Raw genomic sequence first — 72089 nt, forward strand, 5'->3', positions numbered from 1 at the left:
CATGGAGATGAAACCGACACTGTTCAAAGACGGCTGGGAGTGAGTTTTCTCAAGAGCAGAGAGGAGAGGATCTGAAGAACCAGCCACTCCAGGCAGGAGGGGCCGTGCGCAGTTATCCGGTGACCATTCCTTGTACAAAAGGGACTTACTCTGGTGTCCCGGTTACAGTTATTACTGTCATGCGAGATCAAAAGTAAATTCTGGAGGAAAGAACGGCGTGAGATTAGCCTGTAAATGGAATGTGATCTATATCCCGAATGCCCAGCGATGTTGGCTGGATTCACCTCAAAGCCCTTTTGCGAATAAGCTGAAGCGGTTGTCCCAGGATGACCAGCAGATGGCGCCATGAGGTTACAAAGACCTCTCACCCTGGAGGTGGGAAACTCCCGAGGTCAATGCTGCCCCTGCAGGGATTTGGGTCCTCCAGTTGGGCCTTTCTTTCTCCTCTGCCTTTACTTTTAAATTTTATTTCACTTCCTTCTTCTTTTGTAAGGCTTTTAAAAAAATGTTTTATTTTATTTTTGAGAGAGAGGAGAGAGAGAGAGAGACAGAGAGAGCACGAGCAGGGGAGGGACAGAGAGAGAAGGAGATACAGAATTCAAAGCCGCTCAGAGCCTGACATGGGTTCGAACTCATGAACCGCGAGATCATGACCTCAGCCGAAGTCAGACGCTTAACCAACTGAGCCTAGGTGCCTCTATTTCATTAACTTAAGAAAAAAAACCTTTCCATTTTCTTTCTAGAATCAGAGACTTTTTGGTCCTGTGAACACACACAGACTTCAGTATTGCAACCTTACTTTAGACTATTTGCAAAATGCTGAAGAGAAGAAGTAAAACAAAACAAAACAAAACAAACAAACAAACAAACAAAAAAACCATGTTAATATTTCACTATCCAGAGACAAGGGTCATAATTAGGGTTTGGGGTGTTTAGAGCTGGAAACAGCTCCGAATCCTCCAGCTCAGCTCCTTCACATTGTGAAGTCATGGGGCCAGATAGGCTCAAGGCCACCCAGCCCCACAGGCAGTGCTGCCCTCCCATCGCGGGCCCATTGCCCTGAACTCTGTGTACTGTCCACCCTGCCCGTCCTCATCGGGTGCGAGCACCTCCAGGGCCCTCCATTCTTCTTCTTTCTAGTCTTTTCCTGAGGAGGACTTTGCCCAGAAGGTGGTGGGAGGTTGGTGCAGAGCTGATGAGGCTGCGGATTCCTCTCGTCAGCAAACAAAGAGGCACAGAAGAACAAGGAAGACTGTGGAAATGTTCGAGAAGATGGGAGGGGCTCTGGAAGCTGCAAACAAGTCCAGAAAACTGTTACCCGGACTCAGAGAGTGCAGGACTGCCCCAATCCTGCCTGACACTGGCTCCCCGCCTACAAGGATGTACAAATAAGCAGGAATTAGTGAGACCATTAGTCTCTATGTGAGCCGAGAGGCCAGGTTCAAGGGAATTGTGTCTTCTGGCATCGAGAGTTGTATGAGGAATATCATTGAATGTGGAGCATCCTTGATTAAACAGGGAGAACAAGACCGATCCCACAGGGTTGGGTGCTCCACGATGCAAAGGACTCTGATGGATTTCTCTAGAATGTATGAGCAACAGAAAATTATGTGGATACCAAAAAAAAAAAAAAAAAAAAATCGACAGAGAAAGGCTGAGGTCTAGAATGCACCAGTGGGTCGTTATGATTTCAGCTCTTAGTTCGATTAGATCTTGACCTTTGGAGGGCATTTCTAAATAGAGTGGGCTTTAAGACACAAGGTGCCATGCCAAGCTGTACCCGGAAGAGTTAGTGAGTAGGAAGATCACCCACTATATCTTGGCTTCCTGAAGAGAAGTCTGTTATGTGCTTGGACTATATGCTGTGCCAAAGGAGGGATAAGGCCAGCTAAAACAGCTCATGGCCTAATGGCAGAACTGAAACGTGTTTTGGAAAATAATACTGATGAAATAGTTGTGTAGCTGTCTAGCTGCACTCAATTTCTTTCTTTCTTTCTTCCTTTTTTTTAATTATTATTATTTATTTTTGAAAGAGAGAGACAGGGTGCCAGCAGGGAAGGGGCAAGGAGAGAGGGAGACACAGAATCCAAAGCAGGCTCCAGGCTCTGAGCTGTTAGCACAGAGCCCGACGCGGGGTTCGAACTCACAAGCCGCGAGATCATGACCTGAACTGAAGTCGGATGCTTAACTGACTGAGCCACCCAGGCACCCCATCAATTTTTCTTTTTACTGGAGTCTACTATTCACAGAAAGCTGAAGATATCCTAAGGGCACAGCATTGTGCATTTTTACAAACTGAACACACCATGTAACCTACACCCAGAAAAATAAACCGAACGTGACTGCACCCCCGAAGCCTCTTTGTCTCCCCGTTGGGTCCCTGCCCTCCAGCCTATGCTGACCACTGTGCTGACTCCTTACGTCCTAGATGAGCTCCGCCTACGGTTGTACTTGGTATAGAGAGAATTATGTAAACGAGAATGTTTTGTGTCTGCCTTGCTCAGCTTGGGTCTTGTAGAGTCACCTGCATTGTCAGTTGCCCTTGTCAATTGCATTGTCAATGCCCTGCATTGTTCCATTGGGACACTCCTCCACAAGTTTCTTCTCGGTTCCCCTGGCGGTGGGCATTTGGGTGGTTTCTGGTTTGGGTTCTCGCAAAGAGTGTTACTGTGAACATGCTGACATGTGCTTTTTGGTGGAATGGGATTGCTTTTGTGTCGTGTGTGAACTCTGAGGGATAGACTTGCTGGGTCATAAAATATGCCTGTGTGCAGCTTTTGTATTCTTAGAATTCTGATTATTGCTTTGGGCAGATTTTAAATATCACCTTCCTGGGCACCTGGGTGGCTCAGTTGGTTGAGTGTTTGACTTCAGCTCAGGTCATGATCTCGAGGTTTGTGAATTCGAGCCCCGCGTTGGGCTCGCTGTTGTCGATATGGAGCCCACTTCAGATCTGCTGTCCCCACCTTCTCTCTGTGCCCCTCCCCCGCTCATGCTCTCTCCCTGTCAAAAATAAATAAAACATTTTTAAAAATCTTTAAAAAGACCACCTTCTCCTATAGTTTGCCCACTCTTTTCTTTTTTTTTCTTTTTTTTTCTTTTTATTTGTTAATGTTTATTTACTTTTGAGACAGAGACAGAGCGTGAGCAGGGGAGGGGCAGAGAGAGGGAGACACAGAGTCTGAAACAGGCTCCAGGCTCTGAGCTGTCAGCACAGAGCCCGACGCGGGGCTGAAACTCACGGACCGTGAGATCATGACCTGAGCCGAAGTCGGCCGCTCAACTGACTGAGCCACCCAGGCGCCCCCACTCTTTTCTTAATCACAGACAAGTGTCTTCCTTTGGGGGTCCCATAGCTCTCGCCACAGAGCCGAATAGTCATACAGGGCACCCTTGCTGTTTATGGGCTCATTTGAGCTCCCAGAAGTCAAAGGACCATGTTTCACTTGTCCCACACGTAGCACAGTGCCTAGGATCTAGAAGCACAGGAATTCCCTCATATCCCTTCCTATCTGTGACTTGGTTGAGGACAGTATAGCCAGAGTCACACACGGGTCACAGCTGCCAAGGCGGGCCGTGTGCGAGGAGGCAGGCCGAACCCTCCAAATCACAGCAGGTCACACACAGAGGCAGCAAGAGGAAATTTTACAGGGTTAAATGCAACAGTTTTAGAATTTGTTTTTGAAAAATCAAGGGCAGCATGTGAAGAGCTATCATGGCAGGAGCCGGCATTCTGTTGGCATTTAACTGTCTAGAAGTGTAACCGGAGGCCACAGAGGAAGCACATGCTTTGTCATTTCCCCTGTAGTCCCCTGCCCTTCCCTGCCCAGATGGCAGCAGGTGCTGGGCACCGGGTTGTGTGGAGTTGACTCAGGGCAGGGAGGTGTGATGACGTGTGCAGGGCAGGGGGTGCGGAAGGGTTGGGAGCTGAGGAATCTCATGGCATATCAGGGAAAGCTGAAGGCAGTTACTCATCTTGCGTCCCCAAATGTTCGTGGAATAGGATGTTTGTAAGTGAGAAGACAGAGAGCCACCAAGGCTCTAGAGCACAGGTAATGGGGGGAAGGCTGTGTTTCCAGGTGGTCCAGAATGGGGTGCCCTGGGAAAGGAGAGAGACTCCAGCCTGGAGGCCCCAAGAGGGGCAGAAAGTGCCAGCCTTGGCCGCCATGTTGGAATTCCCCACTTGGCCACCCACCACTTTTCTCACTTGTCTCTGATGTTTTTAAGATGAATAATTAACTCAGTGATTTGATGGGCAGTTTGTCCTCTCTCCCTGACATGCAGGAAAATGTCCAAAAGGAGAAAGGTCTGCCTACCTGGAGCAGGTGAAAGGGGCTAGCTATTGTGTTAGGGCAGGGACCCCTTTGTTACTCGGGTTGACTTTCGTTCTCAGGGGAGGCGCTGGAGATGCTGCAAAGAGAGGGGGTGGGAACCAGAGACCCAGGTTTGAATCCCCACCCTGCCATCTTCTGCCTCAAGTGACTTCAGCTCTCATCTGTCAGGGACAGCTTAACCTTCTCTATCGTGTAAGCTGCCCTCCATCTCAGAGGACAAATGGTGTATTTACCAGACATCTTTGGCGGAGACAGAAGTTCAACTGAGAATCTGTTTCCATGTTTGTGTAAGAGGTCTCATGCCTCCCCCCAGTCCACCACTATTAAGGCTTATCAAACATTGCTTCACACTGTTGGCATCACAGACTCCAATACAAATTATTCCCACGTAATAGTATAAAGTCCAGTAAGCTAAGATCTAAAAGCTTCGTTAACACCTGGACGTGTGTTAGTACGTTCACTATTGGCGTGCCAGAAATACTAATGAAGCGTTTACTGTTGTGAAGGCAACTAGCAGAGGCCAAGGAGGCTTATGCCAGGGGCTGGGTCTGTGATAGAGAAAGGAGAAAGAGAGGAGCACCGTCGAGACAGGTCACACTCGGTTGGGCAAAAGTAGCATCTGAGCTGCAGAGCCAACCAAACTGGAAAATGCAGGTCACTTCTTGGAACCGATAGCTGCAGGGACGAGCTCTAGCAGGATATAGGAATGGGGGATCCATAATCTTGAAGAGAAAAAAAAAAACCTTTTATCAGAGTATAACCTACATGCAGAAAAGTGCACATTTTAAGGGCACGATTCAATAAATTTCCACAAAATGAACCACCTTCTGTAATTAGCAGGATATTCCAAGCCCTCATAGCTACCCTCCACCCAAAGGGCACCCATGGTCCCGACTTCTATTGCCCACGTTGGTTTCACCCACTTCCGTAATTTACACAAATGAAATCATGCAATACGTGCTCTTCTTTGGCTGGCTTCTTTTTTAAAAAATTTTTTTTAATGTTTATTTATTTTTGAGACAGAGAGAGACAGAGCATGAATGGGGGAGGGTCAGAGAGAGGGAGACACAGAATCTGAAACAGGCTCCAGGCTCTGAGCTGTCAGCACAGAGCCTGACGCGGGGCTTGAACTCACAGACTGCGAGATCATGACCTGAGCCGAAGTCGGCTGCTCAACCGACTGAGCCACCCAGGCGCCCCTGTGGCTGGCTTCTTTACTCACCATCGTGTCTGTGACATTCACCAGTTCTGCGGCCTGGAGGTGTTATTTTTCCCTTCTCATTCCCGTACGATACATGGTTGTATAAGCAGACCACAATTTATTTATTTACCTCTTGATGGACATCGAGGTCTTCCCTGTTTGAGACTATAATGAATGCAGTTCCTGTGAAAAGTCTCATGTACGTCTCGTGGTGAACATAAGCTCTCATTTCTGTTGGGCGAATCCTCAGGTGTAGAAATGCTGTGTCATTGGATAGGCGTCTGTTTGGCTTTAGCACAAACTGACAGCTTCCCAAAGTCGTTCAACCAACGTAGATTGAGCTGTGGAAGAGGGCTCTGGTGTTCACCGTGCACCTGCTGCATGGCCGCTCCCCTGTATTGGAGACTTCTTTTAATTCGCAAATAAACAATGGCAGCAGTTGGGTGACCAGCTGTCCCGAGTGTTCCAGGGATTGAGGGGGCCCCCAGGAAAGCATGGGACAAGCCAGGACAACTTGGTCACCTTCCTTCACATGTGTACGTGTAGCGGATCTAAAACTATGCCTTACACTTACCATTGTGAAATTGTGGGGGTTATTAGGTGCACCGGTGGATCTTATTTCGTGAGTTTGGAACAAATGTAAACTGAGTCAGTGTCAAAAGTTTTGATAGCTGTATTTCAGCATAATTGGTTTCCCGTGTAACCTCCATATGTTTATTTTATGCATTTAAAAATATTATTCTGAGCAGCGTCCATAGGCTTCATCAGACTCACAAAGGGATCCACGATAGGGATAGATATTTCGGCTGGGCCTTAACGTATATATAGGAGCTTGTATGAATAGTGGAGAGGGCAGGGAAGACATTCTAGGTGGAGGGAACAGTGTGAGGAAAGGGGATTCATGTTGCATTTGAATACACCTTGTAAAATTAGGCTTGGGAACATGATGGTCATAAGCCGTGATCGCTGGTATTTGTGATTCAGGAAACAGCCTGTTGGCTCAGTGTTTGTGACGGGATGTCCCAGGCGGGGATTATCAGAGCATAGAGGAGGCAGCGATCTTGCGGTAGAAGTCTGTAGAGATGACTGTTGGGAGGAAGATGATGAAGCCAGTTCTTGAAGGGACGTGAAAACGGGTGGGGGTAGCATCCTATTACAGGTGTGTGAATGGAGGCCCAGATTGCCAACGAGACGGCTGGGGCTGGGGGCGGATAGAGGGGACGGTTGATGTCTTCAGTGTTCTGTTGGATTTCTTTCATGACCCTTTTGCCCTGCAAGTTTTCCCATTTGACCCAGGTTTGGGGTGTGGAGGAAAGGCTGATACTCACTGAACAGTGCATGGATCTCCTTGATTTCAAGCGCTGACTGGGTCCTCTTGCCCCTTCACTTTAGCTGCCATCGGGAAGCATCTCAGATTTTCCAACTGGACACAACCAATGCCTCTCTTCCGTCTCTGCTGATCTCCTGACCCAAGTGGAAGTGACACGTAAGTGTGCAATGACACACCGAAAAGAAGGGTCAGGTATATGTGCAAGGAGGGAAAGCCAAGGGGAAGGAGAGCCGATGGAGGGAAAGCCAAAACATCACGTGTGTGATTCGGATGGGCTGTCTGGTTCTTAAAGGCTCCAGCGAGGCCTCCAAGCAGGGCAAGCAGGTCAAAGTGAGTAAGACAGGGATGTAATGTGGGCAGCTCAGAAGCTAAGGTTCAAATGAGGGCTTCCATTTCTCCAAACCTGGCATTCATACCGCCCAGTCTTGCCAAGGAGTTAGCACGTTCCATGGAAGGGTGTGTCCTTACTCATCCGCATAACTTGCCTATGAGGTGAAGGAACATCTGGGGCTGCCTCCACTGGGCAGATCAAAAAGTCAGGAGAAACGCCATCTTTGGGGAAAAGGGTAAAGTCTCCATCAGGTGGAAGAAAGGTGTCGAAATAGTCTCTATGAGGAGTAATTTGTAATTTAGTAAAAAAAAAAAAAAAAGCCATCACTAGACTCATTACAAAAACTGGTGCATGAAGCAATTTCCTGAGTCCCTTACTCACTGATTGACTGACTGATTGACTGATTGACCCATTCATTCGTTCATCAAAGGCCCAAAGCTTTTTCTTGAAGAAATGTTGGTATTTAACACTGAGTAAAGGGTTTGAGTTTCTGCCGCCTATGGGTTAACAGGTCTATACATCTGCTAATGATTTTGTCAGTGCAGAATACAAGCAGGCCTTTTAGGAAAATGTATCCCAGGAGGCTCAAGAAGGTTTTAAACTCAACCGCTCTGTGGCTAAATATTGCTGTTCTTTCTTTTCAGGTAGACTTTTTTTTTTTTTTTTTTTTTTTGGGACAGAGAGAGACAGAGCATGAACGGGGGAGGGGCAGAGAGAGAGGGAGACACAGAATCGGAAACAGGCTCCAGGCTCCGAGCCATCAGCCCAGAGCCTGACGAGGGGCTCGAACTCACGGACCGCGAGATCGTTACCTGGCTGAAGTCAGACGCTTAACCGACTGCGCCACCCAGGCGCCCCTCAGGTAGACTTTTAATACCAGGTTAAGTCATGTAGTTACCAAGTAGTTAGACGTTTCTGAAAGGATAATGTTGATTTTTTTTTTTAAGCTCATTCTTACACAAATGTTATTTGTTATTTGCCTGAAATGTTATTAGTTTAAATCTCAAATAAATGCCTAAACCACCCCCTACCTTCGCATCACTTCTTCTTAGATAATTTTATCTAAGAAAGATAAAGAAAATTTATCTATCTTTGTAGACAATTTTATGCTTAAGACAAAGCTTTGTTGAGATATAATTCACATACCATAAGATTCACCATTTCACAGTGTAAATTTAGTGATATGCAGCACAGAGTTACTCATTATCTGTCTAATTCCAGAATATTTTTTATCAAATCAGAGAGAAACCCCAGACCCATTAGCCGTCCCTTCTCATGTCCCCACCTCTCTCCAACCTCCAACAGCCAACAATCTACTTTCTGTCTCTCTGGATTTGCCTATTCTGGACTCATACGATAAATCAACATAAATGGAATCATACAATATTTACCCCTTGGTGACTGGCTTCTTTCACTTAATATCATGTTTTCAAAGTTTGTCCACGTCGTAGCATGGATCAGAGCTTCATTCAGCGTTTTCATGGCTGAATAATACTGTATGTCTGTGTGTGTGTGTGTGTGTGTGTGTGTGTGTGTGCATGTGTGTGTGTGTTTTAATACTTTAATGTTTGTTATTTTTTAAAAAAATTTTAGTTGACGTACAGGGCAATTGGGTTTCAGGAGTAGAATTCAGTGATTCTTCACTTATGTACAACACCCAGTGCTCATCCCCTCCTTAGTACCCATCACCCATCTAACCCATCCCCCACCCACCTCTGTCAACCAATAGTTTATTCTCTATCATTAAGAGTCTCTTGTGGTTTGCTTCCCTCTCTCGTCTTTTTTCCTACCTTCCCATATGTTCCTCTGTTTTGTTTCTTAAATTCCACACGAATGAAATCACATGATATTTGTCTTTCTGTGAATGAATTATCTTCCTTACCATAATACACTCTAGCTCCCTCATTGCAAATGGCAAGATTTCATTCTTTTTGATGGCTCAGTAATATTTCATTGGATATATATACCACATTTTCTTTATTCATCAATCAATGGACTTCTGGGCTCTCTTCATAGTTTGGTTGATAATGCTGCTATAAATATTGGGGTGCAGGTACCCCTTCAAACCTGTATTTTTGTATCTTTTGGGTAAACATCTAATAATGCAATTGTTGGATTGTAGGTTAGGTTTTTTTGTGTTTTTTTTTTTGAGAAACCTCCATACCTTTCTCCAGAGCAGCTGCACCAGCGTGCATTCCTACCAACAGTACAGGAGGGTTCCTCTTTCTCTGCATCCTCACCAACACTTGTCGTGTCTTGTGTTGTTAATTTTTGGCTGAATAATATTGTTCGGTCTACACCCTTCACCGTGAAGGATACAAATGTTCTTCCATTTGATACTGTGGTTTTACTGTGGCAAACTGGGAGATATGGAATAAAACAACATATCTGTTGTGCAGTTACTCTTTGAGTGAGTACATTAAAAGCAAGATGGTGATTCTCACTTAGCATTTTCCATAAGTTGGCTGGACACAGCCAACATCCCATCCTGGTTTATTCACTGAGTTCGTCTCCTGGCAGATTCTGGGGAATGTGGCAGCCCAAGCTGGTGGAAATCAGGTACACAGCAGAACCACAGTGGACTTCTTCCAAGGGTGGCGTGCAAACTGTTGCTTCTAAAATTCTCAAAGCAACGCATTGTCTCTGATGTACTATATTAGGGCAAATCTGGGCTTGACTGAGCAGGTAATCATTCATTCATTCATTCATTCATTATTCTCTTCATTTATCAAAGGTCCAGAGATAGTTCTTGGGGAAACATTAGCCCTGCCCAATGGCCCTAACTGGAAGCAGGAACTCTCCTTCTGGGCTCTTTCCTCAACAGCCTTGATGTCTGCATGATGCCATGGAAGTAACAAACCCATTGTGTTTCAGTTGCCTCCTGGAAGGCAATGCAGAGAAAAAGGTCTTCAGGTGGTTGGAGGAAAAAAGCCTCCTCAGAGGGCTGGAAAAAAAGGAGATTCAGAGACATGCAAGGGAACAGGGGAGATATGGCATTGGCTGGAAAAAGGAAACACAGTCTCCTTCCTTGTTGGGTTGTCTGGTCTGTGAGTCTAGACAACGATGAGGCCACCTGGCACACAAGTGGGAGGGTCAGGAATCTGTGAGGTTCTCCTGCACTTTGGAGTTAGGGCCTTGGGAGGGTGAGCTTGGGCCATAAAGAAACCTGAATGGACGCATTCCATGTGTGGGCAGCCATTGTGAGCAGGGTGATGGGCACGCCTAGCATTCAGGATTTGGCAGCATGAGGGGATAGGATCTTGCCAGCTTTCTATAGCACCCACTGAATTGCAGCTAAGGCTCAGATTTATGTTAATTAACTCATAATCAGCATAACCCTAAGCCAGGTGTGTTTGTGGTGTATTTGTGTGTGGGAGGAACATTACCACGCTTAGAGTTTTAGATCGTTGTAGGTAGAGGCCAAACTAAACAAATTTGGCTCACCATGAAACTCTTCATTCTGTGCCAGCCCTGGGGGCGCAGCGGCCAGGTTTCAGGGGCTGTCTCCAGAACGGAACCATTTCTGCTTGCAGTGTGACGGGCACTGTGAGGTAGGCCAATTGGCAATCCTGAGTGGAGCGGTGGGCAGTGGCCCAGTCTGATGAAGGCACACAGATGATGGTATTTCCATTATAAGACATGAGTGTGGGGGCGCCTGGGTGGCGCAGTCGGTTAAGCGTCCGACTTCAGCCAGGTCACGATCTCGCGGTCCGTGAGTTCGAGCCCCGCGCCAGGCTCGGAGCCTGGAGCCTGTTTCCGACTCTGTGTCTCCCTCTCTCTCTGCCCCTCCCCCGTTCATGCTCTGTCTCTCTCTGTCCCAAAAATAAATAAAAAACGTTGGAAAAAAAAAATTAAAAAAAAAAAAAAAAGACATGAGTGTGTGAATGTGGGGCCCTCAGAGTCCTGGGAATGCCTTTGATAGTGACACTGACACACTGCTATGATGTTTCTAGAACACAGATGGTATGGTGGGCTCAACTGTGTCCTCACAAAATTTATATGCTGAAATTCTAGTCCCCCAAACCTCAAAATGACTGTATTTGGAGGTGAAGCCTTTAAAGAGTTAATTCAAAGTTAAGTAACAATGAGGCCGTGACTGCTGTCCTTATGGAAAGAGATTAGACCCTGACACACAGAGGGAAGACCCCGTGAGGTCAAGGGAGAAGACGGCCATGTCTAAGCCAAGGAGAGAGTCCTCAGGAGAAACCATCCCAGCTGAAGACTTGATCTCAGACTTCCAGCCTCCACAACTACGAGGAAATTAATTTCTGTTTCTTTTAAGCCACCCAGTATGTGGCAATTTGTTCTGGCAGTTCTAAAAACCTAAAAGCGATGGTATAGTCAGCAAGGAAGGCAATGAAAATGGGGTGTTGGAGTGACCGGGTCAAGCAAGGGCGCGAAGGGATATGGAGTCACTGAAGACTGGTACCTTTGTCCAATACAAAAGTTAAGACAATGAGCTTGTTTTTGCTTATTTGTTTGTTGTTTGTTTTTAGAGAGGGAGGGAGGGAGGAAAGGGGCAGATTTGCCAGGACAGTTAGGGAGTCCGGGCTCCCAACCCACACTCACTCTGGCGGCCTGTACCTTGGGGGCTCCAGGAGGTGACCCATGCTCTAGGGGACCATGGTTTAATTGGAGGGGTCCACCACCTGTGAACAACCTTTGGGCCTGGCTGAAGATCCCCCCTGAAATAATGCTACGGGGCCACGTATGGGACAGTGAGCAACAGAGGGTCTGTTCAGGGGAGGAGGAATGTTGGACCCAGCTTGCTTTTAGGATTGCAGACCCTTCCTCCAGGTTCTGCTTGGGGTCAGCTAAGTCCCCTGAAGCTGGAGCTCCGTGGGAGACCAGGGGGCACCATTCACAGAGGCCGTGAGCTGTGCACAGTGCCTCAGGCCTGGGACCTCTGAGCCGAACCATTAAATATCACCGCAAACCAAAGGCGAAGTGTTTCCACAATATACTTTGAGGAACACGCTATTTGTGTGACCTTGGACAAGTGACAGAATGTCTCTGGGTATCAGGTTTCTAAAATAGGGATCTTATGAAGATCAGATAAGGCCTTTCATGCCCAGTGCCATGCGTGAAGCTGTACTGAAGTCTGAGAAAACACTAGATCCCTGAAGGCCTAATGGCCAGGCTGGTATGTGCCCAGAGAGGAATTAAAAATAGTCATTACAGATCTTTTTCTCCTTATAAAAGCAGTATTTGGTCACTGTAAATTTCTGGAAAATAGAAAAATAGAAAAATAAAAACTCACCTGTTATCTACACCCAGCAATAAGCACTTTAACATTAAGGCCTGTGTATTTCTGGTATTTTCTTTTTCTGTGTGTTTCTATATTTTATTTCTTTGTCTTATAAAAAATGGATAGGTTCTTATAGGTTCATACTCTGATTTTCACTTAAAATCGTGTTATGCACACTTATGTAACAAACAATTCTTTTGAAGTGTGATAGTTGCAATGCAGCATTCTGTTGCACAGAAGCAACTGTAATGTAAAAAAATGGCAGTAATTCTGGTTCACTATTATTATTATTTGGTTTTTTAATGTTTGTTCTTGAGAGAGAGACAGAGAGAGAGTGTGAGCAGGGGAGGGGCAGAGAGAGAGGGAGGCACAGAATCTGAAGCAGGCTCCAGGCTCTGAGCTGTCAGCACGGAGCCCAATATGAGGCTCGAACCTACGAACCATGACATGATGGCCCAAACCAAAGTTGGATGCTTAGCGGACTGAGCCACCCAGGTGCTCCCACTATTACTGAGCCAGAACTTCACAGGGCCAGTCCTGGCCTGTCTGAGAATTTACAGACACTTGCATGGCTTGAGGACATTTGACAAACTAATGACTCTTGCAAAATCCTTCCCTAGTTTGCCCTAGAAGCCTGAGGGAAGGGCTGCTGCTAACAGCTGCAGGCCCTGGAGGAAGAAAAGAGTCCAAAGGACAGCTTGCAGCCTGTGGCTGCCCTCTCCTCTCTCCACCTGGATCCAGCCAGCACTTTGTAGGGACCTCAGGTTCGTGGGTGTGGGCACCGGGGCCCACGTATCCAAGTTCTTTCTGAGCTCCCTTCCCCCACAGCCACCCCTGGCTATCTTTCTGACATTGAGGTGTGTATACCCACGGTGTCCACCTGTGGAAGGTCGAGCAGATAAGAGGACTGTGTGAACCTTGGAAGTTGGTTTGGGGCCATTTGGTGGAGAATTCCAGCATCCTTGGTACTCAGAATCTAGTCTAGGAAAGGGGGGCAGTGGACTCTACGTGTAGGCCTAGAAGGGGACCCTTTGAAGTACACAGCGAGGGCAGAGGCCCCAGAGCTCCAGCCTGAGGGCTATGAGAAGCCAGTGTCTCATGTGGCCTGGGAGGGGGTGGGACAGTGATGGGCCCTCCGAGGCCTAACTCCCTGTCCCATTTGGCAAGGCCGGAGTCTGGGGAAGCTCAGGTTCTGGCTGAGATTAAGGCTCCCACTATGGTGGGAAGCAATACAAACCCAAATTTCCATCCAAAGCAGCGGACACTTACTTATTTGGTCTCAGCCCCAGAGAGGTGGGAAACACAAGTTGACACGTGACACTTCCCCAGAAGAAACCTCTCTGGGAGTTAGAATCAGTTAAGTCAATTGTTTTCAAATTGTTTTTTTCCTTTCTTTTTTTAAATGTTTATTTTTGAAAGAGAGAGACAGAGTGGGAGAGACAGTGAGTGGGGGAGGGGCAGAGAGAGAGAGGGAGACACAGAATCTGAAACAGGCTCCAGGCCCTGAGCTGTCAGCACAGAGCCCAATGTGGGGCTAGAACTCATGAACCGTGAGATCATGACCTGAGCCTAAATCGGACGCTTAACCACTGAGCTACCCGGGTGCTTTTTTTTTTTTTTTTAAGAGAAAATTCTTTTAGCACAACTCACAGGAGTTGGGAAGTAACGAAGAAAATACGGGGCCTGAGGTACATGGTATATCAGGGACTTTGGCTCTCTGAGTATCTATGCTTTGGACATTTGAAGTCTTCTCAGCGGGTCACTCTTGAGAAACTATGATCGACAGGTAATGAAGTTTATTTTTTTCTTTTTCAACGTTTTTTAATTTATTTTTGGGACAGAGAGAGACAGAGCATGAACGGGGGAGGGTCAGAGAGAGAGGGAGACACAGAATCGGAAACAGGCTCCAGGCTCCGAGCCATCAGCCCAGAGCCCGACGCCGGGCTGGAACTCACGGACCGCGAGATCGTGACCTGGCTGAAGTCGGACGCTTAACCGACTGCGCCACCCAGGCGCCCCTGAAGTTTATTTTTAAAGAATTAGGAAAATGGCCCAAACTGAAAATAGTTCCAGAAATTTTTATGTTCAGATTAAGTTTGAGGCTTACTCATGGATGAGTCATGCTTTTGAAACTTAGGTGTCCACTCCAGCAGTTTTGTGAGCGATAGGGTTCCGACGCGTGGACTTCTTTCTTGCCGTTTTTAGTACAAAGTTGATGCTGCGATCGCTACTGGATATTGGCATTTCCTAAGGTATTAACAAATACTGTGAGTTCAACCACCGTCATTTCTGTGATTACTTCCTGCTCTTGGTAAACTACAGTTGTGAGAGAAAGCCTGCCTTGGAAAATGGAGAGAAGAGAAGCACGGGGCGGGGGGCGGGGGGGGGGGGTGTCCCTTACACTTGTGAGGAGCACAGGAAAAAGAGTATGGGACTTGAAGCACTGTGACAAACGAGTGGCCTTTGTGGACCTGAGGTGTTAAATTTCAGCCCAAAGGGAGGGACTGACCCTGGGGCTCCCAGGGTCTGGGAGATTTTATGAGCTGAGACTGGGGGTGAGAGGGGTGTGTGTGTGGGGGATAATCAAGTTGGTACCTGAGAGCCTGTTCAGTTCCAATTTAGTCAAGAAAATCCTCTATTTCAAAAATCCAGGACAGAAAAGCAGCTTCCAGAGTGCCAGGACTGTCTTCCTCCCCTGCAATAGTGCCTTTGGCATCTACCCAGTGCCAAGGACACTCAAGATATTTGCAGAAAAAATGAAAAGGTAGCCGGGAGCAGCTGGCATGCGTGCCCGGAGCACAGCTAAGGGCAGGATCGCGAGCGGGTGCAGGAGACACTGGTCACCACAGGGGCGTGGGGACTGCACGAGCCGCTTTGTTCCAGTTCACCCCCACAATGACCCTGCCGACACAGGGCAAGGTGGAGAACATCACTGCCAACACCACAACACGCTCACTTAGCTCCTGTTTAATTCTGGTCCAGATATAGAACATTTATACAATTTTTTATACAAGTGCATGCAAAGTTACAAATATAGAAAATATAAAGTACATGCATATTTCAAAGATCCACCATGGATCTTTATACAAAACTATTCAGTGCACATGTAAGCCTGAGGACCACGCAAAAGGGTTTTCTATGTATTAAGTATTTAGTACCTTACAAAAACAGGTGGTACAATAGATCAGATAGATGTTAACTCCTCTAACCCAAATTTCTATGTTGGTCATACACAATATATATATATATATATATATATATATATATATATATATAATTTTTTTTTTTTTTTTTTTTACATCAAATACCTGCACAGTGCAAGCCAGTAACATTGCAGGACGGTAATTTATCAGCTAGGTGACAATAATGAATGATCCAGACAATAATTTTACCTTAAATAACAGTAACAGAATTCTTTTTTTCCACTCTGAATGGATATTTCTGTCATCTGCCACCTAAGGTATTTTTGGGGATGGCCAAACCAGGACTTGACGCAATTCTGGCTTTTGACAGTTATGACACAGCAATGGAGAAATGCGAGCACTTCTTTTGTCTACTAATCATTTTCTTCATTGTGTAATGCTCTGGGAGAACGGTATTTTCACGCTGCATCTTCCTCTATGTCAAAATGGTTCTGGTTCCCAGGTAAATGACCAAAGATTTGCTCTCAGCGCCCAGAAAGTGGTGCAATTTTTTACTGCCCTACTTCTCTACAGTTTAGGTTGTGAAAGAAAGGAATGCCACGAGTAGGCGCTTTAAACCTCCAAGCCGGGAGCTCGCCTCCAAGGGCACCAAGTATTGGGCTATCTTTTAGTCTTTTTGTGTTGTTGGTTACGCGCGTTCCCTGTGAAAACCTCGTCTGCCGAGGTCTAGTGCCTCTTGACACGATAGCTGCTGTGTAGCCCACACTGCAAAATGCAAGACTCTGTCCCAGCTCTGTGCAGACACAGGGCACGTGCTCTCTGGCGCGCTGAGCCTGGGCCCAGGAGCTAAGGATCTCTAGTTTTGTTTTTTGAATGAGCATCATGTGGCCATGATACTCAAATTTGGCAGAAATGCTCTCTGAACGGGGAAATGTAGTCAGGTTCTCTTAAAACGGGTGAGAAAAATGTCCCACGTTGCCGTGAAATCACGGCTAAGATGGGGCATTAGTGTACTGAGCTCTAGCTGGGGAAGGAGCCGGAGGTATTCAGGCGAAGGTACTTGAAGGCTGTTTTGAGAATCGATTTCGCCTCAATCTGCCGCACTAGACAAAAAAAGGAGCCCTAGATCAACCCATGATTATTTGTTGTTGTTATTCCCAGCCCAGCACTAGCACTGGCCCACGAAGGACTCAATCCCTCGGGGCTCGAATCAATAGCATCCTGGGTCTGCTCTACATTTCCCGGGGCCATCGGTGCCAAGGGTATTAGCCTATGGGCGATAGAGAAGCAGGAATGAGACACCATCACTACAGGGCTGTAGGTAGACACCCCCTCCCCCAACCCGTGAAAGATGAAGAAGATGGGGAAGACGGCAAGGCCGCCCTCAACCCCCGATCAGGAGGATGAGGAGCGAGAGGAGGAGAATCACGGGAGGCGGGGAGAAGAGGATGGCGCTCGCCCCTCTTTGGTAGTAGGCCTCGGACTCTTTCTGGTACTGGGTGACGCACATCTGCTCCACCACGCGCTCCATTATCTTCATGTCGGTCTCCGTGAAGTTCTCCCCCTTGGTGGTGGTGGTGACCGTGTGCTGCCTGACCGTGATGTTGACGCAGTCGTGCACAAAGTTGTTCTGGTTGCTGTACTGATCCACTGGCCTGTAGTACACTTGGTTGGGGTAGCGGTACATGTTTTCACGGTAGTAACGGTCCTCGTAGTCGTTGCCAAAATGAATGAGGGGCCGGTTCATGGCACTCCCCAGCATGTAGCCGCCGAGGCCCCCCACTACCGCCCCGGCTGCCGCGGCTCCTGCCATGTGCTTCATGTTGGTTTTCGGCTTACTGGGTTTGCCCCACTGACTGTGGGTGCCACCACCTTGACCCCAGCCGCCGCCGGCGTGGGGCTGTCCCCAGCCGCCGCCGGCGTGGGGCTGTCCCCAGCCGCCGCCGGCGTGGGGCTGACCCCAGCCGCCGCCGGCGTGGGGCTGACCCCAGCCGCCGCCGCCCTGGGGTGGGTAACGGTTGCCTCCAGGACTGCCCTGCCCTGGGTACCGGCTCCCCCCAGTGTTCCATCCTCCACCAGGCTTCGGCCGCTTCTTGCAGAGGCCCACGTCACTCCATGTGGCCACAAACAGAACCAGGATCCAGCCGCCTATGTGGCCTTTCACCATGACGATGTATCTGCAAAATGAGAAGGGCGTCAGCATCTTACCTTCATGTTGGAACCACTCGGCGCTTGCTGCGTAATGAATGAACGCTCGAATGAGAGCGTCTGCATGTCGGTCACAAAGGCTCTCCACTCCTACCTCTCCTCTGTGGCACTTATGACAAAAGTAATGTCAAATAAAGCGTTAACACAGCTTTGTCCTTCTCTAAGGACAAATTTGTCCTTCAGATCATTTCTGGCTCTGTTTCCTGGAAACCTGATAGCGATGGAATGTTAGCAATGTTGCTTATGGTAAAAATAACCCGATTGATAAAGTGCGTCTGGTGGGTCTGCCATAGCTTTGAGCATCCCTAGAGGGGTGATTGCTGTAACCAGGCATGTCCTTGTAGGAACCCTGGAAGCAGTGCCCCTTTGGGGCTGTCACGAGGGACGCCAGATCCTGCAAGGTCTGGGGCTTCTATGTGAAGGGGAACTCTTCACCCACCAATACGGGCCTCATTCCCTTGCACCCAAGGAGTTACTTGTAGGGGCTGGGAGTGGAGGCAAGTCCCTGGCTGCTGTGTGGACTGCTACGAGGATCCTGGTGTGGCTCCTTCTGGAACCTTCTGGGAACTTGGTGTGGCCCCTATGGAAGTCTTGTGAGCTAGGGAGCACCCCCCGACCCCCCCCCCCCACCCCGGTTGAGTTTGCAGTAATTAAATGACTTTGAAAATCGCTGGTTCATGTCTTCTTTCATCTGCGGGAATGAATGTCAGCAGGGAGCGAGTCCTGTTTGTTGCTCTCTCCTTGGGACCTGGGGTGGCACCTGGCAGAGCAGGCCCACGATAGGTGTTTGTGCGTGAAGGAATTCATACCCTCACAACGTGTAAGTGCCGGCAAGAATCTCCTCAAAGTAATTCTCAATACAACAGTTTTTGGAAACGGGAAACATGCAGGATCTTGCAAGCCTGCTTGTCAATTCATCTTTTCTTCTATAAAAAGGGCTGTTCAAAGCAGGTCAAAAATGGCCGTGTCCACAAAATTTGCAGATACTCAGTACTGAATGAGTTTTAGTTCGGCATTTAATGGCTTATGAGTGACTTATTTTCTAACTGTTGGTACAAAAGAAACCGGTCTCACATACAATGACCAGCACAGCTTAGGACTAAACCAGCCACGTATCCTGGATAATGATTGATGACCCTCTACAGAATGCACGTTCATCAAACTAAAAACCTCCCTTCCGATTAAATACCTTATTTCCCCTGGATGCTCCATTCCAAGCGCAGAGATCAAAGACACACACACACACATGCAGGGGAAGGAGAACGATGCAGTAAGTAAATGAATTCACATCTTGTTTATGCTTCTACTATCATTACTGAAAATCTCGGTGGCCATAAGTGAATAAAAATATATCTGAAAGTTACAAGCCAAGTTCAACTGCTCAGATCATGCCAGTCAGGATTTTTGGAGGCTCTTCTGGGTAGGGTTAGAGGGGCAGGGTCCTGAGACACGTCGGCTGGCCTTCTTCTGGCACCCTCAGCACGAGTCCCCGGTGCCCAGCCTTCTACAAGCCTGCTCCCCTGGGGTATTCTTCACTTGCACACAGGCTCCAGCTCTCGGCCTCCGTGCTGCCCACACTTCTGCTCACACACTGCAGGGAACTGAACTAGGGGAGTGTCGCCCCAGTCAACATTTCCCAATTTAATGGAGTTTTAGGTCAACAACTACTTTGTTCACCCCAATGAGCCAAACCCAGCCAACACCGTGGAGTTATTCTTGAATTTCCTCTTTCTCACAGGACACGATGATTCTACCAGCAAATCTTATCAGCTCTATACTGAAAATAAATCCTAAATCCCAAAACCACTCACATTTCCCGACACTACTTAGTATCCTGAGTGAAGCATCTACTGCTCCTGGACGGGCTCTTTCAACAGCCTCCAACCAGCCTCCCTGCTTTCCTCAGGCCCCCACTGTGTGTTCTCTACTCAGCAGCCCAGGGCTCTTCCCTTCCCCCCAAGTAGCACTCCTTCATGCCCAGGGTAAGACCCCAAGTCCTGACCATGCCGGCGGGGCCCCACATGACCTTGCCTCTCTGGTCTCCTCCTGCTCCCCAGACTTAATAAGCACTTTCCCATCTCAGGGCCTTTGCACCTGCTGCTCCCAGGACTGGAAGGTTCTCCCTCCACAGTTACTCATGTGGCTCAAGTTTGCTCTAATGTCACCTCTGCAGGGCTGCCCATGACACTCTACCTAAGCCAGCACCCTGCATCCTATCCCCTTATCCTGCTTCATTTTTTTGGGGGGGGAAAGGGGGGAGGAAGAGAGAAAGAAAGAGAGAGAGAGAGAGAGAGAGAGAGAGAGAGAATCCCAAGCAGGTGCCATGCTCATCACAGAGCTTGATGTAGGGCTCAGTCTCATGACCACGAGATCATGACCTGAGCCGAAATCAAATGTCAGACCCTCAACGGACTGAGCTGCCCAGGCGCCCCTCCTGCTTCATTTTTCTCCAGAGCAGGGATGCTTACTTGACATCTACGATTTATTATTTGCTTCCTGTTCACCATCTCCATGGGAGTGCAGGCCACCCCAGGGCGGGAGTTTTGTTTTGTTCACAGCTGGGCCCCAGGTGCGTAAACACAGTGCCTGGCTTACACAATAAATGCTGAGTGAATGGAGGAGTGTGAACACATCTGTTATAAAGCATAAGAAATAACCAAACTAAAAATCAAATTGTTACAAGAGTGAACCATATTTATGAATTTTCACAACACTCTTTCCTGCAATGGCTGGCTGTCTAACAACTACGATCCACTTATCTAAAGGTTGGCCTCGCCTGCCATCTGGACTCCGGCTGGATGGCGATGTTACCTGATATGGTTGAGGCAGCTGGAAAAGCAGGTAGCAAGGGAAGTAACACCGAGGCTGGCTTTGAACATGCCCTGCCCAAGGCTGTAAGAGTCCCAGCTCTATAAGTGCATGCAGGTATGTGAGCAGACGGTGACACCACATAGTAAAGGCGGCACAGAGAGGGACTCGGTCCTCGGGAGGCTAGGCACGGGACATGGAAGGGGGCACAGAGCATTCAGAGTGGAGACAGGCAGTGAGATAGAGTGTCAGCAGGACTGGGGGCCGCAGGTGGCTTCATCCAAGTGGGGCCTTCATGTGCAGCAGAGAGGCAGGCGGGGTCGGGCAGGAAAGGGCTTCACCAGCAAGCTGAGCAGACACCCCCACTGCCTTGGGACAGTCTACACCCATTGTTCCTGGTGCTAATATTAAGAGCACCCATTTCATTCTCGAGAGTGCCCCAGTATGTTAACACAGGCAGCCTAATTATAAGGCATATTAAGTAGTCTGGACTTGATCCTGAAAGTACTAAGGAGCCAGTGATGAGTTCTGGGTTCTCCCTGAGAAAGAACATTGTGGAGAATGGACTGGGGACTGTGTGTGTGTGTGTGTGTGTGTGTGTGTATGTGGACACAGGGAAACTAGTTTCAAGGCTACTGTAGTGATTGAGGTAAAAGATGGAGGCCTTGCCAGGGAAGGAGATGGTCTCCTTCCATGGATGGTGTGCGTTAGAAGGCAGCTTCTGGAGGACTTGGTGTTTGTTGTGGAGGATGGGAGCCTGGAAGAGTCGAAGTGGCACCCAGGCTTGTGGACTGGACAACTGCATGGACAGAACACAGAAGTGTGGGGCAGGTCTCGGGGGAGGTAAATGAGGGGCTTGGCTTTAGCAACACTCTTACCAAGCTGTGTGTGCCATGGCACACGTTGCTGCCCAGTACTTTATTAAAGCCAAATACTGGATAAACCAGGCTAATCACAGAATATCTGAGGACAAGACCATTTGGAGATGAGGATCAGTTGAGAACAACAAAAGCAACATTTAGTTATGAAAAGTTATTAAAAATAACAGCTACAGTTTGAAGTATAGAACCATTTCTAAAGGTAAGTGGGACTCAAAACTTACAGAAGACCTTGGAGAGTTTCTTTCTGTTTGTGATAAAATTGGGAAGATCTTCTATTATTTAATGCAAACCTCTCACTCTACAAATTAGGCTACCAAGATTCAGAGAAGTCAGGTGACAATAGCCATGATTACAGTGCCAGTTAGTAAAATCGCTGGGGATGGAGATTGGGATTCTGAGTCCCTGGCTGTGCTCGGATACTCTTCCTATAAGATACTCTCTGTGAACGGTCAGGTTGTAGCCCAATCCTCTGGTACATTTCAAGACATTAAGTATGTCAAAGGTCAACAGCTCTTTATCACTTTAAAAAAATACTCTTAGCAGACTAGGAATAGGAGGAAACTCCCCTAACCTGATAAACGTTATATAACAAAACCAGTAAACACACTTAGTGGATAGCCTCTGAAGGCACTCCTGTCCGAGATCGAAAATAAGACAAGGACGTCCATCATCACAGTACTGAAGGTCCCGTTCAATGCCATATGCAGAGACAAAGAAGTAGCCAGGGCAAGAAATGCAAGGAAAGAGCCAGCTGTCGTTATTTGCAGTTAAGGTGATCACACAACAGAAAACCCAACAGACTCATCAGAAATGACACGAGACCCAGTTCTAGAGTTCAGCAAGGCTGTGGGATACAAGACTGGCCTAGAAAAATCAACAGCATTTCTCTACACCAGCAGGAATTAACTAGAAAAAAAAAAAATCACAGTAGCGAAACCAAACTGTAAAATTTCCAGGAACGGATTTAACTGAGAAAAAATAAGACCGGGGAAACAATTTTTTAACTCCAATAAAGAACACTGACGATGATCTATAAAAATGGAAAGGTATTCATGGCTTTGACTGGGATGACTCAGTATTAGAAAGATATCTGTCAATGACCACCCCCCCCCCAAGTGAACCTATAATTTCAACCAAATGACAAAGTCTACCTGGATTTTTTGAGGAGTCCGATAAGCTTACAAGGTGAAGGAATGTCCATGAATAGCAAACTCCACCTTAAAAAGGAACAGAGAGGAATCTACTGCATCAGATATAAATCCTACTACAGAGCCATAGCAGTAGAGACCGCACAGTAGAAGTCTAGGAACAAACCAATAGACCAACGCGAGTAGAAGATAAACCCTTGAATATATACTTTAGCAGGGACTTGATATACAATAAAGCAGGTACCACAAACCATTGGAGAAAGGAAGGTTGTTCAGCAGGTGCTTCTGGGAAACCGAAGAAAAAATAAAACTGGATCCCTAACGCCACATGCAAGAGCAGACTCTAGATGGAATACAGACCCAGCTGTGAAAGGAAAAAGTAGGTCATTAGAAGAAGACACAGGGGTGCCTGGGTGGCTCAGTCGGTTAAGTGTAGGACTTTGGCTCAGGTCATGATCTCGCGGTCTGTGAGTTCAAGTGTGGGAAGCCTGCTTGGGATTCTCTCTCTCTCTCTCTCTCTCTCTCTCTCTCTCTGTTCCTCCCCTACTTGCTCTCTCTCTCTCAAAATAGATAAACTTAAAAAAAAAATAAAAGAAGAAAATACAGGTGTATGTCTATGTGACCTGGAGGAGGAGTAGGGAAAGGACTTTTCATTTTTTTTAATTAAAAAAAAATTTTTTTTAAATTTTATTTTAGAAAGAGACAGAGACGTGGGGGGTAGGAGGGAGGGGAGGGTGGGTGATGGGTATTGAGGAGGGCACCTTTTGGGATGAGCACTGGGTGTTGTATGGAAACCAATTTGACAATAAATTTCATATATTGAAAAAAAAAAAAAAAGAAAGAGACAGAGACAAAGCATGAGCAGGGGAGGGGCGGAGACAGAAGGAAACACAGAATCTTAAGCAGCTCCAGGTTCTGAGCTGTCAGCACAGAACCTGACATGGGGCTCGAACTCATGAACCGTGAGAGCAAAGCCAGAGTCAGACACCCAACTGACTGAGCCACCCAGGTGCCCCAAGGAAGGACTTTTTAAACAAAAAGCACACACCAAGAATAAGAATCTTATGACATGAAAGTTAAGGATTCTTGTTTAATGCTATGAAGAACACTACAGACAAAATTAAGAGAAGGAGTACATAATGGTAAAAAAAAAATATTTTTAGTATTTAAGACCAACAGAGTCTAGAACATTTCTAGAACTGACAAGGAATCCTTGCAAAGCAGTAAGAGACAGTAATTCCAACAGACAACAGGGCCACAAGATATAAAAACTGATCATTTATAAAAGAGGGAAAGCCAAAAGGGCATGAAAAGATATTCAAAATCATTAAGAATCAGATAAAATGGGACCAAAAAAAAAAAAAAAAAAGTCACTTACACTTGACACTCTAGCCGAAAAGAAAAAAATTACCAAACCAAACCAAAACCACAAGAGAGTTGGATGATGCCAAGAAGGCAGAGATGTGGGAATAAAGGAACCCATGTGACTATCAAAGGTGTGGGTGGTTTAACTGAACAGAAAGAATGAAAATAAATTAAATGATTATTCAACTCAAAAAAGAAGAAAACAGAAAATTTCAAAATACAACATCATAGTTATAAAGAAATAAGAGATGAAATTAGAACTTAAACCCAGAAAAATGAGGAATTTTTTTTCTTTCCTTCTTTCCTTCTTTCCTTCCTTCCTTCCTTCCTTCCTTCCTTCCTTCCTTCCTTCCTTCCTTCCTTCTTTTGATAGAGAGGGCGCAAGTAAGCAAGGGGCAGAGAGAGAGAGAAAGAGAGAGAGGAAGAGAGAGAGAGGAAGAGAGACAGAGAATCCCATGACAGACAGTCCCATGAGGGGCAGAGAGGGAGAGAGATGGCACAAGTGAACAAGGGACAGAGAGGGAGAGAGAAAGAGAATCCTATAAGGGACAGTCCCATGAGGAGCAGAGAGAGAGAAACTGGGAGGAAAGAAGGGAGGGAGAAAGAGAAAGAGAGAGAGAGGAGCGGGGCTCACTGGAAGCAAGGCTCGAACTTCTTTTTTTTTTTTTAATTTTTTTTTTCAACATTTTTTATTTATTTTTGGGACAGAGAGAGACAGAGCATGAACGGGGGAGGGGCAGAGAGAGAGGGAGACACAGAATCGGAAACAGGCTCCAGGCTCCGAGCCATCAGCCCAGAGCCCGACGCGGGGCTCGAACTCACGGACCGCGAGATCGTGACCTGGCTGAAGTCGGACGCTTAACCGACTGTGCCACCCAGGCGCCCCAAGGCTCGAACTTCTGAACAGTGAGATCACTGCCTGAGTCAGATGCTCAACCAACTGAACCACTCAGGTGCCCCAAGGAATTTCTAAATAAAATCAAATGACTTGAAAACGTAATAGAAACACAAGCACACACCACTACACAGAGCCACATGGGGAATTGGAAAGGCAAAATAACCTTAGAAAAGGAAGCCTTTAGGGGCACCTGGGTGGCTCAATCGGTTAAGCGTCTGACTTCGGCTCAGGTCATGATCTCGCGGTTTGTGGGTTGGAGCCCCGCACTGGGCTTCATGCTGACAGCTCAGAGCCTGAAGCTGCTTTGGATTCTGTGTCTCCCTCTCTCTCTGCCCCTCCCTACTCAAGCTCTCTCTCTCTCTGCCTCTCAAAAATAAACATTGAAAAAAAATTAAAAAAAAAAAAAAAGGGAAGGCTTCAAAAGAGTAACAGCCCTCTATGTGTAGCTGTGTTCCATGAATTAAAATCTGTGGGATGGACTGCCTTTCTGTTAAAATATAAATTACAAATACTGACTTTAGAATTAATTCAGCCAACAAACATTTACGGAATAACTAGTATGGGCCAGTTTTTAAATAAATAGAAATTCTGAACTGACCACTAACCATAAGAGAAATGAAAGAAAAAGTTGTGAAAAATTATATAGTATAATGTAATATTTACAATACAACAACTCATTGATTCGTTCAACAAATATTTTTTTAAGTTTATTTATTTTGAGAGCGAGAGGAAGAGAGGGAGAGAGGGAGAGGGGGAGAAAGGGAGAAAGGGAGAGAGGGAGAGAGAGAGATCCGGGGAAGGGCAGAGAGAGACCGGGGGGGGGGGGGGGGGGGGGCGGAGAAAGAGAGAGAATCAGACCAACCGTGAGATCTCACCGTGAGATCATGACCTGAGCCAAAATCAAGAGGTGAACACTTAAACCGACTGGGCTACCCAGGCACCCCTCGTTCAACAAATATTTCCGTGTCTTCTAAGGTCCCAGCATTGTGTTAATTGCTGGAGACACAATGGCGAGTAAGATATTTAGCTTGGTGGGTGATGGCATCTAGTGAAATGGGCAAAACTGGTGGGGAGTCCTGCTTGGAGGGAAACCGAGAGCTGGGGTTTGGACATGTTAACTTGGCAACATCTATGAGAGGTTCAATTTAGGCAACTGTTTTAAGAACCTGGAGCCCAGCAGAGAGAACGGTTAGAGTGTCTTTACCTGAGCAACAGCGTCTAGAGCCAAGGGCTGATAAAGGGCCGAGACTGAAACCCCAGCACTTCCAGTGTAGGGCTCACGCCCTTAGTCACCCAGCCTCCACCAATATAGGTGCCAAAATCCAGCAGAAAATACCGCCAAACTGATTTTGGCAGTTAGTAAAAGAAGAATACACTGTGACCAATAAGGATTATTTTAGGAATGCGAGGATGGCTCAAAATCAGTAAATCTATTAATAGGTTAAAGAAATAAAACTGTAGGGGCGCCTGGGTGGCGCAGTCGGTTAAGCGTCCGACTTCAGCCAGGTCACGATCTCGCGGTCCGTGAGTTCGAGCCCCGCGTCAGGCTCTGGGCTGATGGCTCGGAGCCTGGAGCCTGTTTCCGATTCTGTGTCTCCCTCTCTCTCTGCCCCTCCCCCGTTCATGCTCTGTCTCTCTCTGTCCCAAAAATAAATAAAAAATGTTGAAAAAAAAAATTAAAAAAAAAAAAAAAAAAAAAAAAAAAAAGAAATAAAACTGTAAGATTCTCCGCAGATACTGAAAGTTTTCAATTAAAATCAACCACCAGGGGCGCCTGGGTGGCTCAGTCGGTTAAGCGTCCGACTTCAGCTCAGGTCACTATCTCTCGGTTTGTGAGTTTGAGCCCTGCGTCGGGCTCTGTACTGACAGCTCAGAGCCTGGAACCTACTTCAGATTCTGTGTCTCCGTCTCTCTCTGCCCCTCTCCCACTTGTGCTCTGTCTCTCTCTGTCTATCAAAAATAAATAAAGGTAAAAAAAAAAAAATCAACCTCCATTCTTATTTTTAAAAAGGCGGGGTTGGGGGTGGTGCCTGGGTGGCTCAGTCGGGTTAAGTATCTGACTCTTGATTTCAGTTCAGGTCAGGTCATGATCTCAAGGTTTGTGCGATCGAGCCCCATGCTGGGCTTTTTGCTGACAGCATGGAGCCTGCTTGGGATTCTCTTTCTCCCTCTCTGTCCCTCTGCCCACTCTCAAAATAAATAAATAAATAAATAAGTAAACAAACAAATAAGCATTAAAATAAATAACAGCATGTGGCCTTGGTGCATGAGCAGATGGCAAAGCAATGGAACTCGAGAGAAGGCATGTAAAAGATCCATGAATTACCCCATTTATACACAGGGATACGAGAGTCAGAGCTGGTAGGAACTAGCCTAATGGTCATGTGCCAGGGGCCAAACTTCTAATACTTAGAACATGTTATAACTCGAAACTTAACTGGCTAAATTGGGAAGTGGCACCAAACAGCTTCCCCCACCCCCAAAGTCCCCGGGGAGATTCCTCATCTTACCAGGGCAAAGTAGAACCTTGTCCTATTTTCATCTTTTTGAGGTCACTGCCCCTTAAAGAATCTGACGCAAACTCGACAAGATTTTGCAAAAACACTTTGGGATGTGGGGTTTCATGGGTACCTGAGGCCCAGGTCTGGACTGAACAGGACCCCCAACCCGGTCCATCACCAGAACTGCCTGAAGCACTTTTAAAAAGCAACACTGCAGGTGCCTATCCCAGGCCCGGAGCCTGTGAGTGTCTAGCAATGGGATTTGGGGATTTATAGAAGCTACCCAGGGAACTGCACTCCCAACCAGGCTTCAGAGCTAGGTCCTCAGGAGCACAACGCTGAACCACATTTATAATGCTTTTCGTCAAGGGGCATGCTTCCCTGGCAGTGATCACACACACAGTTTAACAGTATTAAGTACAACACAGCTGAAGAAAAAGGATTAACAAACCGGAAAAAAATAAAATGCTCCCAACTGTAAGTCCTGCTACCCACACTATTCGCTGAGGATTATTTTCCAGTGCAGCACAGTCACTGGGTGAGATGCAGGGGCAATCTGAATGTTTAATACAAAGCAGTTCACAGCTGCTACAGGTGCCTTAGAAGAGGAAGTAAGATCTGAAAGGGAGAATGGAATTTTTTTTTTTTTTTAAATCTTTATTCATTTTTGAGAGACCAGTGTGAGCAGGGCACGGGTCAGAGAGGGAGCGAGATACAGAATCGGAAGCAGGCTCCGGGCTCCGAGCTGTCAGCACAGAGCCCGATGCGGGGCTCGAACTCACAGACCGTGAGATCATGACCTGAGCTGAAGTTAGACGCCCAACCGACTGAGCCACCCAGGCACCCCATCCAGACCCTTATTTTCTATGACAGTTGGACACTTTCAACCTTCAGAAGACCAAAGAGATTCCACAGGGTACATACGTCTGTCGTGGCTCAGCTGAGCTGGGATTGTGCCTCTGAGAAGACCGGCTGCTTCGGCTTGGCTAAAGTTATTCAGTTTTCAAATATATTCGGGAGTCCTTAAAAACAACAAAAAAGAAAAAACTAGAATTGATAAATAAATCTAAGAACTGATTCCTTAAAAGAAAAACCTAATATATATATTACTAAACTAATAAATCTACTCAAGAAAAAAATGAGACAATATTTGAAAAAAAAAAAAGAATGAGATCATTTTAAAAAGCAGCAAACAGGGGCACCCGGGTGGCTTAGTCAGTTAAGCGTCTGCCTTCAGCTCAGGTCATGATCTCGTGGTTAGAGAGTTCGAGCACCACATCCGGCTCTGGGCTGACAGCTCAGAGCCTGGAGTCGGCTCTGGATTCTGTGTCTCCCTCTCTCTCTGCCCTTCCCCCACTCGCACTCTTTCTCTCTCTCTCAAAAGTAAATAAACATTAAAAAAATAAAAATAAAAAGCAGCAAACAGGACACAGCTTTCCCTCCTTCACACACAGAAAGCTGTGGGTCTGTATCATTTTATATATTGAGACATATGTGACCAATTTAAAAAACTGTATTATTTAGTAAAAGCAAATACTAACAAAAAAGAACATTAAAATCACCTCTAACTTCTATTAAAATGTCCATTTTTTGGTGCTTTTACTTTCAGATTTTCCACATATGCATTCACATTTGAGTAGTTTTGAAACCTGCATTTTGACTTGTCAGTTTCCCCCATATATCAGAGGCTCCAAAATCATGACTTTTGATGGTTACATAATGTTCCTTCCAGTTAATGTGCCATGATTTTCTGAGCTACTGCCCTGCTGTTGTTTCCCAGTTGGTTCTAATTTTAGATCATTCTGCACCAATATGTGCCTGCTTCTGGCTTTTTTTCTTTTGTTTGCTTGTTTCTTCCATTGCAGGTAAATTCCCAGCAATAGGGTTTCTGGGTCACCATTTTAACTTCTTAATGAAAGCACTGCCAGATTGTTTTACAAAAAGTCTGCAATAATTCAGGACACCCAGAGGGGTGTGACTAGGAAAAGAATAAAGGTATATCACATAAATTTCACATAAGTTTCACATAAATTAATCTTGGCAACAAACTCGGATGCAGGTATCATTTCCTCTATCATTTCTTCTATTTTATGAATGGACTAGAGGACGATTATGACATTAGGTGACTCTCCAAAGTCAGGAAGTCGGTAGCAGGGCCATCTTTCTAACTCCAAAGCCCTGCCACACCTTTGGAAAACTGAATATTCAAGTTTCATGGCAGTTTTCTTTCTTTCTTTTTTTTTATTTTTAAGTAATCTCTATATACCCAAGGTGGAGTTCCAACTCACAACCCCAAGATCAAGAGTCACATGATGTACAGACTGAGCCAGCTAGGGGCCCCCTCATGGCAACTTTCTTCTAGGTGTTACTGTAACTATTACCGTTTTTGGTTTTGTTCATTTAATAGATGTAAAATGATAATCCAGACTTCCTTTAATTTGCATTTTATTGTGTAAATCGCTCATCATTTCGCCATTTTTCTATGATAATCTTGACATTTTCCTCTCACAAATATGAAAACCGTGTCAGATACAAAACACCCCCTAGCCCTCTGTTTTCCTTCCCTTTCCAGCTGGTTCTTTTTAAGAGCTCCCCGGTGGTCATGGAAGTTAAACTGTTCCCTATTGGTGATTTTTCGCTTTCTCCTTGAAGTCTGAGAGAGTTCTTCATTTTTCCAGAGGTCTGACCTCTTTATTCAATTTTCTGTTTCTATTTTTTTGGTAATTTGATTTGTAAACACCTTAATCCTATTCCACCTGGAGTTTTTCGCCAGGAAAAGGGAAACATCTCAGATGTTCAGCATGTGGGGAAGTGTTTATTAAACCGTGATGCTCTGAATGGAAGAAAAATACGCAACCATGACGATAGTCACGATCAACGCAGGAGCCGTGTGTCCCCGGCCACCTGGCACACCAGGCCTCGAGACCGGAGAGCCGGGCAACCCGAGGCCCCACCCCGCTGAGGGCCCCGCCCACGCCCACCCGCTCGGCCCACGCTCTACCGAGGGCTGGACTGGTGGGGCCGCCTCTCGGGGGGACCTCGCCGGCGAAGGGGGCCCCCAGGCGCCCGGACTCCCCTCCCGCCGAGGCCCTGGCTCCGGGCTGGCGCCCGCTCCCCACCCCCACTCCGCGCACCCTGGGGCGTCGGGTGGGGCCGGGCCCGGCGAAGGGCGTCCCCGGCCTCTGCCTGCCGGCGGGGAGGACGACCAAACGGCGAGCAGCCCGGAGCCCCGCGACCCCCCGGCGGCTCTGCCCGGAGCCGCTGGCGGGCCTTCTTGGGTTCCCCGGGCGCGTTTGCGCGAGGTGATCGCCATCACCTCGCCGGACTTTCGGCCCCTCGGGCCGCGAACACGCTCTGGGCAGGACGAGACACCGTAGCATATCGTCATCCCTCCCCAGGGGGCCAGGCCGGCCGCGTCCGCCGCCCCCAGCCCCAACCAGGAAAGCGAAACCAGGCGTTTTCGTCACCCGAAAACCCACGAGCACCCTGGGGCAGGCCGGACGCGCCCCGCGCCCGCAGGGAAGCCCCCTTCTCCTCACGGTCAAGGTCTGCCCCCGTCCCCCAAAGCCCCGGGTTCTCGCTCCCGGGTTCCGCGGCGCCTCCCCCTTCCCCCCCCACCCCCCCCCGCCGCACCCCGGTGCTCCGGACCCCCGCCCCCGCCCCGCGCTGGGAGTCGACCAGGCGACTGGTCTGTTTACCTGCCTCGGTAGCACAGGAGAAGCTCTCCGCGCCGCGGCTGTCAGCGACTGGCGCGGAGGCTGGCGAAGCGCACCGCCCAGGATGACGGCAGGGGCGGGGAAGGGGGCGGCGCGTGCACCAATGACCACGCGGTCTCAGGCGCGCTCCCGTGCGACGCGGGCGGGCGGCGGGGGTTTACTCCCGGAGGTGCGGACCTGCCAAGGGCTCCCGGGCGTCTGAGTCTCCCTGAAAGGCGTGTTGGGATTCGCTTAAACGCTTGCACCGGCTGATGCCACCTCCCGGTGTCATCACTCCCTGACGTTGCTCATTGACTGTAAAAATCATCTTTAAAAAGAAATTCGGCCCGAAGCCCCAACTCCCCCGTTACATAATGGAGAGAATGAGACGTTAGGGAATGAGAAAGCAATTTCTGGAACTTTGGTAGCCAGGAATTTCTAGAGAGGAAAAATTTTTTGCTACCTTGGGTTGAGCCCAGTTTTATGAATTTTCGCATAAATTCTTAAAATTTGAGGCCTAGGAAGAACATTGGCCATCATCGGTTCTTTGATTTACTCAGTTTCTGTTCCTTATTTTATGCAAGAGAGGTGATTTAGATTGTGACACGCACAGGGAAAAATGCACTCCATTTAATAAGTCCACTCACATCACCTGTGGTAAACAGACGCGTTCTGTTTATTATTATTCCTGTTCGCATTATTCCTGCTAAGAAATTAGGTAGAGATTTGTCTCATGTAAAAGATGGTCAGGGATGAAGTGATAGAAGGATGGGAGTTAAGGTTTGGGGAACCATCTAAATTATAACCCTGAACTGGGTCACTTTTAAAGTGAAATGGGCACCAGTATTAATTAAGTAGGTCAGTGGGCATAAACCAAGACTGCTGGGAAAAATGGGACATCTAGTCCCCTTGTTATGGGCAAGAGGCCCCACTAAGTTTGTAAGAAAGGAGGTTATAAAACACTGAGACACCCATTGGAAACAGGATTTGGATTGCATACCCCTACCCCAGGGTGGATCACTTAAGTGGGAGGGGACAAGTGGGCAGGAAGGGGAGAAGTCAGAGACTACAGGGATGTGGAACAGTGCCTCCTGATGTTTATGTGAATGAGTGATGTTTATGTGAATGTGGGAGGGAAGTTGAAAGGTCAGCTGGGATGGGAAATGATAGGTCTGGAAAACATGGATGGCCATCCCTTGGGACGATTCAGTAACAGAGAACTGGACTTTGGCCAGTTAGAAAGGAACATTAGGCAAAAATGCTATGGCCATTTTCTATCCATCCAGTCTTACATAATGATTAGGATGACAGTACATTTAGAGCCTTAGCTTCTTCCTTTGGAGATGGCTTATTGCCAGGTAGACTGGGAGCAGTGAGGCATCTCTCTGAGTCATAGCTGGGCTGGAGCCTGGAGTGAGGTGACCAGATCAGACTGGGCAAGGGGCTGGCTTCCCCCTGGCAGGAGGGACTCTGGAAAGCTTGGTTAGAAGACCCTAAAACTCGGTTGTTGTTTTTTTTCCTCCAAAGAATCCTGTGTCTGCTGGCCACATGCTCTCCCAGCAAGAAAGGGCTCAAAGGCAGAGGATTTCTTAAGGGGATTAGGGAACCAAAAGCAATTGCCCTATGTCCTATTCTGGCTATAATTGCTATGTAGCAACCACCCATAAAACTTAGTGGTTCAAAACAACCACCAGTTCCTTATGCCCATGGATGCTTGTTGGCCAAGGAGGTGAACAGGCACAGTGGGGACTTGGCTTCTCCCATGATGTCTGGGGCCATTGTAGACTCAAAGTCTCAGGGAGACTTGATAGCTGGAGGTTGGAATCACCGAAAGGCTCTTTCACTTGCATGGCTGGCACAGGAGCGGAACACTGGAAAATCGGGTGTGCTTATCAGAATGCCTATGCATGGCTTCTGCACGTGGCCTGGCTTCCCCCCAGCATACTGGTCTCAGGTTTGAAGGAATTCTTACATGGCTTCTTAGGACATGAGAGTTCCAGTGACGGCATGGAACCTGACTTGCAGCTTTCAACCTAGTCTTGGAAATCACATAACCTCACTTCCACGGTACCCTATGGACCAAAGTAGTCACAGGTCCATCCAGATTCAAGGGGAGGGGACATAGACCCCCTTGGGAGTATGGAGGAGGAGTAGCAAAGAATTTGTGGCCATTTTTTTTTCATAGTTCAATACATTTTTAATATCTGATTTTTCTTTCCAAAGGCAATGTTTGCCAGTTGGGCAGTTGTCTTTTTATTTTTTAATTTATATTTAAATTTTAGTTAATATACAGTGAAAGACTGGTTTCAGGAGTAGAATTCAGTGATACATCACTTACACGCAACACCCAGGGCTCCTCACAAGTGCCCTCTTTAATACCCGTCACCCATCTTACCTCTCTCACCCACTTACCTCCATCAACCCTCAGTTTGTTCTTTATCCTTGTTTGTTTGTTTAATTTTTGGACTTTCTCCATAGTTTGGCTATTGTTGATAATGCTGCTGTAAATATCGGGGTGCACACACCCCTTTGAAACTATATATTTGTATCCTTTGGGTAAATACCAAGTCGTACAATTGCTGAATCATAGGGTAGTTCTATTTTTAATTTTTTTGAGGAACCTCCATACTGTTCTCCAGAGTGGCTGCACCAGTTTGCATTCCTGTCAGTGGTGCAAGAGGGTCCGCCTTTTCCTGCAACTTCACCAACACCTGTTGTTTCTTGTGTTGTTAAATTTAGCCATTCCAACAAGTGTAAAGTGGTATCTCATTGTGGTTTTGATTTGTAGTTGCCTGATGATGAGTGATATTGAGCATCTTTTCATGTGTCTGTTATGTCTGGATGTCTTCTTTGGCAAAGTGTCTATTCATGTTTTCTGCCCATTTGTTAACCGGGTTATTTGTCTTTAAAATAAATTACTAGTAAGTGTTTCCTACAGCTTTTGAGACCACCTGGCAGTAGTTACCAGTTAGCTCATCTCATTCAGAGTTCAAAGTCCATGACTGTGACCTTATTTATGATCCTAAGAATGAACCACAGGCCAAGAACTAGTTGACCTTTGGGTCTTTTTTTTTTTTTTCTTCAATATATGAAATTTATTGTCAGATTGGTTTCCATACAACACCCAGTGCTCATCCCAAAAGGTGCCCTCCTCAATACCCATCACCCACCCTCCCCTCCCTCCCACCCCCCATCAACCCTCAGTTTGTTCTCAGTTTTTAACAGTCTCTTATGCTTTGGCTCTGTCCCACTCTAACCTCTTTTTTTTTTTCCTTCCCCTCCCCCATGGGTTTCTGTTAAGTTTCTCAGGATCCACATAAGAGTGAAAACAAAGGTATCTGTCTTTCTCTGTATGGCTTATTTCACTTAGCATAACACTCTCCAGTTCCATCCACGTTGCTGCAAATGGCCATATATCATTCTTTCTCATTGCCACGTAGTACTCCATTGTGTATATAAACCACAATTTCTTTATCCATTCATCAGTTGATGGACATTTAGGCTCTTTCCACAATTTGGCTATTATTGAGAGTGCTGCTATAAACATTGGGGTACAAGTGACCCTTATGCATCAGTACTCCTGTATCCCTTGGGTAAATTCCTAGCAGTGCTACTGCTGGGTCATAGGGTAGGTCTATTTTTAATTTTCTGAGGAACCTCCACACTGTTTTCCAGAGTGGCTGTACCAGTTTGCATTCCCACCAACAGTGCAAGAGGGTTCCCATTTCTCCACATCCTCTCCAGCATCTATAGTCTCCTGATTTGTTCATTTTGGCCACTCTGACTGGCGTGAGGTGATATCTGAGTGTGGTTTTGATTTGTATTTCCCTGATGAGGAGCGACGTTGAGCATCTTTTCATGTGCCTGTTGGCCATCCGGATGTCTTCTTTAGAGAAGTGTCTATTCATGTTTTCTGCCCATTTCTTCACTGGATTATTTGTTTTTCGGGTGTGGAGTTTGGTGAGCTCTTTATAGATTTTGGATACTAGTGTGGCCATATTTTAAAACTGCCATAATAGAGTTGGTGGTCTGGCCTATAAGATTCTTATGGGCTCTCATTGTCCTCATGAACAGCACTACGGGTAGGCAGCACACAGGAGGAAGCTTTTACAAATGGCCCTACATCATTCTTTATCCCAACCTCATTCACAATTGCCTCCCCCATCACGGCAACTACCATACCCCATTATGAACAAGAAAGGTGATTTTCTAGATTGGTGGGGAGTGGAGTTTAAGGTCTGTCCTCTAGTGCTTCATCTTGTGGCCTCTTGGGCACCTGCTGTGCTGAAGTTCACAGCACTGTCAAGTCATTTTTGAGAATCTCCCTTTGCACCCCATCTGTCCTGGCTCCAAGGTATTGTCAATGTCACATAGATCCTTCTCAGCAAATATGAAGAAGCTAAGGAAGTCAAAGTCTAAATTCACTTGTTTGCAAAAGGAGAATTATTTCATTCAACGACCAACTTATAGAGCACCTAGTGTGAATTATACAGTTACAGTGTCTGACCTCAGACATCAAAGGGGAGCACGGGGAGCCACATAGAAAGTGATCAAGTCGTGCAGGGCCTAAGAGCCCATGACGAGGCATTTAGATTTTAATTAGATGTGACAGGAAGCCCTTGGAGATTAAGCAGGGAAATGATATGATCTGATTTAAGTTCTTAAAAGACCACTCTGGTTGTTGTGTGAGGTCTCAGGGGGAAAAGTGGAAACAGGGCCCGGAAGGTGGCTCTTGTCGTGGTCCAGGGGAGATAAAATGGTGGTTTGATCTAGGGTAGTAGTAGAGGAGGTGTTTTATCCGACATGGTAAAAAATGGACAAAGACCAAGTTTTAGAGGGCCCAGGTGTTAGAGAAGTTCCTTCCATGTCAGATATGTTGAATTTGATATGCCTGTGTCACCCCCAGATGGATACGCCTGGGGATTCTGGAGTTTGGGTGGGTTGGTGCTGAAGATGTGCATTTAGAAGTTGTCAGTAGGTAGATCATTAGCAAAGTCACAGGCTTGGATAACATCTAGGGGGGGAAGGTGTGGCCAGGGAAAAGAAAAGGAATCGGCTCTGAACTGCCAAGAACTCTGGAAGTTTTCGATCAGCAGTTCTCCGTGGTTAGCGTGAGTCACCTAGGGGACTGGATAAAACACAGGTCCCTGGGTCCCACCCTGGAGATTCTGATCAGTACACGTGGGATGGGGTCCAAGGATCTTCATTTCTCACAGGTTCCCAGGTGCTGGTGCTGCACCACACTTGGAACTAGAGAGATCGTAGCTGGCAAGATAGACTGAGGAGTGAGAGCCAGTGAGGCAGAAGGAAATCAAGAAGGTCCCAGAAGCTGAGAGAGGAGAGTATTTCAAGAAGGCAGGAGTCAGCTGCTGTGACCAAATACAGTGGCAACAGGAAAGAGCTCGCTGGATTTGGTGACATAAAAGTCATTACTGGGGACTTGATGGGAGCAGTTTTGATAGAGTGATGGGGATAGAAGTAAACTAAAGAGGGAATGAAAGTCACAGGCATAAAAGGCACAGCACAGAGAATGTAGTCAGTGGCCTTGTAACGGCATTGGGGGGTGACAGATGTAGCTACGCTCCTGGTGAGCACAGCATGACATATGGACTCGTCAGATCGCTCTGTTGTACGCCTGAAACGAACGTAACGTATCAGCTCTACTTCAATAATAATAATAAAAAAAAGGTTTTTAATTAAAGGTGAGGGGATGAGATTTTAGGGTCTGGGTTTAAGGTTTTGTGGAAGGCCCTGCCCGTGTTCTGGTGGCATCTCTCCCTGTGTCCCCTGGGGCCATGGTCCTACTGGGCCACTGCCCCTTTTTTAACCGAAGCTCTGCTCAGGCAGTTCCCTCAGCCCCAAATTCCTTCACCACCTCTGCTGTGGGGTTTTAGCTCAGATGGGTCCCCTTCTGTGGAATCTTCCCGTGTCTGCCCCCCACCCTGCCAAACTCAACTGCCTTCCCCCTGCCCCAGCAGTGACTGGTTTGTGCCATCCAGCCCCACTTTGAACTGCCCTGGTATTTCTCTGAAATCAAGTTCAACTTGATTTCTCTGTCGGTCTTTAGGAAGGTTGTAAATTCCTTGAGAGGAGAGCCTCAGGACCTTATAGAAGGAAACTCAGCTGAACTTGAACCTCATCCTGAGTATTACCCTCTCCCATTTCCTCTGATGGCTCTGGTTCTCGTTTCCCCTCGACTCCAACAGAATTTTCTGTTCTCTCTTTCTGTCTAGCCATGTGTGAGGTATCCCAGCTACCCAAACCAACACTTCGTGTTGCCTAGTATCCTTGCCACACTCGGGTCCTTCACTTGCTTTGTTCTGCATAACAGATTTGGCAGAATCAACTGTCTGATTTTGTCAGCATTTCATTGTCTCCCACCCCAGGCCCGGCTTCTGACTCGTTCCTTTGTTCTGGAAACTGGAGACTTCCTGTGTTTCTACTGGCAGTTCTTTCCTCATTGGTAATCTTTCTCGTCACCGGTTAAAATAATTCTAACATCCAATTTCAATGTGTGTGTGTGTGTCTGTGTGTGTAGTGGGTGGGTGGGGGTGGGTGTTTTCCTGCCACCACCAAGCAATTCTCTAACCCCACCAGGGCGTCCTATAGTTCAACTTGATTCTGACACAGTCTGCCTGGAGATCACGTCACGTCCCCCAGGTTAAGGGCTCGGTCCTGCAGGAATGACCGCTCCCTCCAACCCCCGCCCTTCAGATGCCAGCTGCAAGTCCGGTTGTCCCCTGAGCTTCTGACTGACCGCTACAGACAACAGGTCCCAACCATCCCCTTGCTGGAATGGTCACAGAACTCACAGTAACATTTTACTTACGAGATCACAGTTTATTATAAAAGGATATCACCCAGGAACAGCCAGACAGAAGCGATGCATAGGACAAGATTTGGGGAAGGGTGTGGGGCTTCCATGCTCTGAACGCACCACTTTCCCCAGATATCCATGCATTCACCAACCCGGAAGCTCTCTGAACCTGGTTCTTTTGGGGTGTGATGGAGGCTTCATTAAGTAGGGATGGCATTAAATCACTGACCGATGGTGATCATTCAACATCCCAGCCTTGCCTCCTGTTGCCCTTATCTCTCAGAAAATTTTAAGGGCTTTGGGGGCTGTGAGCCAGGATCTGTGAATGAAGGCCAGATGTATATTGCTTTTAAATCTGAGGTTGCACTGATGGAGAGGCAGTTTCCAAATATAATTTGAGTGCTCTAAACTTTTACTGACATTCAAGACCTTCAGCTCTTGTCTAAGTGGGGGCGGGCAGCGAAAATAAAGAAGCATTTATATGCACTACTGGGTATTTACCCCCCCAAACACAAAAACACTGAGTCAAAGGGGTATGTGTAGCTCTATATTTATAGCAGCTTTATTTATTTATTTATTTATTTATTTATTTATTTATTTACACCCAAGGTAATTAGCATATAGTGCAGCAATGATTTCAGAAGTAGATTCCAGTGATTCATCCCCTATGGATACCACCCAGTGCTCATCCCAACAAGTGTCTCCGTTAATGCCCCTTGCCCATTTAGCCCATCCCCCCACCCACAACCCCTCCAGGAACCCTCAGTTTGTTCTCTGTATTTAAGAGCCTCTTATGTTTTGTCCCCTTCCCTGTTTTTGTATTATTTTTGCTTCCCTTCCCTTATGTTCATCTGTTTTGTATCGTATATTCCTCATATGAATGAAGTCATATGATACTTACCTTTCTCTGACTGACATATATTTATGTATTTATTTTAAATGTTTATTATTTTTGAGAGGGAGAAATAGAGAGACAGAATGTGAGCGGGGGAGGGGCAGAGAGAGAGGGAGACACAGAATCTGACCGAAGCAGGCTCCAGGCTCTGAGCTGTCAACACAGAGCCCGACGCAGGGCTCAAACTCACGAACCATGAGATCATGACCTGAGTCGAGGTCGGACACTTAACCTACTGAGCCACCCAGGTGCTCCTCTGACTAATTTAGCTTTGCAAAATACCCTCTAGTTCCATCCATGTAGCTCCAAATGGCAAGATTTCATTTCTTTTTGATTACCGAGTAATACTCCATTTTATATGTATACACATCTTCTTTATCTATTTATCCGTCAATGGACATTTGGGCTCTTTCCATACTTTGGCTATTGTTGATAGTGCTGCTATACACATTGGGGTGCTTGTGCCCCTTTGAAACAGCACACCTGTATCCCTTGGATAAATGCCTAGTAGTGCAATTGCTGGGTCATAGGGTAATTTTATTTTTAATTTTTTGAGGAACCTCCATACTGTTTTCCAGAGTGGCCGCGCCCGTTTGCATTCCCACCACCAGTGCAAAAGTGATCCTCTTTCTCCACATCCTCACCAACATCTGTTGTTGCCTGAGTCATTCATGTTAGCCATTCTGACGGGGGTGAGGTGGTATCTTGGTGTGGTTTTCATTTGTACTTCCCTGATGAGGAGTGACGTGGAGCATTTTTTCATGTGTCTCTTAGCCACCTGGATGTCTTCTTTGGAGAAGCGTCTATTCATGTCTTTTGCCCATTATAGCAGCGTTATTTATAATATCCAAGATATGGAGGCAGCCCAAGTGTCCACTGATAGACAAATGGATGAAGAAGATGTGGTAGGAGCTGGGGAAGATGGCACAGTAGGAGGACCCTAAGCTCACCCCATCCCATGTGTGCAACTAGATGTCATCCACGAGCAATCTGAAGACAGGCAGAACAAACTCCACAACCAAATAGAGAGAAGAAGCTGCACCTGAAGAGTTAGGAAGGGCACAAAGGCAGTGGGAGGCTGCTCATAGGAGGGAGGGAGATGCACCCACAGAGAGGGCAGAGAAAAGGGCCCTCACGCCAGGAAGCCCACTTGGGGAAGACAAATCTCCATAACATTTGGCTTAGAAAACCAGAGAGGCTGGGTGTGCCTGGGTGGCTCAGTGGGTTGAACGTCTGACTTTGGCTCAGGTCATGATCTCACGGTTTATGGGTTCGAGCCCTGTGTGGGACTCTGTGCTAACAGCTAGGAGCCTGGAGCCTGCTTAAGACTCTGTGTCTCCCTCTCTCTCTCTCTCTCTCTGCCCCTCCCCCGCTCACACTGTCTCTCTCTTTCAAAAATAAATAAACATTAAAAAAATTAAAAGAAAAGAAAAGAAAACCAGAGAGGCCAAGTTCTGTGAGTTTGTATCAGCAGTGGGACTTTAAGCTTGGAGCTTTAAGAGTCAGCTGACTCAGCACTGGGCTAGCAGGGAGGGTGAGCGATGGCTGGGTTGCTGCCCTTAAAGAGAGAGCGGCTTGCATGGAGAGGTGACTTAAAACGGCAGTTAACGCTGCCAGGGGCAAACAGGAGACAGATCTGTTCGTACTGATTTCAGAGCGTGTTGAGGGACTTCTCTGGAAATGAGGGAGCCAGCGGGCACTATTTTCTCCTCCCACTCCCCAGCATAAGCACAGACACGTCTGTAGGAGACCGGGCGGCACAGACACTTGATACCTAACCTGCTGGCAGTGCATCTTGCTTACAAGGTCTCCTGAGGACTCACTCTCTCTAAGTCTGGGCTCAGGGAAAATTATTTTAAAGCCACATGAACCCTATCCAGCCACGGTGCACAGGCCACGGTGCTGTGCATGCCTCACCCGGCTATGGCCCCAAAAGCCATCTTGCTGCCCAGCCCCCAGATGCTCCCAGGCTTCAGGGGATCCAGCCAAGGACTAGCGGTCCAGCACAAGTTTTGCTAACATTACCACCCAGCCTCCAAGTTCCCCTGCCAGCATGCCTTCTCAGAGCTGGCCTGCTCGGATCTCACTAACGCCAGAGAGCAGGTACAGCTCACAGCAGGCAGGGAGTCAGGGCAGACAGTGAAAGGAAAAGTGACTCAGACACAAAAGCAGGGTATACACAATACACATAGGATACTCTCCCAAAGTGCCAGGTTTCGGTGAATAGGGGACACTGTGTTGCAGGGCCCTCCGGGACCTCTTCTTCCTAAAGTCACTACTTGCAAGAGCAGAAGACAGAGCTGACTTTCCTAATAACAGAAACAGACACAGAGAGGCAGACAAAATGAGGAGACAGGGAATATGTCCCAGATGAAAGAACAAGACAAAATCATAGCGAGAGATCTAAATGAAATGAATGCAAGTAATACGTCTGATAAGAATTTAAAGCAATGACCATAAAGATGCTTTTTGGACTTGAGAAAAGAGTGGAGGACCTGAGTGAGACCCTTAACAGAGAGATCAAAAATAACATATCAGGGGGGGCCTGGGTGGCTCAGTCGGTTAAGCGTCCGACTTCGGCTCAGGTCATGATCTCGTGGTCTGTGAGTTCAAGCCCCACGATGGGCTCTATGCTGAGAGCTCAGAGCCTGGAGCCTGCTTCGGATTCTGTGTCTCCCTCTCTCTGACCCTCCCCCGTTCATGCTCTGTCTCCGTCTCAAAAATAAATAAACGTTAAAAAAAATTAAAAAAAATAACATATCAGAAATGAAGAGCTCAATAAGTGAAATTAAAAGTTTACTAGATGGAATAAATAAATAGTAGATTATAGGAAGCAGATGAGCATATTAGGGACCTGGAAGATAGAGTAATTGAAAGCAATGAACAGGTGAGAGACAAGCAAATACTGCAGAATGAGAATAGACTTAGGGAACTTATTGACTCCATTAAGCATAATAACATTCACATTATAGGGATCCCAGAAGAAGGGGGCGGGGCAGAAAATGTATTGAAGAAATAATAGCTGAAAACTTCCCGAATCTGAGTTTGGGGGCAAGGAACCAGATTCAGGGGGCACAGAGATCTCCCAACACATTCAACTCAAAGAGAACCACACCAAAACACATAGTAATTAATTGTTTTTAAACATTTATTTATTATTAAGAGGCAGAGAGACAGAGCATGAGAAGGGGAGGGGCCAAGAGATGGGGAGACACAGAATCTGAAGCAGGCTCCAGGCTCTGAGCTGTCAGCACAGAGCTCATCGTGGGCCTCGAGATCATGACCTGAGCCGAAGTCCAACTGACTGAGCCACCCAGGCACCCCAAAACACATAACTAAAATAGCAAAAAAAAAAAAAAAAAAAAAAGTGATAAATAATCTTAAAGATTTCAAGAGAAAAGAAGATTTACATACAAAGGAAACCCCATAAGGCTATTGCCTGATTTTTTAGCAGAAACTGTGCAGGCCCGAAGGGAGTAGCATGGTATATTCAAAGTGCTGAAAGGGAAAAATCTACAGCCATGAATACTATATCCAGCAAGGCTATCATTGAGAATAGAAGGAGAGATAAAGAGCTTTTCAGATAAACAGAAACTAAAAAAGTTCATGACCACTAAACCAGCCCGCCAAGAAATATTAAAGGGGACTCTTTGAGTGGAAAGGAAAGACCATGAGGGAGAGTATGAAAAGTAGGGAACACAGAAGCAGTAAAAATAAACACTTCTGTAATAAATTAGTCAAGGGACTCACAAGATAGGAGGAGGTAGAATATGACACCATATACCCAAAACATGGTGAGAAGTGGAGGAGTAAAGAAAGGACCAAACTTAAGTGACCATCAGCTTAATACAGACGGCTATATGCGGAAGATGTTATATACAAACCTAATGGTAACCACAAATCAAAACTACCAATAGATATGCAGAAAAAAAAAAGAAGGAATCCAAGTATATCACTAAAGAAAACCAACAAACCATAAAAAAGAACAAGAGAAGAAAGGATCAGAGAAAAGCTACTAAAGCAATCACAAAACAAGTAACAAAATGGCAAAAAATACACATGTATCAATAATTTCTTTGAATGTAAATGGAATAAATGCCCCAAGCAAAAGACATAGGGTGACAAAAGTGGATAAAAAAAACAGGGCCCCTCTGTATGCTGCCTACAAGAAACTCATTTCAGACCAAAAGACACCTACAGATTGAAAGTGAGGGGATGGAGAAACATTTATCATGCAAATGGATGTCAAAAGAAAGCTGGAGTAGCAATACGTATTTTGGACAAAATAGAGTTTAAAACAAAGACTGTAACAAGAGACAAAGAAAGACACTATATAATAATAAAGGGACAATCCAACAAGAAGATTTAACAATTGTAAATATTTATGCACCCAACATGCAAGCACACAAATACATAAAACTGTTAATAACAAACATAAAGAAACTAACTGATAATAATACAATAACAGTAGGGGACTTTAACATCCCACTTCCATCAATGGACAGATTATCCAAACAGAAAACCAACAAGAAAATAATGGCTTTGAATGATTCACCGGAATAAATGGATTTAACAGATATATTCAGAACATTCCATCCTACAACAGAATACACATTCTTTTCAGGTGCACGTAGAACATTCTTCAGAACAGATCACATATTAGCTCACAAAACTAGCTTCCACCAATACAGAAAGGTCAAAGTCATACCATGCATCTTTTCTGACCACAGTGCTATGAAGCTGGAAGTCAATCATAAGAAAAAATCTGGAAAGTCCACAAATACATGGTGTTGAATAACATGCTACTAAACTATGAATGGGTCAACCAAGAAATCAAATAAATAAAAAAAGTACATGAAAACAAATGAAAATGAAAGCACAACAGTACAAAACCTTTGGGATGCAGCAAAAGCAGTTCTAAGAGGGAAATTTATATCAATACAGGCCTACCTTAAGAAGCAAGAAGAATCTCCAATAAACAAACTCATCTTACACCTAAAGAAGCTAGAAAAAGAACAACAAACAAAACCTAAAAACAGCAGAAGGAAAAAATAATAAAGATTAGAGCAGAAATATGGGGTGCCTGGGTGGCTCAGTTGGTTAAGTGGCCAACTTCGGCTCAGGTCATGATCTCACAGTTCGTGGGTTTGAGCCCCATCTTTGGCTCTGTGCTGATGGCTCAGAGCCTGGAGCCTGCTTTGGATTTTGTGTCTCCCTCTGTCTGCCCCTCCCCCACTCGCACTCTGTCTCTCTCTCTCAAAAATAAATTTAAAAAAACATTAAAGATTAGAGCAGAAATAAATCATATAGAAACTAAAAAAAAGAGTAGAACAGATCAGTGAAACCAGAATCTGGTTCTCTGAAAAAAAGTCAACAAAAATGATAGACCTCTAGCCAAACTCATTAAGAAAAAAAGGGAAAGGACTCAAATAAATAAAATCAAATAAATAAATAATAAAAACATAAAATCACAAATGGGAGAGGAGAAATAACCAACACCACAAAAATACAAACAATTATAAAAGAATATTATGAAAAACTATATGCCAACAAATTGGACAACCTAGAAGAAATAGATAAGTTTCTAGAAACATATAACCTACCAAAACTGAAACAGGAAGAAATAGAAAATTTGAACAGACTAATTACCAGCAAAGGAATTGAATCGGTAATCAAAAACCTCCCAACAAACAAAAGTCCAGGACCATATGGTGAATTCTACCAAACATTTAGAGGAGTTAACACCTATTTTTCTCAAACCATTCCAAAAAATAGAAAAGGAAGGAAAACTTCCAAGTTCATTCTGTGAGGCCAGCATCACCCTGATACCCGATACCAAAACCACGAAGACAACAAAAACAAAAAACCCACAAAAAACTACAAGCCAGTATCTCTGATGAGCACAGATACAAAAATCCTCTACAAAATACTAGCGTACAGAAACCAACAATACATTTAAAAAAAAAAAAAAAAAAAAAAAGCATTCACCATGATCAAGTGGGATTTATTCCCGAGTTGCAAGAGTGGCTCAATATTCGCAAGTCAATCAACATGATACATCACATCAATAAGAGAAAGGATAAGAACCATATAATCATATGTTGGTGAGGATGTGGAGAAAAAGCAAACCTCATGCACTGTTGGTAGGAATGTAAACTGGTAGAGCCAATGTGGAAAACAGTATGGAGTTAAAAGTTAAAAAAAAAAAAAAGTTAAAAATAGAACTACCATCAGATCTAGTAATCACACTACCAGGTATTTAACCAAAGAATACAAAACCACTAATTCAAAGGGATACACGTACCCCGATGTTTATAGCAGCATCATTTACAATAAGGCAAGCTATGGAAGCAGCCCAAGTGTCCATAGATTGATGTATGAATGGATAAAGATGTGTATATAGGTACAATGGAATATTATTCAGCCATAAAAAGGAATGAAATCTTGTTATTTGCAACAACATGGATGGACCTAGAGGGTATAATACTAAGTGAAATAAGTCAGTCAGAGAAAGACAAATACCATATGATTTCACTCATGCTGAATTTAAGAAACAAAACCAACAAAGGCAAAAAAGAGAGAGAGAGTGTGTGTGCAGCAGAGAAGCCAAGAAACAGACTCAACTTTAGAGAGGATGTGGGTGAGGCATGGGTGAAAAGATGGGGAAAAAAAAGAAGGATTTATAAAGGAAGTGAATTTCCTCTTTGGTTTTCTTCTCCTATCTCTGCTAACACAAACATGGTTTGCTTCTGCTGTAATTACCCTTGAGGTTGTTTTCACCTACATTACGAATGGACCTTGCTTTGGGTGGGTTCCTGTAAATGTGCATGTAATTTGAGAGTTTGGTGGGGAATAAAAGTGTGAAAATATGTCAAAAGCGTATTAACCGTTCCAACAATCATTTTGCAAGACAAATCCCTCCTTCACCCATTTGTGGATCCATATTCTCAGATGCTGGTTTGCAAGGCACATTTTCTAGTACCCTTCACATCACGGTCACGCCTTCTCCGAAATCACCACTTGTATCCTGGGCTTCCCCAGGACTCTCCCAGGACTCTGGCAGCCGCCTCTGTGCCTTTCCCCTCAGCTGGAACTTTCTCTTTTTGCTTTGAGTATTTCCAGCCAGGGCCAGCTTCCAGGCCTGTTGCGCTGACCACATGCTCTCCTCAGAGTCCATGGTGTAATTTCTTGTTGGTGCTGGTGCATTAATATTCTAAGTCTGCACCAGTGGAACCCTCTCCCAAATGATATGCTGTCTCTTGTTCTCGGAAACTCCGCGCACTTGTCCTGTGGTATTTTCTTGAGAGGCACATAGAGATTTTAATTGTTTGAATTTTCTGGTGAACTATCTTTGAATGGCACTTTACGGCAAGACTGAACTGAACGGGGTGGGGCGGGGGGCTGGCTTTAGGTCACTTGTAATGGTTAGGCAGAAAGCCAGGCAGGAGCGACAGGAGGAAGGACCTTAGGCTCTCACCGAGGACCTCCCAGGGACCACCCCATTGCATCCATCTAGGAGTCGCTTTGTGGTTACAACATCCTGGCCCAGGAAGAGCTACATTTGTGGTGTTTGTTGCCCTTGTGTAGAAAGCAGACACTTGTCCTTACTTGACCTCTGTCTCTAGAGTGGAAATAATGCTGTGGTTTCCTATCCCATGCAGGTATTCAGCATACATCTTGGGAAAGGACATGCTAGTTGGCTAGTTATTACATAACCCAGGCCTGTTGCCAAATGTTGTCAAATGTTGCCATCCTAGGACCCACCCAAGAGAAAAAATTAATACCAGCCGGCATCCCAGAGGTTCCCGGCCTTTGTCTCTCTTGACTGGCCCCCTCTTCCCTTGGAGTGTCCGTGAATAAAGCATCGCCCTGCTTTCCTTCCATTTTGCTGTCCTGTAATTCTTTACTGCAGCGGTGAAAAGAATCAAGGCATCTCTCCTTTTCCATCTCATTCTCCGTAACCTTAATTCCTTGCCTGGGGCAGCAATGGAAAATGCCAGAAAAAATTTTAATCAGTGACATTTGGAAAACAAACAAACAAACAAAAAAACCCCCAATGACACACAAAAAAACAGTTCATATTGTGGAAACAAAACTGAAGATCAAAATGAACAATCTGAACGTAAAAATGGTTGGAGGCTATGCCAAAACTCATTCTTGATGGTGTTTGTTCTTTTTCCTTTTGAATGAAGTAAAAGAGACCAGCCAGGACTGGAAATGGTCCCATTCCCAGCTCCCAGAAGCTGTCTGAAGAATTACTCTGAAAACTCTGGTTTTACTTAACCGACTCAGCCGTGCAGGTGCCCCGCCAACCAGATCTTCTAAACCAATCAGTTCCTCCCTTTCCCTTTTTTATGATCTAAATATTAAGAAATTTTTTCTTGCAAAAGCAATGTTTTCTATATACCATATACAGAGAAACTAGAATTTTGTGTAGAAAATATTAGTATAAAGAAAATAAAACTCTTACTATACCCACCCTTTTCAAATTACTTCTATGTGTGTACGTAAATTTTGCTTGCCCAAATACAATCATCATTTTTGGACAAGTAACCTCCCCTCCCCCACACTCCATGTAACAATAGCTTGTGCAATAGCATATTTACCTAGCACTCTCTTCCTGTAGCTGAGAAGAGCATCCTTGCAATTAAATAAGCTGCCAGGGGTAGAATTGTGCAAAGGAAGGGCACACTGCTAGGCTTCTGAAGTATGCAGCCAGAGCGGTTGTACCAATTTACACTCCCACAAATGTGTGTTCTGAATTCCCCAGCACGGTATTACATTTCTTTCCCCTCAATCATTGCCAACTGGATAAGTGGAAATGGCATTTAATTATTTTAATGAATGATTAAGGCTTGTTGATCGCTCTAAAATTAAAATGTGAAATCCTGGCTTCTACAAAGAGGCTCACGGGACAAAGTAAAGAGGACGCATTTCCTAACAAACTTCTAAGTCGTTGCCTCTTGGTTTCTTGGTCTCTTTGCTTGTTCTTACTTGTCCGAGGAACCCAGCTACTCCTACAATTGATTTTACATCCTGTTTTTCTGATAATCCTTATGAATGTTGTACTCAGCCTGGAATAGTCTAGATAGCTTTCCTTATAAATGAGTCAGATACGCGGAAGTATGATAGAAAGTAGAATGGGAACTATAGCAAGCCAAGAATTTCTTTCCTGATCAGATCTCATGAGAGATTGTCTTCTTTCTCTTTGAAATTCCTTTTCCTTTTTGTGAAATGTACTTTTTCAGTACAATGTTTCCTCTTTCAGTGGGTCTTTATTTACAAGAAACTGTGTGTCCAGTGTGGCAATTCAGTTGCACACTCCTGCTCCATTTCTTTTTCTTCTAAAGAATAGGGACTAAGAAATTAGGAAGAAAAAGGAATTTACATTCTTTTTTTTTTTTTTTAATTTTCTTTTTTTAACATTTATTTATTTTTGAGACAGAGAGAGACAGAGCATGAACGGGGGAGGGTCAGAGAGAGAGGGAGACACAGAATCTGAAACGGGCTCCAGGCTCTGAGCAGTCAGCACAGAGCCCGACGCGGGGCTCGAACTCACAGACCGCGAGATCGTGACCTGAGCCGAAGTCGGACGCTTAACCGACCGAGCCACGCAGGCGCCCCAGGAATTTACATTCTTATTGGTATTTTTCAACTTTCTTAGACTTTGTTTCTGACACAGTGGTATGGAGGTATTCTTTTTTTTTTTTAACGTTTATTTATTTTTGAGACAGAGAGAGACAGAGCATGAACGGGGGAGGGTAAGAGAGAGGCAGACACAGAATCCGAAACAGGCTCCAGGCTCTGAGCTGTCAGCACAGAGCCCGACGCGGGGCTTGAACTCACGGACTGCGAGATCATGACCTGAGCCGAAGTCGGCCGCATAACCGACTGAGCCACCCAGGCGCCCCGGTATGGAGGTATTCTTATGCACACCGTTTTTCTGTTTACTGGCCAGAATTGTTCTATTTCTTCCCAGGAATTTGTAAATGTAAATGTAAATGTAAATTTAATTAATTAATTAATGATTTGAGAGAAAATGAAGGAGAGCACAAGCGGCGGGGGGCGGGGGTGGGGTGGGGGTGGGGAGAGAGAGAGAGAGAGAGAGAGAGAGAATTTTAAGGAGGCTCTATGTTCAGCACAGAACTTGACTCAGAGCTCAATCCCATGACCCTGGAATCATGACCTAAGCCTAAATCAGGAGTCAGATGCTCAACCAACTGAGCCACCCAGGCGCTCTGTAAATGTAAATTGTATGTAACAAAACCACAATATTATTCAGATAGGAAGTCACATTCCTGTATGACCATCTGATAATTATCATAAGAGGGACCCAGTTGGAGTTATTTTTCTTTTCTTTTCTTTTTTTGGAGTTATTTTTCTAATGATGTTGCTGGATTTATTTTAATTTTCTTGTCCCAGGGACACATTGGCAAGGAGGTCCAGGGTGGTCAGGGAAGCAGATTTTGCCCGGGAATTGAATTAATTTGGCCCGCGCAGCCCTCCAGGCCTTTTCTAATCTTTAGGAAGAGCGGTACATCAAAATGAGTCCTAAAATTCCTGATAGAACGAAAAGATAAATGTGGAAGATGACAGCGTCAGGACTGACTTCATAAAAGAAATCCTCAGATCAAAATATCAGCTTTAACTGTGGTGTTTACAGCTGCATATTCCACTTGGTAGCTACTTAAGCCACACGGGCCATTTACATTTACATTAATACAAGGGGTGCTTGAGTGGCTCAGTTGTTAAGCATCTGACTTCAGCTCAGATCATGGTCTCATGGTTCGTGAGTTCGGCCCCGCGTGGGGCTCTGTGCTGACGGCTCGGAGCCTGGAGCCTGCTTCGGGTTCTGTGTCTCCCTCTCTCTCTGCCCCTCCCCTGCTTGTGCTCCGTCTCTCTATCAAAAAAAAAAAAAAAAAAAAAAAAAAATTTTATTTAGATTAATACAAATTAAATGAAACTAAAATTCAGGTCCTTAGTCACACCTGCCACGCATTTCAAGAACTCAGTAGTAGCTTCACGTGGCTCGTTCTGGTTGAGTAACTTTTATTCTTGAATAGAAAGTCTCCAGAAGTGACATGCATTTATGCTAATGCCCAAACACTTGTGAGTTTAGACTGTCGTTCAGGAACAATTTTTGGCAAAACTCCAGAGGAGGAGGAATGTACTTCCCCCGACCCACTGATGTTGGGGCTTGTTCGTGTAAATTACAATGTGTCCAGAGACTTGAAATGTGTTCCCCTTCTTGCTCTCCCGTCTCCGTCGTCTCCATCGTGAGAAGAGCCTGCCTTGTGCTGTAGCTCTCGGTTCAAAGGAGATGAAACACTTTTGGACTTAGTAAAGATCCAAACCCGTTAAACCCATTCTGTCGGTCCAATCCCAGCTGACCCGCAGCTGTGTGAGTAAAAAATAAATATTTTTGTGTTGGATGCCACCGAGCTTTGGGCGGTTTGTTACACAGCATTACTGTTGATGTGTGAACTGATATCATGCTATTCACTCATCTTTTTTGTAAAAATTGTTCTCCGTGCTTTGAATATTCTCCCCTTCTTCGTCCACTGGGAGAAATCCTTGGGATACTTCCAGGTCCACATTCAAATATTACACCTGCTATGAAATCTTCCTGGATTTGTTTTGTCCACCATATAAATATAGGAAAATATTCTGTTTTCTGTTTTTAGTGCAACATGCTTATGTACGTATCTTCTTTTGTTCACCTGTCACTAACATACTCCTGCCTGCCAGGCACGACACAGGGTAATGGAGATACAAACCAAATGTAACCAGTGTCTTCACACACCTAGTGAACTTTTTCTTATACATCTAGTACAGCCTTTTTATTATACGGTGTTATAACTTTTTTTTTTTCATTCTGAACTCCATAGAGATAAGGGTCATATTTTATTCCTCTTCCATCCTTGGGAATACATTTACCAAGTCAATACATTTTGAAACTATTTTGCTTATAATTTGACTTCCCATTTTTACCAAAGTTATGCATGCTAGTTTACAGAATCAAATAGTTCCACAGTATTTTCGAGAAAATGAGTAGGACTCCAACCTACTCCTTTTTCTTAGAAGCAAATATTTTCATCTCCTTTAGGTTATTATTTTTGGTATTTATCCCTATATTCCTAATAACACACTTCCATTGCTACTTCTTGATTTTTCAATTGTAAACATTACCTTCTGACATCCTATTATAGAAAATGAAAATTTATGTCTCTTTGCCTGTCCAATCTCCCACATTCAACCTTACTCTTCCTGTCCCTTACCCCATCATTCCAGTAAAGATATATTATAATTTTACATAGGTCAGTTTTTTATATTGCTATGATCTGAAAATTTTACTCACAAAGGAGCCATGTAGTAAGCTAGGATTATTTTTCCTTTCCTGTTCAGCCATGTGTTTTCTTAGAGTTAACAATTGCATATTGTTTCTTTTTATTTCTTGTAATACCATGAATCCAGCCCCCAAATGCTTCTCCAATTGTCTAAATCTCTCAATGGATTCAGATACATCATAATTTCCTTTTTCCTGAAAAAGACTCTCCTGCAGTTTGCTGACTGCTCTTGTCTGCACACCCACTTTCCTGAATTCTTTCTCCTCCACCATCCTGAGGATTTCCTTAGCCTCTCCCATGCTGGGTCTCCTCTTTTGGTGCCCCTTGTCTTTCTCTTCCTTGGTTTATTCTCTCATTTTGGTGGAGTACATTGTAAGGACAAATAAAAAATAAAAATAGAGGCTTAAGAGCTTTATTTCAAAGATAAAGGCTTAAAGGAAGGGGGTTAAGATTATACTTACCTTGATGAGCACTGAGAAATACATAAAATTGTTGAGTCATTGTATTATACACCTGAAACTAAGATAGCACTGTATGTTAGCTATACTTGAATAAAAAAATAAAATAAAATAAAATGAAAATAGATTTATTTCTCCCCATTGAAAATAAGAAAATTCCTCCTTTCCCTTCTCTTCTTCTTTTAAATTTAAACATTTTTTTAAGTTTAAGACAGAGAGGGAGAGAGAGAGAGAGAGAGCAAGATGGAGTGGGGGAGGGGCAGAGAGCTAGGGAGAAAGAGAATCTCAAGCAGGCTCTGCAATGGCAGCGTGGAGCCCAATGCAGAGCTTGAACCCATGAACTGTGAGATCCTGACCTGAGCAAAAATCAAGAGTTGGACACCTAATTGACTGAGCCACCCAGGAGCCCCTCCTTTCCCTTTCTTAGAGCATTTACTTTAGAAAACTTACAAGTTTTTTCTCTCTATGATATGTATGTAAACCTTTTAGAAGGAAAAAACCTCTTGCCAGTTTTATGAACCAGGAATGTCTTATCAAGGACCCGGGAGTCATCTCTTTGAAATAAAATATCAAAGGAGAGAGCATTCCTATCTCCCAGTTTCTGTAAGGGGGGGGGGGGGACCCTGCGAGCGCCTCACTCCAAGTTGCAAAACTACCTCTCTCCCCACCGCCCCCACTCCCCCCTCCCCTGCACCCCGGCTTTGGATAAAGATAATTAGCAAATGCAGATGACCAGTCCAATTACCAGGCAAATTTAGGCACTAAGTTCTCTTTCTTGAGGACTAATTGTTGTTTGTCTTGAAACTATGTATATATGGGCTTATATCTCCTTGGCTTTATAAAAGGGCAAGATTTTTCTGTCTTTGTAGTCTCTAGCAAATTGCCTGTGATGGGCATCACGTTCTGGTTTAATGCTTCTTCAATAGTACCTTTGTGGAGAGGTTTTCTAGGTTGGGAGAAGGTTTTGTTTTTAATTATATTTCTGCAACCACATTCACTCATGGTCTCCTACGATAGGGGACCTTGGACGTAAATGTTTTTGAGTTATTGCATTTCTGAAAATACCTTTATTCTAATTTCTAATTTTGGTGGATATAGAATTTTCGGTTGGATATATTTTTCCTTTAGACTTTGGTAGGCATTACTCCATTGGCTCTGGCTTCCAGAGTTGCTGTTGAGAAGTCTGAAACCATTCTGATTCCTGGCTTCCTGTGTGTGACCTGTTCTCTCCTCTGGAAACTTGTAGGCTATTCATTCTCTCTGTCCCTAGTGTTCTTAAATTTCATAGTGATGTGCTTTGTGGTGGGTCAATATTCTTCTTTGTGCCGAGTACTCATAGTCTGGAAACTGACATTATTTAGTTCTGGAGAATCTGCTAAAATTGTTTCTTTAAGAATATCTTCCTCTCCAGTTTCTCTGTTCTTTTTTATAGAGTATCTTTTTTTTTTTAATTTTTTTTTTTAACGTTTATTTATTTTTGAGACAGAGAGAGACAGAGCATGAACAGGGGAGGGTCAGAGAGAGAGGGAGACACAGAATCCGAAACAGGCTCCGGGCTCTGAGCTGTCAGCACAGAGCCCGACGCGGGGCTCGAACTCACGGACCGCGAGATCATGACCTGAGCCGAAGTCAGACGCTTAACCGACTGAGCCACCCAGGCGCCCCTAGAGTATCTTTTTTTATAGAGTATCTATTTATCAGTCACTGGGTCTCCGAGACTGGTTTTCTTTTTCCTATTCCCCCACCCCCACCCCCCATTCCACCGCCCCCACCATGCTTTCCATTTCTTTGTGTTTTTTGACTCTTCTTTCTGGAAGTTTCCTTAACTTCATCTTCCATTGCTTCTCTTTTGTGACTCAGTCTTGCCATGATTTAATTTCTATGTATTCTTTTTGTTCTCTGGAACGATGTTTTACCTAGCATCCTGTTATCACTCTATGGATAATATTTCTTCTCTTATCTCCCTCAGGAATGAATGATAATATTATTTTACAGTAGTTTCAGTTTCTTCCGGCTGATTATTTTGTGTCTGTGTTGGATTTGTCTCTCATGGTAGATGCTTTCCTGAGACATCTGGCACCATTTAAGAGTGAACACTTAGCGGCTGACTGGAAGCACTGAATGGAACAGCAAGCGGAACTTGTTGGCGGTGGCTCTCGGAGCCCTTGCTCTGGAAACCTTTCTGTTTCCTGTTTGGATGGGAGCTGGCATTCTGGGAACTGTATGGGGAACAAGTCTGGGCGGAGGCAATGCTGAGGCATCAGCATCCAGAATGCCCACATTCACATTAATTCTTTGTTTTCACTGTGGCAACCCTGCTTTTGCAGGGATTGGAGTCTTCTCGGGAGACCCTGTAGTCAGTCTCTTCAGGAAATGTGTCCAGCCTTCTGTAGCCGGAGGGCAGAAAGCCAGTGACCTGGCTGAACAGAAACAGAACTGGGGAGACCTGGGGATCTGATCACTTGTTAAACAGCCTTTCAACCAATCCGCTTTGCCTTAGGCTTTCCCTTCATCGTCACTTCCAGAGACATCAGGTGTCATCAATTCCTCAGACTTTTGGGGATTCGACAGTGCAAACAGGGTGGGCTCGCCGCTTTCCCCACGGCAAGTTTGGGACTCGACTTCCTTGGATCAAAGACACGACTTCTCATCCATCTGCTTGCTGGTTCCCAAGATGTGGTTCCAGGGTCTTCTCTCTCATTCGCCCTGTGTTCGCCCCGCTGGGCTTCCAAGCTGCTGTTTTTACCTGGACCTGCCGATCGCTCTGTCTTCTTCAAGCCATGCTCTTCCCTTGGCTCCTGGAGTACCGCATGCTGGTCCTCTCCCTCTCTTGCTGCCTCTGCCTCCCTACTGTCAGGGCGTGGGGACGAGTGCCCCAGGACTACGGACAAAGCCTCCGTTTGCTCCCCATCATCTCATCTAGGGTCATGGTTTTAAACAGTATCTCTTCGCTGGTGACACCCAAAATCACATCTCTAGCCGTGGCTTCTTCCTGTTTGAGTAGATACTAGAAGGAAACTAGGGGCAAGCCCCCTGGGTACCAGGGGAGGCTGCGATCCGGGCACGGGGGCAGCAGGGGCTGGTGCCCAGGGTGAGGTGTGTTTCGTGCCCTGAGCAGCGGCGGCACCGGCCTCCAGCAGGGAGGACGTGTGGTCTGGTCTACGTTTCTGGGTGACGCCGTGGCTGAGTGGAGAATGGACTGAGGGGCATGCTAAAGTCCCGATGTTTATAGCCATAGTGGGATTACATTAGCCTTGAACTTCCTAAATTTCCCGACTGCAGAAAATATGCCATGTAGCTGACACATCGACACTGCAACACACACGTGTAAAGGCAGAATTTCTTTGATGTCCTTTTTTTAAAGTTTATTTAGATAAGAGAATGTGCGCATGTGCGAGTGGAGGAGGGGCACAGAGAGAGGGACAGACAGAAAATCCCAAGCAGGCTCTGCGCTACCAGCGTGGAGCCCAACGTGAGGCTCACACTCACAGACCGTGAGATCATCACCTGAGCCTAAATCAGGAGTAGGGCACTTAACCAACTGAGCCGCCCAGGCGCCTCTTTAGATGTAATGATCATTCCAGCAGGGACTAGGGGCTACGGCCAGAAGGGTAGGGGGGCTCTGTGGAGGGACAGCAGCGGTGGCCCCTTTTCCTTTCCTCAAAGAGCTGTTCTCTTTACATGGGGCTGCCCTTCCTCTCTAGATGCTGCAGGGCTGTTTACAGCCTTGCTGTGGCAGGGAGCCTTCAGCTGTGAATATTTTCCAAGCAGGCACAGATGGGGCACAGGAGGTGTCCTGAGAGTGACATATTTCTCCCTGACCTGTGAGCTTTCTCATAAAATTATTGTGCAGGAGACAGGTTTTAAGAACATCCTTATTGCCTGAGGCTCCTTTCTCCACCCTTCACAGGGAAGTGACTCAATTTCTAGTTAAGACCTTTGGACTTCCAGTCACCAGGGAAGCCCCACCCTGGGTGCTGGTCCAAAGTCTGGGGAGAGTCCTTGGCTGTGGTTTCCTGTCCCATCAGAGCATTCCCAGTTGAGATAAACTGCCCAAAAGAACAGCTTTGTGCTCGTTGTTTCTGAATTCCAGGAGGCCCCCCTCACCTCATCCCCGCTTCCACCTGTGAGTCCAGAGGGGGTGTGAGGCTTGCCTCTTCATCTGAGGGCTCCCCAGCTCTCACTCCCACCTCTTCTGCTTGGTCCCTAAGTAGTCTTGGAGCAAAACCACCTGCCACAAAGGAAATACTTAAGAACTCGGGTTTATGTGTTTGAAACTCAAACCCAACAGAACTGCCTAGTTTTGACTTAGAATTATCTCAGCTTTGCCAAAGGAACCCTTCAAAGCACAGATCTATCGTGAGTGACCAAGGGGCGACGGTGGTGAGGTCAAGGGGAAGGGGGTGTGGGAAATGAAAGAGAAAATCCCTTGGGAATTAAGGGATAATTTTACCTAGCATTAATTAGACAGGGTCAGAGATATTAGGTCTCTAGATGAAAAAGACATATTTGTCAAATCTGAATGGTAATCCAAAACTCTTTCTGCCACCAAACCTCCAAGTTTCCACAGTTTGAAAGTTTGGGTTGAAAAAAAAATTTTTTTTTAAATAAAAAAAAAATAAAAAAGGGGCGCCTGGGTGGCTCAGTCGGTTGAGCGTCCGACTTCAGCTCAGGTCACCATCTCGCGGTCCATGAGTTCAAGCCCCGTGTCGGCTCTGGGCTGATGGCTCAGAGCCTGGAGCCTGCTTCGGATTCTGTGTCTCCCTCTCTCTCTGCCCCTCCCCCATTCATGCTCTGTCTCTCTCTGTCTCAAAAATAAATAAACATTAAAAAAAATTTTTTTTAAATAAAAAAAAAGAAAGTTTGGGTTGAAAAGTTAGAGGTGAACCTGTCACAGCAACAGCCACCTCCTACTGGTTTGCTCTACAGGAGACCAGACGGCGGAAACAATGAATTCTGGTGCCAGGAAAGGATCAAGGAAGTCAATGCTATGGGGGTGACAAAGCCATGGGCCCTGTCTGTAGGAAACGGGAAGCAAGGACGTGATGCCTACCGGTTCAGTGGAAAAGCCGTGTAAATAACCAGACTACAGGAGTGTATCTTATGGCCTTGCTACTCAAACTGTGGTCTGTGGACCAGAAGCATCAGCATCATCTGGGAGCTGGCTAGAAATGCAGAAACTCAGGCGCATCCTGGACCAAGTCTGCGTTTGCATTTTAGCAAGACACTCAGGTAATTTGTGTGCACGTTGAAGTTTGAGAAACACTGTGTTAAGTGTTCCAAGTTAAGTGTTGTTGAGTCATCAGAAGGGGGTGGTGCCAAGTTCCTGAAGATACTCTACTCATGATTCGGAAGGGTCTATATGTTACTAATTCTACATGGTAATTAGTTGACCATGGAGATGTAAGGGACACTCCAGCAAAGTGTCAGGGATGTGGTGCTGGGCACCAGTATGGGAGTAAATCTCGAAGAAGTTTGGACCAGACATTCCACAGTTTCCTTTCCAGCACCAATGTCTTATGCTTCTATACAACAACCCTCCTTTTTCATGTCTTTGCCTACTTGTGCTAGTGTTTCTCTTGGACAAATTCTTATAAGTGGGCACATTTAAGATATTGCCAAGTTTCCCAACAAAAAGTTCACCCATTTCTATTCCTGCTAACAGTGTTGAGAATACATGTTCTCCACCCTCTTGCCAACATTACTCATTAATCTTCGACTCTGGCATCTGGAAACACACAAAAATTATATTTAGTCATTTAAATTTACAATATTGGAGACTTGAACTTTTTTTTAATGTTTATTTATTTTTGAGAGGGGCGGTAGAAAGCTGGGGAGGGGCAGAGAGAGAATCTCAAGCAGGCTTCACAATGTCAACACAGAGCCCCACGTGGGGCTTGATCTCATGAACCATGAGACCATGACCTGAGCCAAAAATCAAGAACAGGCTGCTTAACCGACTGAATCACCCAGGTGCCCCGAGCTTCTTTTCAGATTTCTGAATCACCCAGGTGCCCCGAGCTTCTTTTCAGATTTAGTATAGTGGTAATTTATACTTTTTTCCTGTAATTAATCTGTTTATACACTTTCCTAGTATTTTAATGAAGTATTTTTGCCACTACTGACTTGTATCTACATTTTGTATATTAGGAAGTTATTTTTGGCTTTTTTTATGTGTTGCAGATGCCTTGTTGTGATTTCATTTAAGGCATACACACACATCTGTATAGGGATATTTAGAGATGTAAAATTGTTATGTAGCCATATTTATTTATCATGTCCTTTGTGACCTCTAGGTTTCACGCAGATGTTTAGGAAAGTTATCTCTGTTCCTGGATTGTAAAAAAAAAAAAAAAAAAAAAAAAAAAAGTGCACTGATGAAAACGGTGTTTTTGTCTGCATTTTAAAAATCGAAATCTTTGCTTCATGTAAAATAAATTGGGATTGAAAGAAAAAGAACCCACTCTCTCTTCTCCACATGGTTAACAGATTATCCTTACAGATTGTCTCATGTAACAGATTTTCCTAATTGTTTTGAAGTGCCACTGTTCAATAATGTACTGAATTCTCATATATACACTTGAGTTTATTTCTGTGCTTTGTATTCTATTTTTCTGTCGCCAATTCCATGATGGTTTCTTCTAAAAAATTATTATTGTAGCTTTGAATTATATTTTAATATCGGGAGGGCTAACCCACCTATATGGCCCTTCGTCCTATCTCTCCCCCAGGGATTTCCTTGGCTTTTCTCATGTGTTATTCTTGTAAGGCAATAATAATAATCAAACTAACATTTACACACCTACTCTGTGCCAGGTGCTGTTACAAATACTTTATACGTGTTAGGGCGCCTGGGTGGCTCAGTCAGTTAAGCATCTGACTTTGGTTCAGGTCATGATCTCATGGTTCGTGAATTCATGCCCCATGTTGGGGTCTGTGCTGACAGCTCACAGCCTGGAGCCTGCTCCGGATTCTGCGTCTCCCTCTCTCTCTCTGCCCCTCCCCTGCTCTTCCTCTGTCTCTCTCTCTCTCTCAAAAATAAACAAACAAAAAAACAACAACAACAACAAATACTTTATATGTGTTAATTTAATATTTTATTATAAGAACTTTTATTATTTCCATTTTGCACGTGAAGAAACAGGCACAGAGATAGTGAATAACTTGCCTATGTTTTCACAGTGGAACTCGGAATCATAATCTTCCTATTTTGATTAGGATTGCACTTAAGACAGTTTGTATTAGAAAGGATCAACTTTTTCTTTTTACCATGTTATGTCTTCCCACTATGACCAGAGATAATAAAGCCTGTCTTATCAGGTTAATGGAAGGATTACCTGAGACAACTCCCAATAGAACCTCATAAATGCCTCGACTATGATTATAAAGAATTGGTTCTTATTATTAACACTATTATTTCTTCAAATCTTTTATGTTTCTCTGATTTTTTATGGTTACTTTTATATGGATCATGGACATTTCTTTTGTTTTTGTTTTTGTGTTTACTGTTTATTTTTGAGAGACAGAAACCATGAGTGGGGGAGGGAAAGACAGAGAGGGAAACAGAGGAGGCAAAGCGGGCTCCCCAGGGACAGCAGAGAGCTTGATGTGGGGGCTTGAACTCACAAACTTCAAGATCGTGACCTGAGCCAAAGTTGGACGCTCAACTGACTGAGCTGCCCCGGCGCCCCCGGACCATGTACATTTCTAATCAAGAGTATGTCCATATATATCATTTGCAAATACCTTCTTCATTCAGCAGGTTGCCTTTTTGTTTGGTTGATGGTTTCTTTCAATGCACAAAAGCTTTTTAGTTTGAAGTAGTCCCAAGAGTTTATTTTTGCTTTTGTTTCCCTTGCCTGAGGAGACAGATCCAAAAAATGTTGCTAAGGTCGGTGTGGAAGAGATTAGCGCCTATGTTTTCTGGTAGGAGTTCTGTGGTTTCAAGTCTTATATTTAGGTCCTTAGTCTATTTTTTGTGTATGGTATAAGAAAGTGGTTCAGTTTCATTTTTTTGCATGCAGCTGTTTAGTTTTCTCAGCATCGTTTATTGAAGAGACTGTCTTCCCCATTGTGTATTCATGCTTCCTTTTTCATAGATCGACCATGTAAGTATGTTGGTATAACACATATAAGCGTATTGGTAACTACACTTACCATGGAGAGTTATCACATACGTAATGTATAGAGTTTTCAAATCACTATGTTGTACACTTGAAACTAATATAACATTTATACCAATTATACTTAAAAAAGAGAATATGCCCTCATAAATTATATTTGTTTTTTATCACTACTGGGAATAGGATATTTTCTTTCATTTTATTTTTAACTGGTTTCTCTTTAGTTATAGAAAGGCTTTTGGTTTTTGTATGTTAATCTGATAAACTGTCACCTTACTAAGTTCTCCAGTTTCTTTTTTTTTTTAATTTTTTTTTTAACGTTTATTTATTTTTGAGACAGAGAGAGAGACAGAGCATGAATGGGGGAGGGGCAGAGAGAGAGGGAGACACAGAATCTGAAACAGGCTCCAGGCTCTGAGCCATCAGCCCAGAGCCCGACGCGGGGCTCGAACTCACGGACCGTGAGATCGTGACCTGGCTGAAGTCGGACGCTTAACCGACTGAGCCACCCAGGCGCCCCTCCAGTTGTTTCTAAAAAATGTTTCAATTGATGCTTTCAAATTTTAGGAATACAATCACAGCATCCACAAATTGTGATATTAGGGGCTCCTCCATGGACCGTGTTTTTCATTTTGTTCTCTCCTCTAATTGGATTGAGTCAGGCTTTTAGAACCACGGTGAATAAAATAAAGTAACAATGGTTATCCTTGCTTTTTCCAACATCTAACTGGGGCAGCTTCTAGGGTGGCGTCATTAATCATGGTGCTGTGGTTATTTTGCAGAAAATATCCATTTTTTACCATTTTACTAAAGATTAAAAAAAAAAAAACAGGACAGAATCCTGGATTTCATCAAACACTATTTTGTTGTTTGTTCTTTTATTTACCAACATAGGACTTCTAATAAATTTCCAAATATAGGACAAATGAACAAATAATGTGCTATTGTTCGAACGACTGCTGGATTTCATTTGCTAATATTTAGCCCTTGGAGGTGTGCTCAGTATTCCTGGGAATGACTGAGGTGCAGATTTCTTTTTCCGTATGGGTCTTAGCGGTTTCAGAGTAGGGATTTTGCTGCAAGGAGCTAATTAGCAGAAGAATGATTTCACTCCTGGAGCTGCTAAGGCTGGCATTCCTTTGTTGGTAAGTCTATGACAACTTTTCACATTTCTTTCTTGGTCCTTGGTCTGTTTTCTTTTTTTTTTAATTAAAAAATTTTTTTTCATGTTTATTTATTTTTGAGAGAGAGAGAGAGACAGACAGACAGACAGTGTGTGAGCAGGGGAGGGGCAGAGAGAGAGGGAGACACAGAATCTGAAGCAGGCTTCAGGTTCTGAGCTGTGAGCACAGAGCCCGACGCGGGGCTCGGACCCACAAACCGTGAGATCATGACGTGAGCCGAAGTTGGACACTCAACTGACTGAGCCACCCAAGTGCCCCTTAGTCTGTTTTCAATCATTAGTTCTTCTTATTTTTTAATTAAAAAATTTTTTAAAAATTTATTTATTTTGAGAGAAAGAGGGGGAGAGAGAGAGAGAGAGAGATACCCAAGCAGGCAGGGCTTGGACTCATGAACCACAAGATCGTGACCAGAGCCTAAGTCGGACGGACGCTTAACCGACTGAGCCACCCCAGCGCTCCCATTAGTCCTTCTTCATTCTTAGTTCTTATTTTGTATATTTGTGCTTCCTCCTTTAATTTTGTTGATTCCATTAACTGGGAGTTGTTTTTTTTTTTTTTTTTATGGTAACTACATATACTTATGGTTCTTTTTTTCAAATTAATTTCTAATTTTATCATTTTAATGACTTTCTCTTATTTTGTGTTTTTTTTCCTTTTGTCAGACTCATAAGTTGACACCTAATTCATTTTTATGCTTTCTGTTAGAAATGAAAGCTTTAAGTATAATCTACAGATTCTGTTATGTAACATTTTGATTTTCTAGGTCATCTGAGAATGAAGTGTTTCCTCTATTTTCTTTATTGAGGTATTACTTACATACTTTAAAATTCACTGATTTTAGGGGCGCCTGGGTGGCGCAGTCGGTTAAGCGGCCGACTTCAGCCAGGTCACGATCTCGCGGTCCGTGAGTTCGAGCCCCGCGTCAGGCTCTGGGCTGATGGCTCGGAGCCTGGAGCCTGTTTCCGATTCTGTGTCTCCCTCTCTCTCTGCCCCTCCCCCGTTCATGCTCTGTCTCTCTCTGTCCCAAAAATAAATAAAAAACGTTGAAAAAAAATTTTTTTTTTAAAAATTCACTGATTTTAATTACATAGTTTCGGTGAACTTTGTACATAATCCTGTAAACACCACCACCACCAAGATATAGAAGAGACCAGCACCCTAAGAAATTTCCCTGTGCACTTTGCACTGGATTCTCTTCCTCTTCCGAACCCTAGGCGACCACTGACCTATCACTACAGTTTTGACTTGCCTAGACTTTCATGTTGTTGGAATCATACAGCAGCTATTTGTTTGTTTTTGATTTCTTTCGCTTAAAGTACTGTCTTTGAGATTTAGCCACGTTGCTGGGTTAATATTTCATCCCTTTTTGCTAAGCAATGTTGAGAAAGCATAAAATCTGGGAGGTGGGAGTCTAAGATGAATTTTGAATGTGAAAAGAAATGTCTTACTTAACAGAAATTGCATTAGGTTCTTTCCTGTGTGGGTTGCAGTGCAAATTCTGCTGTCCAACTTCCCACAAAATCTTCACTACAATCTGATCTATTACTTGCCTAGGCTCTGCAGAGAGCATTTACTTCTTGGTGAGTCAATAAAGCACAGTAAAACCTCGGTTTGTGAGCGTAATTCATTCCAAAAACATGCTTGTAATACAAAGCACTTGTATATCAAAGCAAATTTCCCCATAATAAATAATGGAAACTCAGATGATTCTTTTTACAATCCAAAAAATTCATATAAAAATGATTACTATACTGTAATACAGTACAAAATAATAAATAAAATATAAAGAAAAATAAACAAATTAACCTGCACTTAACGTTTGAAAACCCTACGTGGCTGGTATGAGGGAGACAAGAGAGAAGAGGGTTATGGTGTAGGACACCTTTCACTATCACTAACCTAATCACCACTATCTATTGGCTCAGTGGAATTTTTCTTTTCGTGCAACTTTTTTTTTCCACCGTTTTTATTTTTTATTTGTTTATTTATTTTTCAGTATATGAAGTTTATTGTCAAATTGGTTTCCATACAACACCCAGTGCTCATCCCAAAAGGTGCCCTCCTCAATACCCATCACCCACCCCCCATCAACCCTCAGTTTGTTCTCAGTTTTTAAGAGTCTCTTATGCTTTGGCTCTCTTCCACTCTAACCTCTTTTTTTTTTTTTCCTTCCTCTCCCCCATGGGTTTCTGTTAAGTTTCTCTAAAAAAGAACCTGTCCAATGACACTTGCTTTTGCTTCCTTTTGAGGATTTCCCAGAAATGTGACATTGCATTGTCATTCAATAGGTCCATTGCTCCCACCGCTACGGCTTTATTCGGGTGGTGCTGTTCTACCAAATTTTGCTATGTTTCCCACATTTGACACATTTCCCTAACTCGTTTGAAGTGAGGGATCCTTCTGCCTTTTCCTCCTCCTCCTCCTCTGCAGAGACGATGCAGACGTAGACATCTTATAAACTCTTGCAATTTCGGCCACTCGCATACCTCGTTCATCTTCTCGATGATTTCCTTCTTAACTTCCACCGTAATCATCTCCTTCTTACCGCCTTTCTTTTCAACCTTTTTCTGCGTGGGGGCATCGTATATGCTTGCACGGATGTTGACTACGATACGGTATTAATCAAATCTTGTCATATACTGTGTTTAATGTAACTGGCAATGAAGCAGCAGAGGAAAGGGTCTATACCTGCAGTCAGCCTGACCTAGAATGAAACAAAGCATTCCTGAACTTACACTTGCTTGAAAAAGCAAAGGACTGTCCATAGGTGCTCTGAAGTGACAAAAAATACACTAGAGCCAGTTGTGGGCACCTTCCAATTGTTCTGAAAATCACTGATTTCTGCCAAATGCCGTGGCCTGAGACCAAGCATCTGAGCATGGGAGATGATCACCCACAATCGCTGAGAGAGAGAGAGAGAGAATAACCATTGGCTCAGTTATGATCATGTGATGTTCGGTGTCACGTACTACTCATATTGCAACGACATCGCTTGTTTATCAAGTTAAAATTTATTAGAAATGTTTGCTCATCTTTTGGAACAATCGCAGAACAAAATTACTTGCAATCCAAGGTTTTACTGTACTGAGTCTAGCTTTGAAATGGGTGTGGGGTGAAGACAAGCATTTCCCGGGAAAACAGCACACTGCTCTGTGGGTTTTTTCTCTTCTTCTTTTTTTTTAATGTTTCTTTATTTTTAAGAGAGAGGGAGAGAGAGAGACAGAGTGTGAGCGGGGGAGGGGCAGACAGAGAGGGAGACGCAGAATCCGAAGCAGGCTCCAGGCTCTGAGCCGTGAGCGCACAGCCCAACACAGGGCTTGAACTCATGAACCACGAGATCATGACCCAAGACAAAGTTGGACTCTTAACTGATTGAGCCACCCAAGAGTCCCTTGTTTTGTTTTGTTTTCTACACTGCTCAGCAGTCTGTATTTTCTTTATTTTTACCTTTTGTCCCCTCCATCCTCATTATTTTGAAAACTGTTTTACCTTCACTAGTGGTTGTTTATATATTCTAAAAATGTATTTTTAATATCTTAAATCTCTTTTAGTTTATCAAACTTAGCGAAGCGGAGCACAGTTCGCCACCCCGTAATGTGCCACTTGGGCGTGTGGATTGTTTTGAGCTGAAGGCAATCAAGACCCAGAAGACTTTCCCTTAACAGCTTACAAGAGTTTAGATAGGAGTTTGTCACCTGAAAGAGAGCTATTACTAGACAGAACTTTTTTATCTGAATGACCTACCAAACAAATGAGGGCGTCATATAAGCCTCCACCTTCTGACTGCCTTTGAGTCTCGGGTTTTTGTCGGGACTCCTGCGCATATACAATTGAATTTGTTCTTCTCCCATTAACCTGTTTTATGTCAATTTAATTATTAGACTAGCCAAAGAACATAGGAGAAGGGAAGAACATTTTTTCTGCCCTTAGGTTAGAAATAAAAGAATGTATGTTGATGACATGAGCAATCTTATCCATCCACATTCCCCTTGACCCCTCTGCCTTCCTTTTTTTGCTGTCATATTTTTGGACTTTGGTACGGACCTATTATCGATGACTTATTTTGACATTTTATGAAATTGTAACAGTTCAATTGTTTCCAGAGGAGAAAGCAAGAAGAGATTTTAAGACACTTTTATGTTTAACTGCCAGACATTTTCTTTTTGAGAGTTATTTGGCTTATCGGTGTATATAATTTTAGCGGGAAAGAGAGCACAAGCAAGGGAGGAGGACAGAGGGAGAGAGAGAGAGAATCTTAGGCAGACTTCACACTTAGCTCAGAGCCCGATGGGGGACTCAATCCCACAACCCTGGGATCATGACCCAAGCTGAAATTGAGAGTTGGACACTCAACCAACTGAGTCACCCAGGCGCTCCCTCATTATTATATTTTTAAGTAAAGTTTTCAGGGAAGTTTTGGGGGGGTGGTAACTTTCTAAATTAGCGTTTCTAATTCTTGTGTCTTTAAAGATGCTGTTCTGCTGCTTTTACTTGCAAACAGAATCTTTAGCGGGGTATGGCATTCTTGGTCATATCTTATTCCCTTCAATTCTCCGAACCCAAGGTGTTAGTCATTTTGGGGCCCGAGCTCCCAGAAGGTTAAACCAAAAGTAACACTGATAGGGAGAGGGAGGAAATAGGCCACTGGGCTAGCAGAGTTCCTACTGGCTCCTTATCAGTGGTGTACCCAAGAACATGTTTGTTACAAAAAAAGAAGCAGGAAAGCCATCTGTCTACCAGCTGCTTGCTCTGAAATGAACCCCCGTGTCAGTGACCGTCTCTCCCATGAAAAACCGTAGGAACATTTAACAGGCATCTTTCAGATGAATATGCTGTGTGCCTTTTCTCTCCCTTTGGAACATACCCACTCATGGGCAGGGCTAGAGAGAGGGGCCTCTAGGCCTTCACTCTGAAAACACAACATTCGACGCGACCTCTGGGGTGGGGTTATGCCTATGCCTTGGCTTCTTCTTAGATGGAGTTTCCTCCTCCACTTTTAATTCTCTTTGTGCCTTTTCTTTGGGTTTCAGAGAGGGGCAGTTGGTGTGCATTTGGACTGCCGGCTTTCTGGAAGTTCTTTCTCTTTTTCCTCTTTTTCAATTGCCATCATTATATCCCTTTTTTTTTTTTTTAAAGTATCTGATTTCATGTCTTTGTTCCTTTTTCATGATTTTTCTTGAGTAGGTAGCCTAGGATTTGCCTTTGCATTTCCCGCCCCCAAGAACAGGGAGCAGCCAATTTGCTGAAAGCCAGTTAGTTTACTGAAGGGTCATTTTATCAGATGATAAATTCAATCTTTTAAAAACATATCTGTGTGGATGGAATGTTCGTGACCCCTAAATTCATATATGTTGAAGCCCTAACCTCTAATGCGATGGTCGTTAGAGGTAGGGCCTTTGGGAGGTAGTTTAGATGAGGTCTTGAGGGCAGGGCCTCTTGGTGGATTAGTGCCCTTATAAGAAGAGAAGGAGAGATCTCTCTCTCTCCAAGAGCAGGCACCAAGAAAAGCCCATGTGACCATACTGCCCACAAAGAGAGCTCTCACCAGAACCCAGCCGTGCTGGTACCCTGATCTCTGACTTCCAGCCTCCCGAACTGTGAGAAAATAAATTTCTGCTGTTTAAGCCACCAAACCTATGGCATTTTGTTACAGCAGCCCAAGCTGACTAAATATCTATTGACTAAACTCTGGTTCTAAGAAACATATTAAGATGTATCTGATGAGTAGAAATATGTTCTGTGGCTTTCTGTATTCATTAGACCATATGAATTTGACAATATTTATTGATCACTATTCTTGATTCTATGGGCACAGCAGTTTTATTTCTGTCCTTTGGGGATTGCATTCTAGAATTAAGACAGTGGGGGGGGGGGTTCTTCTCTGTAGGGTGAAATTTGAGTGAAGACCTGAAGAGAGGGGGCCATGGGGTTACCTAGGGGAAGGGTGTACCAGGCCCTGGGAAGAGCAGGAGCCATGAGCAGGAAGCTTCTAGGCTGGAAGAGCAGCTTGTATGGCTGAAGCGCAGGAGCCCCAGGGCATGTCAGGAGATGGGGGAGGGGAGGAAAAGAACCACTGAGGCAGGGTAGGGGTTGCTACTTTATAGGTGTTGGTAGGGAGGGATTCGCTGGAGAAATTAATTTGAGGGACATGAGGAAAGACTATTCCAGCAGAAAGAACAGCAGGTACAAAGGCCCTGAGGTAACAGCCTACTTTATATGTTTGAGGAATAATATAGAGGCCAATAAGCCAAGGTGGAGAGCCAAAGGTGAGGTCAAAGATAAAGGGTGGGGGAGAGGGCTGGAAAGGGGTACTATAAGGATTTGGGTTTTCTTTCTGAAAGAGACAGGAAACTATTGGGAGATTTTGAGTAGAGGAGCCACACAACATGACTTGTGTCTTATGACTGCTGTGTGATGAACAGGCTGGAGGAACAAGGTGAGAAAGGATGGCAGCCAGAACTAGAGTGGAGATATTAGAGGAAGATAGAGGTTGTCGGATTCTGGGCATAATTTTAAATTGGAACCAACAGGAATTACAGTGGAGGATGACCACAAGGGTTTTGCCCTGACACTTGTAGAAGGATGTTCCCGCCATTTTCTAAGATGGAGACACTGAGGGAAAAGCGGGCTTGGGGTTGGTAGGGGTGATGATTCAGGAGTTCAGATTTGACCTGTTCCACTTGAAATGTTCATTAGGCATTCAGGCAGGGGTGTCTGGTGGGGAGATGGGGGTCCACATCTGGAGTTCAGTGGAGAGATCCTGTCTGGGTATCTAAACATGGAGGTCATCAGCATGTTGATAGATGGTATTTATAGATATGAGACTGGGTGAGGCCACCAAGGGAATGAGTGTCTGGGGATTGAGTCTTGGGAAGATTGGGTCAAGGAGATGAGGAGGAGGAAAAACCAATGCCAAGGGAAGAAAGTGTTTCAGGAAACAGAGAAGCCAACTTGCCAAATGCCCCTGAGAAGTGGAGTGAGTGAGGCCTGGGAAATGGCCGTTGGCTTTGACAACATGGCTTGACCGGGAGACCTGGATAAGCCCTGATAACGGCTGTTTGGGAGGAGAGGTGGGACCCAACTGAGGTAGTAGGTTCATGAGAGGAGAGGAGGGGGTGAGCTGGAGACAGCAGCCTGGATGTCTTCCGAGGAGTTTCCTTGTAAAGGAGAGCAGAGGAGGGGGCAGTGGCTGGAGAAGGGGACAGATGTGAGGTCTAGGGAGGGTTTATCAGCACGTTTGTTCACTGATGGAAATAATGATGATGCAGGAGACAGAGAGATGTCCTGGAGTAACTGAGAGGAGATAGGCTGGAGCGTACAAATGAGGAGGCTGGTCTTTGCCAGGATTGTGGACGGGTGATGCCATTAATAGCAGAGGAGATGGAACACACACCCAGGTGAAAGCAGGCTGGCAGGTATGGGGTGGTAGCATCTGGAAGGATCCCTGCATTGCTTCTGCTTCCTCCCAGAAGTGGGAGACAAGGCCCTGAGCTCAAATGTAGAGGCAGGACTTGAGTCTCAGCAAATTGGTTCCTGGTAAATGGATTCAGAGCAGGGAAACCAGCTCTCGGGTGGCTCTACCAGTTCACAGATTCTCTACTGTCTCAACCACGAGTTGCTATTTTTATCTTTATTCCCCTCTCGGATCAATTGCGCTTGATGATGTTGTGCTGCTGGGTGGGTAGTTTTCCCCTTGCTTGAATTCCTCAGTGGGAGCATTGAAGGCTGTGACTTTGCCCTTGAGCATATCTCCACTCGGCCTCTCACCCGCCACCCCCCCCCCCCCCCCCCCCCCCCCCCGCCAAGGATGCTGCAGGACACAAGAACTTCTTCAGCCTGGACCTCAGTCTGAATTCTTGTTGGATGACGTGGGGTCTGTCGCAGTAATAAAGCCTGGTGCCCTCCGGATTCCTCTTTATTTACTTCTGTGGCTTTCCCAGAACCAAAAAAAAAAACCAACCCAAAATGTGTCTGTTATGCAAGCTCTGTTTTTCCATGAAACTCAAAACAATAGTGTGTTGTTGTTACGATCCAGAGTCGCTTGTAGTGGCCAAACTATTTAAACCTCGTGGACGAGTATAGGCGTTACTACATTTTTCCCAAAGGACTTTTGCCTCTTTCAAACTCACCCTGAATGATCTGAGTATTTGGGGTTTTTTGATTAGGGAAGACGACTAAATCACCTTGTGCCAAACCTTATACCCGACCTGTAAGCCTCTATCTCATTTACTGTATGGAGTTTTGAAATGCTTCATATTAACTGTGTTTAAGAATTAGATCAGATTGTGCAGTGTAATCACAACTATATAAAAAGGTGTAGATAAAAAGGCTGTGAAGACAGGCATGCCAAGATTAATTGTGGTTAAATCTAGGTAGCTTCTGGGTAACTTTTTCCTTCTTTGTATTTTCCCTCCAATTTTCAATCCTTCTATCATTAATATGTATTATTAATTTTTAAAAAGTGTTTTTTTAATTTTTTTAAAGTTCATTTTACTTATTTTGAGAGAGAGAGAGAGAGGGAGCAAAGGAGAGGCAGAGAGAGAATCCCAAGCAAGCTCCTCACTGTTAGTGTGGAACCTGGTGTGGGGCTCGAACTCACCAACCCTGAGATCATGACCTGAGCCAAAATCAAGAGGCGGTAGCTTAACCAACTGAGCCTTCCCAGGTGCCCCTTATAAAACAGTGTTTTAAAAGGATAGAAAATATAAATCTGTGTATGCCATATAAATCACAATTATGTAAAAAATGATATGCACATTAATTAGAGCTGTAAAGAAGTGTATCAAAATGTTAACAGTTTTTTTTCCGGGTAGTGGTACTATATGATTTTTACTCTCTTCCCTTTGCCAACCTGCATTTTCCAAAAATATGTTTGTGTATACTGTATTCTTTCCATAATCGAAAACGTGTTTTCTTTTTTATAAGGTAAATAACATTCTTCCAGGGTGTCCTAGGTATGGAGCTCACTGATGGTTCCTGCAATACAGACAGTTCTTTTAATCTGAATATTCAGATTTATTTTGTTCCATCTTGGGGCACTTCCCTCAGCTATGCCTCTGATTGTTAGTTACAGTCTAATTGTTCTCACTGCCCACTCGGGAACACCCACTAGTCTTGGGTTTTGATCTCTGGTCTCTGTATTTCTCTATCTGTTTCTGACCTTTTCTATCTTTTTCATCTCTTTGTTGTTTTCCTCTTTATTCTGGGGGAGCTTTGCAAGTTTGTCCTCTGTGTCAGTATCTAAAAGAGGGCTACGTCCTTCCTAAAATGGGGTGAAGAAAACTTCATGCCTCGTTAGCAGGGGAATTGGAACACAGCCCAGCTGCAGGATGGAAAACAAGCAAGGGGCTGAAATGACAGTCAAGTGTGTGATGCCTAGGTGTAAGGGACTGGTGCACGAGCTCAAATCATGAGTCTGACCTGTCAGTGTAGCATGGTGGGATGGGCCAACACGAGTGTCCTTTTGCAAGGATCCAGGAGCTTTCCAGAGGAGCCCATCTACCTCCTGGGGAGGGAGACCATGCAGAGAAGTGATTCAGAGGACACATCTGCTGGGACCAGTCATGTTACAGAGATGCTAATACAACTGAAAGGACTGTTTCCCCAGAGTATAAGTGCCTCTGTTTCTCCTTCCAGCACCCTGTGTAGTTCAGGCACCTCATAGCATAGTAATCCCCCGTTCCATTCTCCTATCCTTGTGACACTGATGGCATCCATGTCACTTCTTTGTACAAACACACAATACATTATGTTACTGTTTCAGACAGTTGTCTTTTAGAGCAATTAAGAATGAAAAAATAAAATATTTTATCTTGCCTTTATTCCCTCTCTGATGCTCTTTTTCGTTTTCAATTTTTTGGCGGGAGGCTGTGGATTCGAGATTCTGACCTACATTATTTCCTGCCTCAAGAACTTCTTTGCCATTTCTTGTTGCAAGGAATTGCCCAGTTTTTGTTTGTCTGAGGAAATACTTATCTGTCCTTCACCATTGAAGGTAATTTCTCCGGATATAAAATCCTAGATTGGCAATTTCTTTCAACACGTTAAAAGTTTCGCTTGACATTCTTTCTTCTGATGGGAAGTCTGCTGTTATCTTTGTGTGTGTGTGTGTGTGTGTGTGTGTGTGTGTATGTTTAAATATAGATAAAGTGCTTCTTCTCCCTGGGACTAAGATCTTGTTAGAGGTAAGAGTCTGGGTGGGTTTGAAGATGCCTGGTCTTCTCTTCTCCAATCCAGACTAGGAGAGGCTCTTTCTCCGATTATTCCAGTGGGAACCTGCTGGGGTTCCTGGAGTGACAGCCCATGTAAGCATAGTGTCCCCCTGTGACTGCAGGAGCCCACCGGTGCCTTACTCTCATACAAGTCTGCACTCAGAGTCTTGCACTTCGTCAAAATAATGATTTAAGTGCTCCTTCCAGCTTATTGATTCCAATAGCTTCTATTTTAGTAAGTGAATCTCAAGAGCTACACTTCTGGATGCATCTGTCCCTCCAGAATTCAGCCTAAATGGTTTGCCTTGTGATCTCAGTTCTCGGATGGCTCCAAGAAGAGTCAATTATCTTCCGTTTGTCCAGCTTTTTCTTTTACAGATGAACATGATAACCTCTAGACTCTTTACATGTTGGCTCTTGGTGTTTGTTTTCTCTTAAAGTTGCTTGAATAGATGACTAATTGTTAATTGAAGGACTTTGTGTGTATGCTCCTCAGACTGAACCCCAGTGTGTGGTGAGTGAGTTAGAACCCAGGCTCCAACCCCAGTTTGTTCAGCCACGAACTCTATCTTCTTCCTTCTCTTATGTAAGCATGAAATGTTAATCAGCAGGTGAGGGTTAGATTGAACCAAAGCTGGGGTTTTGCCAAGTAAGAGAGGGGCAGGGGGTTGACGGTATATTCAAGGGAGTGATTATAATGGTGAACTACAAAATCTAAGCTCGGTAAGTAGGGGAGTGAGGGATGGTAAAAAGGCAATAGAACCTGTTGTAGGTTCTTATACAGTTATTTTTCTGTTCAGAATATATTAATGGCTTCACATTTTTTAATACTTTTGCTAGGAATCAACAACTATTTTGGGATCATCACTAGGCAAGGCACTATGTTAGATGATGTGGCACAAAAAAGACCATTTGTGCTATCCAGGGGGAGCAGGCATGTAACTCAAGGAGATGAAGTATCTT

The 72089-nt window shown here is 44.8% G+C and overlaps 1 protein-coding gene across 2 annotated transcripts; it reads right to left on the bottom strand.

The window, feature by feature from the left end:
- Positions 1 to 15396: 15396 nt before the first annotated feature.
- Positions 15397 to 31280, bottom strand: PRNP (prion protein). 2 transcript variants are annotated; one of them, XM_058684980.1, is made up of 3 exons: positions 31095 to 31258; positions 28321 to 28418; positions 15397 to 17764 (listed from the first exon to the last, which is right to left on the bottom strand). In XM_058684980.1, exon 3 carries the CDS (start codon positions 17752 to 17754, stop codon positions 16972 to 16974), a length of 783 nt encoding a protein of 260 aa, XP_058540963.1. In that variant the 5' UTR covers positions 17755 to 17764; positions 28321 to 28418; positions 31095 to 31258; the 3' UTR covers positions 15397 to 16971. The 2 variants fall into 2 exon arrangements, with proteins under 2 accessions (XP_058540963.1, XP_058540964.1); XM_058684981.1 differs by lacking the exon at positions 28321 to 28418 and having other exon boundaries at positions 31095 to 31280.
- Positions 31281 to 72089: the final 40809 nt, after the last annotated feature.

The sequence above is a fragment of the Neofelis nebulosa genome, chromosome 9 (genome assembly GCF_028018385.1).
Source record: "Neofelis nebulosa isolate mNeoNeb1 chromosome 9, mNeoNeb1.pri, whole genome shotgun sequence".
In the NCBI taxonomy this organism is placed as follows: Eukaryota; Metazoa; Chordata; class Mammalia; order Carnivora; family Felidae; genus Neofelis; species Neofelis nebulosa.

Coding starts and splice junctions, on each gene's coding strand:
- PRNP (XM_058684981.1), bottom strand. CDS start 17,754: ATGGTGAAAGGCCACATAGGCGGCTGGATCCTGGTTCTGTTTGTGGCC.